This window comes from Setaria viridis, chromosome 2 (genome assembly GCF_005286985.2).
Source record: "Setaria viridis chromosome 2, Setaria_viridis_v4.0, whole genome shotgun sequence".
NCBI classification, from domain to species: domain Eukaryota; kingdom Viridiplantae; phylum Streptophyta; class Magnoliopsida; order Poales; family Poaceae; genus Setaria; species Setaria viridis.
In genome coordinates this window covers 35,734,149-35,795,234 of record NC_048264.2, presented here as the reverse complement: position 1 = coordinate 35,795,234, position 61,086 = coordinate 35,734,149, and the positions used below count along the sequence as shown (strand labels likewise).

Here is a 61,086-nt window from a genome sequence, read left to right as displayed (position 1 = left end):
TTGAGCACACCAAGCAAAATTTTATTATTTCCTCTCCGGGTGGTAAAATAGGGTCCAATCAAATGGTACGCCAAGTTCCTATTAAACTGGGTAGTAAGACAATTCCCACTTATCTGATTATCTTGGGAAATCAAGACATAGACATCATTTTGGGAACAGATTGGATGACTCGATGTGGGGTTCTGATAGATATTTCTTCGAGGGCCATGGAAATAAATTCTCCCACCCAGGGGGCCACCACTCTTTACTTACCGGCTTATATGCGCACAAACTCTTCAGCTTATGCTATACTAGAGTCCAAGTTAAAAGACATTCCAGTGGTATGTGAGTATCTTTATGTCTTTCTAGAGGACTTGCTGGGTTTGCCGCCGGATAAAAGATTGAATTTGCCATTAAGTTACAACCGGGCACGACCCCCATCTCTAAAAGACCTTATCGAATGCAACCAAAAGAATTAGTTGAGCTTAAGGTCCAACTTCAAGAACTTCTAGATAAAGGCTATATTCATTCAAGTACATCACCATGGGGTTGTCCTGCATTATTTGTGAAGAAAAAGGATAAAACTTTAAGTTTACGCGTGGACTATCGACCTGTTAATGCCATCACTATCAAGAACAAATATCCACTTCCGCGTATCGATGTTCTTTTTGATCTGTTAGCTGGAGCTAGAGTATTTTCCAAACTTGATCTTCACTCCAGTTATCATCAAATAAAAATCAGACCTACCGATATTCCCAAGACAACCTTCTCTACTCACTACGGACTTTATGAATATCTGGTCATGTCTTTTGGACTCACCAATGCTCCTGCCTACTTTATGTACCTCATGAACCTCTATCTTCATGTCTGAACTCGACAACTTCGTAGTGGACTTTCTTGATGATATTTTGGTTTATTCCAAAAATGAAGAAGAGCACGCCAAACACCTACACGTTGTTCTCGAACACCATAGAGAGCATCAACTTTATGCAAAATTTAGCAAGTGCGAATTTTGGCTTAGAAGTGTAAAATTTTTGGGTCACAGCATCTCTGAAGATGGAATTGCAGTTGATCCTGGAAAAGTACAAGAAGTACTAGATTGGAAACCTCCTGTCTCCGTTTATGAAATTCGAAGCTTCCTAGGCTTGGCAGGCTATTATCGTCGATTCATTCCTGAATTTTCAAGGATTGCCAAACCTATAACAGAGTTGGTTAAGAAGGAAGTAAAATTTGTGTGGAATGATAAATGTGAAGTTGCCTTCCACACCTTGAGAAAACTTTTAACTTTAGCACCTATCCTGGCTCAACCGGACACATCTAAACCTTTTGATGTCTATTGTGACGCATAGGGCACTGGTCTCGGTTGTGTTCTTATGCAAGAAAATCGAGTCATCACCTATGCTTCAAGGGAACTACAACCTCATGAAGAAAATTATCCCACCCATGATCTTGAATTGGCCGCAGTGGTTCATGCCCTAAAAATCTGGAGGCATTATCTGATGGGCACTCATTGCAATATATACACAGACCACAAGAGTCTCAAATACATTTTTACCCAAGCTGATTTAAATATGCGCTAAAGGAGATGGTTGGAATTAATAAAAGATTATAACCTTGAGGTTCATTGTCACCTAGGAAAAGCGAATGTGGTTGCCGATGCATTAAGCCGCAAGGTTCATTGCAATTGCATTTCGGCTGAATCTTTTAATGACACTCTTTGTCATGAAACAAAAAAGCTTAACTTGGAGATTATCCCTCATGGCACGCTGGCCCATATCACTCTTCGATCCACCTTGCAAGAGCAAATTATCTTGGCGCAGCAAAAAGACAAAGGAATACTCATAATCAAAGAAAGGCTTGCTCAAGGTGATGATAAAGTTAAGTGTTTTCACCAAGATGAGAGTGGGGTGCTACGATTTAAAAATCAATTGGTTGTTCCTAAATGTCTCGATCTTCACAAGCAAATACTTGATGAAGCCCATCTTCTAGATTCTCCATTCATCCGGGTGGCAATAAAATGTACCAAGATCTTAAGAAAATTTTTTGGTGGACAAGAATGAAGAGGGAAATTGCTAAATGTGTGGCTGAATGTGACACATGCCAAAGGGTGAAGGCTAGTCATTTAAAGGTAGCAGGCCCACTTCAACCATTGCCTATATCATCTTGGAAATGGGAGGATATAAGTATGGATTTTATTGTGGGCTTACCTCCCATCTCTCAACAGCATGATTCCATATGGGTTATCATTGACAGGCTCACAAAATCAACACATTTCATTCTGGTGAAAACCCGCCATATGGTCAAGAAATATGCTGAACTATACATTGACCGCATTGTTTGTTTACATGGTGTTCCTAAAGCAATCATCTCTAATCGAGGCACTCAATTTGTGGGTCGATTTTGGGAACATTTGCAAACTGCTTTAGGCACCAAGCTGATCCGTAGTTCAACCTATCATCCTCAAACTGATGGGCAAACTGAGAGAGTAAATCAAATTCTAGAAGATATGCTTCAAGCTTGTGTCATGCATTATGACAAAAACTAGGATAAATGTTTGCCTTTGGCAGAATTTTCCTAAAACAATATTTATCAAGCGAGTTTGAAAATGGCACCCTTTGAAGCCTTGTGTGGTCGAAGGTGTAGAACTCCCCTAAATTGGTCAGAGGCTGGAGAAAGAGCAATTTTTGGACCCAACCTAGTCAAAGAGCTGCAGAAAAAGTGAGAGTTATACATGAAAATCTTAGGACCGCTCAACCCCGACAAAAGAGTTACTTTGATCAGAGAAAGAGACCTATATCTTTTGAAGTTGGTGATCACGTGTATCTTTGAGTATCACCCACTAAAGGTGTTCAAAGATTTGGAATCAAGGGGAAACTTGCTCCTCGCTATATTGGACCTTTTTCAATCATAGAAAAATGTGGCCCAGTTGCTTACCGGAAACAACTACCACCAAATCTTGTAGCTATTCATAATGTCTTCCACGTATCTCAACTCAAGAAATGTCTTTGGGTTCCTACTGAAGTTATATCTCAAGAAGAATTAGAAATTGAACTGAACCTTTTCTATGAAGAACATCCAATTAAAATTCTTGACCAAAAGGAACGAGTCACTAGACGTCAAACTATCAAGTTCTGTAAAGTTCAATGGGGTAATTATACCAAAGATGAAGCCACATGGGAACAAGAATCCTTCCTAAATTCTAAATATCCAAGCTTTCCTCCAAGCCAAGGTATTCCAAAAACTCTTCCACACAACTTTTCTTGCACCGGAATCTCGGGACGAGATTCTTTTAAATGGGGAGGGCTGTAACACCCCAAGTGTTAACCTTAGGATTAGAGAACTTCAGTAGTGCATAATGAGCACCATGTCATTGCATCAGTTTAAACTCCGATAAATTGACATTTATTTTTCAAATGCAGCTCTGTGAAGAAAATTCGGTTTTTGCAATATAACTATGGCTCCTTTTATTTTATTTAAAGAATTTTTTCTTAATTTTTGGGTTATGTGTGCCAGTGATAAAAACTAAGTGAAGTTCAAATTTTCAACTGTTTTCCTTTTCAAATTCTTTGCAAACCTATTGAGCTCTATAGTGGTTTGAAGCTTCTTTTTGTTCTTTGTGATTTTATCTTTCCAATGGGTGTTTTTAGGGGGTTTTTGACCAGCTGAACCTTGCACTTTTGAAGGAGGAAAGTTATTTTCAAAAATTGGCATGGGCCCACTTATCACCCTTCATCTTCTTCCTCCTCCCATCCCTCTATTTACCTTGCCGCGGGAGATAGAGCAGGGCTCACCGCCATGCCGCCGCCTGCCTCCAACCACCCGGCCTCGCAGTCAACGCGCGTGCGCTCAGTCAGCCCTGTGCGCACCGTACCACTGTCGTCCTATCGCTAACCGCTACACCGTGCCCGTGCTGCTTACGCCATGGCCAGCGCTGCCTCGCTCCTGTTCGCACCTGGTCATGCCATTGCTCATGCCTGCGCCCACCACTGGTTGCCAGGGCGAGACCGACGACCGCACCTCAACCTTTTCTCCACCCAGCCAGCCTCACCCTCCCTTTCGCTCTCACTTCCACCCCCACAGCCAATAACCAGAGCAAACCGAGCTGAGCGAGCCATTTTTCCTCACCGGCCAAATCCACCCACTCCCCTCCACCATTTCCAAATCATCACCGCCCACACCTGCCTCACCTTCCCATCTACCTCCTCCACCTCTCCTTGTGCAGCGCCATGGCCTCTGGTTCTAGGGATTGAAGTTTCTACCACCGCTAGTGCCGCCACCCGCCACTACCCACCTCACCATTGATGCCACCTTCCTAGCCTCCTCCGCTCCAACAAACAACCAAAACCGAGCTTTGGTGAGCCCCTGACCGTGATGTGCTTGCTATTGAGTCAAACCATTCGAGTTGCCGCGCTCAATCCCAAGCATGCCGTCGGCCGTGCGCCTTCGTTAGTCAAGGGCTAGGCCAGGGTTAGAGTCTTAAGGAGAAAAGAGGGGGAGAAGGTGCGCTAGGTCATGGGGAAGGTGAAGGGGTAGTCAACGGGGTGGTGAAGGTGCCACCGTGCTGGCGCCGGTGTGCCACCGCTGCCCGCCGTGAGCTGGCCCAAGGAGGAAGACTGTGGGGGTGTTGGGTGTAAAGAAATTAGAAGTTCAGGGGTTTTTTCCGTTAAGCCTTGGGTTTAAGTACGAAGGTGGAAAACTTCCAGGGACTAGATTCGGGGGTTTTAATGTAAAAGGAAGGGCTGAGCTGAGGTTAAAGACTGTTTCGGAGGGCGAATCCACGAAAGTAGTTCTTCTTTTTATTATTTAGTTTTGGTTTGAAAAGGCTGAAAATTTGGAAATCCATACAAAATCGTAGAAAGATGATAAAAATGCTAAATAAATTTTGTTAGCTTCCTGATGCTCAGATATACCTCATAAAAATACTTGCTCTTATGAAATATGTGTTTTTATTACTTATTAAAATACATGTTGTTTAATCTGCTTATTTTGGAATAAAGAGTTCTCGTGCTCATAAAATCCTGATAAATTCATAGTAATATATACTAGTGTTGAAAACTATTCTGGAAAATTTGTAGCACTAAACTGATGATAGAACTCTAGTTATAATCCCTTCTTCATATCTGCAGTTTAACCATGTTTGATTTTTAATAAATTCTGTAGTAATCCAATCAAGCTAAAATTCTTGCAATAATTTTCTTGTGTAGGGAGAAAGCTCCTATAAATCATTCATGTTCATATACCAATAGAGGCTTCCTGAACATTTATCCATGTTGAGAGTTGGTATGTTTAGTAAAGATAATTGCTACTAGAATTAGATGCCAATAAATTTATTCTTTTATGCTCTTTATCAGTAGTACATTCATCTCTAAAAAGTTCATTGGAAAAATCATTATGGTTACTTGCATGTGTCGTTTGTTTGGTCTCTAGTGATTATTGCTATAGTTGTAGCCCTAAGAATATTTCTTGTGTAGAGAGCAATATGTTTTTATGCTCTACTTGAACTCAAAACCTAGTATGATTAAGTTGCTGCACTCTCTAAACTCAACTTCATGCAGGTGTCATCACCTTTCAATCAACTCATACATATGCATTTTCATGTAGATAACCCGCTAGTCGACGATCTTTATGAATTGATCGCCGCGTGCGATAGTGAGCAGCTCGAAGACTCTCAAGTTGAAGCATCCCAAGACCTGAACCAGAGTTCAGAAGAGTCCAAGGCTAGTCTCGAAGGCAAGCACTGAAGCATAACCCCTAATTTCAAAATTATGCAATTATCTTAAATACGTGTTTACTTTATGCATTAAGTTCCGATGAGTTGAATGGAACCTTAGTTGCATGATCCCTAGGACTCCCAAGTTCAAATACTAGTATGTGTAGGTTGATAGAAGTGCCATGCTTAATTAAGAACAGTAGAAGTTGAGTGATTGCCTGTCGCTCGCGAGACATAGGACCTTTCAATACTTATGGCAAGTTACTTGAGAATGAATCACTAAACAAAGAAAAGTTTGAGACCAGGCGGAGATAGAAATGAATTGAAGTTAGTGTTGTTGGTTACGCTCTGCCTGTGTCGATTAAGGTTCGTTCGTTGTGGCCCTATTGATCGAGTTTGAACTGTACTATACACATGCTGGAAGTAACGGGTAGTTGAAACTAGTAAAACCTAGTACCTTATGGCGCGATCGTAGATTGAGCTCGTCCTGTTTCCTATTCGTGTGCTAGTCAGTAACTCACAGCTGGCCCAGGGAGGTACCAGTGGGGATTAGCACTAAAGGGTCGTAGGAGTTCGCAACTGCCATCGCTCTTTAAGGGAACCGTTTGCTATATGCGGCTCGACGGGGCATGCATGTGCCGTGTGTATAGGTCCACCTTGCAAGGTTAATAAATTGAATCGATTCACCGCCGCTCTCGGTTAAGAGAACCTTGATCACTGCGTCACATTGTAGTAAGAAGTGGAATGAAAGAAAATGTGAAATATTGTTGATGTTGTTATCTAATCAATTGTTTTTTCCACGCTGAAAGGTTTTGAAAATGTTGCTCATTGAGAATGGTTAGCTCAACTTTAAATTGGATGCTAAAACTTGAAAGTAAGGATCCACTGTTACTTGCTTTCTGGCAAAACAAACCCCTCAGCCAAAAGGCCTTGCATACTAGGAGTCAGCTATGTATATACCATATTTGGGTAAGTCTTGCTGAGTATTAGTATACTCATCCTTGCTTTGTTGTTTACTTTCAGGTCTTAGTGAAGAAATGATAGATTTGGTTGCTGGTCAACCTTAGGATGGCTGTCCTTTACCTGAAGGGTGGTCAGTTGAGTGGTCTCCGACCTTGCCTTGAGGTTCTCTTGCGTTGGATGACATGTGGCGGGCTACTCATGTCGTCATGCATCATTATACGCACTTTATTATTTAGACTTCCGCTGTGTTTTGTTTAAAAACTATGGCTTGTAATCTTTTATGAATTTTGAACTCGGTTTGTAAATTAATTAAGAACTCTATGTTTGTAAACTGAAATACCATGTTGTATCATCTGCGCTAACCTTCGTGTGAGACTTGTTGCATGTTGTTCCGACCGAGGTATTCAGTGGTTAAAATGGGCTTGACCCGACGAACGGTCGGATTACACCATTTTAAGTGTGTGTGACTGGATTAACTATTAAGATGATGGTCAGCGCACTTGAGCTAGTTTAATTTGGGCGGTTCCGCCACAAACATTTGGGGCTGTTGCAGCGTCCTCGGCTGTCAGGTGGTTCAGGTGCCCTCGGGTAGGTGGCGTTGTGGTCCTTGCCAGGTTCCTCTGCTGGAGTCTCCTGGTGCGGGTGTGTTGGCTAGCGTCTGGTACTAGTTGGTGCGGTTCTGTCCTCCAGCCTAGGTCTTTTGTGGACACTCAAATGACTTGTGCCCGAGCTGACGGCACGTGTAGCAGACAATTGACTTTGCACACTCAAGAGCGGTAGGCTACTGGGGCCTTGGCTTCCAAGTACCAAAACTTTCACTTCCTCCACTGGTGTTCCTGTACTGCTGCGGCTGAGAAGGGTCGCTGCGGGACTTCTGCTACTGGAACTGTGTGGGTCCTATCCTCAGCCTCTGAGATGGCCATGAGCGTCCAAATTGATCCTAACGCTTCCTCTTGTGCCCTCGAACCTCCTCGTACTCCAGTCTCAACTTCTCCACTCGGAGTGCCTTGCCCACTAGAGCGTGCAGAGTAGGACAGTCGTGAGCAGACAAGTGCATCTCCATGCCCCGGTGAAGCCCTTTGTGGAACCAGTACATCTTCTTCTTTTGTGTGTTGGAGTCGTCCGGTGCATACCTCATCAGTTCCTGAAACTTGTTGGCATACTCCTGGACATTCATGTTGCCCATCTTCAAGTTTCGGAACTTGTCTGCCTTCCGATCCATGACTGCCTTAGGAATGTGGTGGTCATGAAATGCTTTAGTGAACTCGTCCCATGTGATGTGCGCTGGGTCTGTATGAGAGTTATAGAAGCTGTCCTACCAGGCACGTGCAGTCCCAATCAACTGGTGGGTAGCTAGCACCACGTACTCTTCGTTAGTGTAGTCTGTCAAGTCCAGCTTCTTCTCGATCTCCCTCAGCCAGTCATCTATGTGTAGAGGGTTTTCTGAGTTGTCAAATGTAGGTGGACGGAGCTTGGTGAATCCTTCAATTTTCTTCTACAAGGACTCAACTGGAGGGTTCCTACGGTGTCCTCCCTGCTAGCTGTGCTAGAGCAAGATGTTGGCCATGGTCTGTAGTAGTTGAGTCTGGACTGCCATCACCTTTGCTAGGTTGGGTGGCGGCAGAGCCTGATGCCTCTAGCGTTTACGTTCTGCTCCTGCTCCTCCTGACCCTCCTGGTGGACTTCTCCTTCAGCGCCAGCTGGCTCTCCCTATACTTCCATCTCTGGGACATGGCCACCACGTCGTCGACGATGACCTCCATGTTCTCCTCTGAGGGGAGCGCGACCTCCATGGCGACCACGACCTCTACCAGGGTTGGGCTTGTCTTCATTGGCTACTTCCTCGAAACAGTACAGCAACCGTCCCGATCTCCTCAAACCCAACATCTGTTCCAAATGAGATCACGATCAGCGGTTACTTCTTAAGAAATTAGATAGGGAGGGTTATTGAATTATTAAAAGAACATATAGCTAAAACACAAAAACAATTTCACACAATCAATAAGAAGCATAAGAACCATAAAATCCATGAAACTCCATATCACTCATGCAAAAGCACCATACAAGAGGGGTGTATCTCGAGGTCTACAACTGAAACCTTCAAGATTACATGACAATCATCATGCTACTACCTCGAGAGTCATGGGGTGGTAGTCTCTAATGTCATTACATCATGGTGAGTCTAACTCAAACCTAGCACTAGATCAGAAGTAGTCCACTCAGTTGGAGTTCTGGAAGTCATCATCGTCCACATCTCCGGGTGGTACTCAGAAGTTGGGCCTTTGAACGGTCCCGACTCATTATATGAGTACACTAGCAGCTCAAGCGGGCCTCCTCCGTATAGCTGGGAGAGCGTAGACAGAGCCCTGGTCATCTCCTCGGTAGCAACCCTAGCTGGTGGGTGGATCACCTGAGTGTACAGTCTGGTCAGCGGTAGGTCGAAGCTCTCCACACGGGACTCCCTCCTGTACTCAACCGGAAACCATGCACAATCATCCTTCTGCGGTCTGAGTGCTCCCACCCAAGCTGAAGTCTCTCTGCCAAGTCCCTGCTGTGGTAGCAACGTTACCCAAGGTGGACCAAGTTGTAGTAGTTCCTGTGTAGACGGTGGTGAAGCTGCTCAATGACTCCATTCTTGGCAACCAGTGCGGCATCCAAGGTATCAGTCAGCTCTTCCTTCTCCTTGAGCAAGGCGTTCTTCTCCTTTATCACCTTGTCCTTGGCCTTCTGTGCTTCCTCCATCCGAACAACTCTCGCCTCCAGCGTGGCAATCCTCAGCGAGTCCCTCTCGTCGTAGGTGTCTGGTGCAGTGTCCACCTCATGCAGCAGAAGACGGTTCATCTGGTCCAGGGCAGTCAAACAACGCTTGAGTCCCAACACCTTTCCCTCGAGCATTGTGTTAGCAGCGATGCAGTTGTCTCATCCTTTGCGAAGTACCTCCACCTCTCTATCGATCTAGGTAATAGTGCCAAGTCCTGAGCATGGATGCAGTGGGAAGCCACGTGAAACTTCTCGTCAGGCTCAGTGTATGCGTCCTCGTAGTACTGACGGACTGAACTCTCAAAGTCCCTCGACTCGTGGCAAGCCCTGGGTAGGCAATGGTAAGGAGTTTGAACCAACCTGTCACGGAGCTATGCATGCACCTCCCGCATGGCCCTCCTAGCGGCAGTCCGGTGAGCCTCTGACACAGACAGCTCGAACGCGTGCATCACGACCTCCTCGAACTCAAGCACCTAGGGGTCGGCAGGTATAGTCAGCTTCACCTCGATGGGCACAACGTCCACACTACCCCTCATGCTACCCTCGGAGCGCACGTTCTGAGTGCAGACTCTAGCTCTCTCCAAGCACTCATTGAGCAGAGTGTAAAGACCTGCATAGCACACTCCGTCTCCAGCGAACGGGCGCCACTCTTTGGTTGTCATCTGTAAAATGTTGTTAAGGGTGGTTAGTAAGTCATATAAGTTAGAGCAAACAAGTTAATAATAATAATAATTGTTCAAGGGGTTGTATAATAGTCAAGGAGTAGATACTCTGTTCAAGGATAGTTTAGGCTTCCTAAACTATTGTCCGTTGCTAAGGATCATCATATGGTCAAGTATGGCTCTAATACCAGCTGAAATGGACCTGAATTCTCATTTCTGAGAATTCAAAACTACGCACCTTGGTGATAGTCCCATGAAGGCTATCACGTTTGAATTCCTGTCTTACATAGTACAAATCCATACCAACATAGAAATATAGAGCAATAACACAGTACAATATCATAAATATCATGAGTATCGAGTACATCTCTTTGGCACATGCTGGTACAAGTCCATCAGGACTGAATCAAGAAAGGTAAAACATCTATGCAGTGGAAACATAAGCTATGGTGAACTCCATCTCTAGAGGCGACTCGAGCGAAGGACCATTCCTAGTATTCCCAACCGTCGTGGTTGAAGTCGTAGTATCCGATCTTGAAAAGCCACCATCTACCCGAAAAGCGGGTAGGCCATGTCAACTCCCTATAGCAGCAAGCCAAGGAAATAGGAAAAATTATACTACATGCATGAGTAAACCTATAAATGGCTATAGAGGTTTATGCAGCTGTAGCAACAACAACCAAGGAAGCAGCAAGCAACACCATCTCCAAGCTCAACACCTCAATCAAGGAAGTCAGCACAAATCACCGGATCCTTCACCCAAGGATACAACACTCAAACACACTAGGCGATGTGAGAGCTCCCTTTCCTTACATCTCAACGGCAAACGCCGGCCTATCTCAAAAAGAGGAGGTACAAGACTAAGAAAAGTCTAGTCAGAAGTTACGACAGTCAACAACACTGTCCATAACCAGTGGACACGGACTATAGCTATAACTTTATACACTCTGCAGAGGTTGTACAACTGTACCCGCACGGATGGAGCCTAAACGGTAGCAATCCATCCAAACCCCACCTCACAGCTAGAGCCCTAGTAGGTGGATAGCTCTCTCTTGTTTCCTCGAGTCTGGAACTATCCTTGACTGCAGGGCACGCCATCACCAGTGAGGATCTCGAAACTGTGAAACCTACACATGTCAGGGTGTAGTCTGGTCAGAGCAGGCCAACACCTCGAACTCCTTACATGATCCTCCAATCCATCTACAGGCTAAGCACTATCCACCACTAGTCTCGGACCAAACCCCACCGATAACGTAAGCGTGGTATGTACGAAAATAGATGCTGTGACTGGTGGTAAATTGACTCAGTTTTTAAGCGGTTCAGAGCAAGCACTCTACTCCAAAAGTATGTGCCGAAGCACCTGCAACGTACAAGTACGCCACCTGCTCCTCAATAATAAAAAAGGTACCCACCATAGGTACAGGGTATAGAGAGAGTCCCTCTGTAACAAATAAGGTACCTACCATAGGTACAGGGTATAGAGAGAGTCTAGAATGCTCTCTCTTGGTAAGGCACTCCTTAGTACCAACCATGGCTCGCTCCCTCCAAAACACATACAGGAGTCACACCCACCCAAAACACATGCAAGAGTGTTCAAGGAATCCCATCACCAAAACCATGTCACATGCCCATCCATAACTCAAAAGCATGTATATGGATATATGAGTGGTGGACTAGCTAGGGATCTATAGCTAATCCACAAAAATAGGTAATAAGGAAAACATGATAAACAATTATCAAGGCATGGCTAAAAATATTGGCTATGCAATCCATCTTCATAAAGCATCATAAATAAAACGCTAGGAACTAAGCATGCATAGGATCTATATGATTGGAAGTGACATGACACCTTGACTGTAGTCGTTTGGATCTACCTCGGCGTAATCTTGATCTTGAGGGTCTTTCGGGTCGTAGCTCAGGTCTGAACAGAACGATATATGACGTAAAGTAAACTAAATGGCATTACATCTAGGCAAAAACTCCAAGAAAGAAAAAAATTAGAAGATCCAAATAACACCAAACTAGCTAAAAAAGCACGGGCTCGATTTTACAAATTTAATGCAACTGGCTTCATATTTTTCGAAGTTAAAATAAATTAGTTATGAATTTTTAAAGATTAAAGGATTTATTTAATTATTTATTAAATTTCAGAACATATTTTATTAAAGGTGACACGTGTCAGCTCCTGTTGTGCCACATGGCAGCGTGGGAGTGCGCCACGTGTTTGCTGAGGTCAGCATCATGTCAGCATTGACTGGTCAATGGTCAGCGTTAACCTAGTCAATGTTGACCGATCAATGGTCAACTGGGTCCCACTGGTCAGCCGGTAGGCCCCACAGGTCAGTGGGCCCATGAGTGGCTCAGGGCTTGGACACGACAGCGCCATGTGGCGCGCTCTACCCTATGTGGCACTGCCACGTGGTGCCTACGTGGCATCCACGCGGCACGCGGCGGCTGCGCGGCGTCCTGGGGTTTAGGCGGTGGTGACCGCGACGATGCAACGTGGCGTGACGTCGCGGCGTGGCATGGCTAGCGTGTGGCGGTTAGGTGCGGTATGTGCACGGCGAGCGGCACGCGCGCGTGGGGGCGTGGCGGAGGGGCTGCGGCATGCGGCGGCCGGGCCAACGCTCGCCCCCGGCCATGCGCTCGTAGGCGCGTGGCACGGTGCGACGTGGCAGGTGGCACGTGCGCACGGTGATGGGGTAGCCCCCGCCCGCGGTACGGCTGCAGTGGCGTGCGGGGCCTGGCATCCTAGGCTCGTGGCAGCTTGTGGCGATACGAGGTGGCAAGAGAAAGGAAAATGGGGCGCCAAAGCTCACGGTGAAGCGAAGGTGCCGCTGGCTCGACGGCGGATGGCGGCGGGCGGCTTCCTCCTCCTCCTTGTTGTGGCGATGGCGGCAGCTTCCCCTCGGGCACGGCTTCCTCCGACGCGGGCCTCCTCCTGCTTCTCTTCCCTTCTCTTCTCTTCTTCCCTCCTCCTTCTCCTTCCCTTCTCCTCCTTCTGCCTTCTCCTCATTCCCCCTTCTGCTCTCTCAGGTGGCTAGCGGTGCTAGGGCGGAGCCCCGTGTGGATGGCGAGAGGGTCGGGGCTCGGCCTTCTTTTATAGTGGCAAGGAGCGGCAAGGGTTTGAAGGGATGCAGCGCCGGTGCTAGGGTTTCGAGGGGTGCGGCGCGGTGAGTGGACGGCCGGGATGCGGTGGAGGGCGCTATGGCGGCTATTCGACACCGCCAGCGCAAAAGCGACGGCCGCGGGTGAGGTCATGGGTGCGCGCTCCCACGCAGGAGTGCGTGCCAGCACGGACGGTGAGGAGCGGCCATCCCATCCAGCGCGCGTGACGCGTACAGCCGGAGGTGGTAGAAGGATGAAAGGGGGGCTGATAGGCGGGCCTCGCGTGGTGGTGTGGGGAAAAGAGGTAAGGCAGGGCGCGGTGTTTAGGTGGGTGGACTGGGCCGGTTAGGTGGGCCGGCGTGTTGGGCTAGGCGGAAGAGGGGGCAACTGACGGGCTGGGCCGGTTGGCAAGCCGGGCCGAAGGCAGTGCGGATGAAGGCGTTAGCGGGCCATGTCGGTGGGCTGCGGCCGGCCTGGTAGTTAGTTTAGGTTAGTTAGTATTTTTATTTAGTTTTAGGTTTATATTTATATTTAGATCCAAATAAAATCCAAATCACACCATCACAATAAAATCACACACCAACTTCAGATCCAAATAAAATCCAAAAAGATCCAAATCACACCATCACAATTTTTCAAGAGATTTGTGATTTGATTATTAGGGAGCTTGGATGAGAAGAGAATTTGTCTTTCATTTTTAAACAAGCACACAATTCAAACAAAAAGTTTTAAATTTTTGGAAAATTCACTCAAATTAATATTTCAAATTTTTAGAATATTACACCCGCCGGCCGCCACCGTCGCCGTCCGCGCCGCAGCCGTCCACCTCCGTCCACCGCCGCCGTTCCAGCCCTCTGCGCCGCAGCGTGTCCGGTACATACGTCGCAGCGCAGAGGGCACTGATGCAAGTGCCCAGGTTTTTTTATTATATTAAATTAGTAGAAATTAGTAGAAATGATTAGGAAGTTGTAGATTAATTTAGGAAATTTGTAGAAATTAGTATAAATGTTTAGGAAATTATTAGATTAAATTAGGAAATTAGTATAAAGGCTTAGGAAAATTATTAGAAAGTGGTATAAATTTGTTGGAGGTATGCCCTAGAGGCAATCATAGAGATGATGATCTTCCATTTGTATCCATGATTTATATTGTGTTCCTTGAATATCCATTAAAGTCTACTTGAATTGATTTGCAATTATGTGAATTGTATGTGAAACTCTTTACTTGTATGGTTATTCTAAAGTTGTCCCTAGTCGGAGTTCATGTGAGGACACACATGAATATTAGACTAGCACATGTATTAGTTGATGACTATGTTTCACAAGTCATGGACATGGAGATGTTGAACTAATAATGTGGGCACATGTGGAGACATGTGCTAGGACTGACCCAACATGAGAAGTAGTTCTTTCTTTACACAACATATACGCTTTGTCCTTAGACCTGAGATTGTTGCATGTACTCAAGATGCGGATCGACTTACTTAGGGGCTATCAAACGCTACGCCGTAACAGGGTAGTTATAAAGGTAGCTTTCGGGTTTGTCAAGAAGCATGCTATGAGACATGGTCAATCAAGATGGGATTTGCCCCTCTCTGATTGAGAGTGATATCTCTGGGCCCCTCGAGTGATCGGATCCGAAAATGCATGGCCATGCTACATACGGTTAAGAGTTAACCTACAAAGGGATTCCGAATCATAGGATCGAGAAAGAGCGGTCAGCTTGAAGCTAGACCAAATATCGTGAGGCAAAGGGAATAGCATGTATATAATGTCGTGATGGTTCGTCTGATATGATCTTCGTGTGCGTATAGGAGTTGGCACGTCTTGCTAGAGGCCGCTACCGACTATTGGGCCGAGTAGGAGTACTCGGGCCATGTCTAGACGTATCCGAACCCATAGGGTCACACACTTAAGGGGCTGGAAGCCCAATTCGGATGTGATCCGAGTTGGATTAGGTTTAGAAGTACTAATGGGCCTCAGACCTAGAGGCCCGCTAGGAACCTCTATAAATAGAGGGGTGGGGGCGCCCTAGGGCACACACCTTTTTGGCGAAACACATCTGCTGCGCCTCCCACGCCCTCGCCTGTTGCAACTCGCGGACCTAGCAGTCCAGCTTGCGACGCTTCCTCCCTGCACATGTGGATACCTTGGAGGTGTTGCGCCTGCAGCACTTGGACGAGCCACCGACGAGCTACGACGAGCCACGACGAGCCGACGACGAGCCGCGGCACGAGGGCGATCTTGCTGCACGTGGACGAGCTGCTGAGGAGCTGCTGGACGTCGATGTGATCGACTACGTACGACTACGCTGATCGACTTCGCTGCATCGACGCGAATCTACATCTTCCACATCATTGCGTCGAGTGGTAATCCCGTGATCCTTATACGGCAGTTTTCCTGGTTTACGCGGTAGAAAATTTTGATTTGCGCTAGTGTAGCCTACCTCGTATCCCAACAAAATTTGTATAATTTAGTAGAAAGTAGTGTAATTTAGTAGAAATTAGTATAATTTAGTAGATTAGTGGTAATGCTTTAGGAAATTAGTATAAATGCAACTGGAAATTATAGAACATTAGTATAAATGCATAGAAAGTTATAGAAAATTAGTATAATGTATGTTTTCATGTGTATTTTTTCATATAAATTATTTCATGTAAGTTTCATGTAATAAATTTTCAAGGTTTTATTGTATATATGATTCCATGTATACATAGTTATAATTTCATTTAATAAATTGTACAAGTGTATATTTTCAATCATGTGTTTATTTACTAGATTGTCATTTTTCTTTTCCTACTAGCCAAAAGTTGTTTTAATGTGTGAGCAGGTAGGATAAGTTTTGTATAAGTTTCATTTATTTCATGGTTGTTCTATGATTTCATGTATATATAATTTTTAATTTAATGTATCTATGATTACATGTGTGTATCTAATATCATTATTAGTTGAGATGGGAGACGAAGAGGATGCAAGGTATATAATGGTGGAGATTATTGCTGGCGGTAGTGGCTCAAACGTTCCAAGAATCTACATTGACGATGAGTGTAGCCGGGCGGACATGTTCCTCAACATGTCCAGTGATGGCAATGATGAGCCTGAGCACGGCGTTTATGACAATGCGGAACAAGACCTTACTGTGATGGAAGGTTCTGGCGAGTTATATATTATTTTCATTGTTTTACCCTATCTATAATTTCATATTCATTATTACTATATACTAATTAACGAATCTTGAATATTTAGCCCTCTGGATCGATGAACCAAAAGAAGTCACGAGGTCGTACAAAGATAATGGAGAGACACAGAAAGATATGTTGTGGGAAGATATCAAGAAACACTTCACACTTCCTAACCGCGTCGATGAAAAAGTTGTAAAAGATTGGACGCTGAAGAAGATGGATACCCAATTCCAGACCTTCAAGAAGAATCTAGATGCCAACTTTATCAAGAAGGGCCGAACTTCAGATTTTAATGACTGGCCAAAGTTAAGAGATCACTGGAACTCATTTCTGAAATACAAGATGAGTGAAGGTAGTGCAAACAAGGTTCATGTCAACTCAGGCAATTCCTAGAAGAAGGAGTACCATCATTGTTTAGGGTGAGGTGGTTACATGAGTGTAATTCCCAAATGGAGAAAGATGGAACAAGACCTATTCGATCGAGGTATCGTACCAGCAACTATTTATTGGCCCGATCGATCGAAGAATTGGTATTACGCTCACGGAGGCAACCTTAGCCCTGAGGATGGGACACTTATTTTCAATGAAACAATACGTCAGAAGACCCTCAGGTTTATCAAAAATATTGAAAATGCTAAAGTGGGAAAGTTGAAGGTTGATAGAGAGAATGATGAGCCGACTTTGGTGCTCGGGAAACCCGAACACCTAGGATGTTGCCGAGGCTTCGAGGTCGTTCCATGGAAGTTTGCTTTCTTTAGGGAAATCGACACATATAGAAGCCAGAAGAGAATAAAGGAACATCAAGAGAAGATCTGGTGGAGCATGTTACAAGCTAAAGTGCATGAACAAGAAGTAAGAATGCAGGAAGAAATTAATCGGTGAGTGGCCCAGGAAGTTACTAAGATGGCCCAATTTGGAGCACTGTCAGATCCCAACGTCATCGTTAGCCCTTCTCAACGCCGAAGCAGATGTGCTTCATAGCGGTCCCCGATGAGAACATGCCAAGATTACCCGTGGTTGCGTAGGACAACCAACGGTACCCTGCGAATGACATCACTCAGCGCACCTCATGTGAGCTGTACAGACCATTTGGCAACCTCACTATTAAGGTGTGTGTGTGTGTGTGTGTGTGTGTGTATATATATATATATATTTATACAATTATCATGTCTCGGGAGTTTAATAACTTCTTTATTTCTCATATATGTACAAGTGGTGTATGGAAGTGCTTTACCAATCCTGCTAGGGCACACAAGCCATGACATGGAGATTCCACCTGGCTACTTCAGCGTTGGCCTAGAGCATATTTGTGATAGTCAATATGAAGGTCTAGAGCTCGACCTCCTAGGAGGTGACGAGGAAAGGACACTAGGAGATGCACTTCACAGTATCATTCTATGGCGCAAATGCTACATGATCATCCCCGACAAGGAGGCATCATTGCTTCCCATAGATCCCCCATAGCCACCATCTCCTCAGAACTCAAGACTGTCATCTCCAACACGTCCACCTCCAGGACCGTCGTCACCACCAGGACTGTCGCATTCTGCTTCATCACCGTCTCTAGCACCATCGAATCCTGGTGGTGCGAGCGACGACGACCAAATCACCCCTCCCTGATCACTATGTACAGCGCCAGGACTAAAGTCTGGTGTGAGCAAGGAAACTGTAGCACCTCTCAAGAAGTCGCGACCATCAAGCAAGAAAACAAATAAGTTTGAACCAATTAAGAAGGTAGCAGGCAATATGACTCCTGAGGAATTGGGGGAGGCATCGCAAGCATATGTAAGGGAGTAGTTTGGATAAAAAAGCTGTAGAAAGAAAAACAAAGAAGATGGAGCCTAAGCCAATAGATCCAGCAAAATTAAAGTTTTTTATTAGCACAAAAAAAAGTAAAGAAGACTTTACTATCGAACTACAATCATTCGTTAGTTAAGTCTTATCAGAAGAAAAAACAAGGAGAGTCGTCTTCCAGTCGTACTGTCCCCTAGCTCGAGCAGCAAGATCAACAAGCAGATAAAGACGCTCAAGCTATAGCAGCTTTGCCTTTAGAACAACAAATCCAAGTCATTAAGTTTACGGAAGACATAGGTCTGTCACTTGCTGAACTTCTAGGGCAAGATGAACCGCCAGCTCCAGAAAAGACTGTACCTAAATGGCCCTTTGAGTTAGGCAAGCCTCTAGTCAGGCCTGAATTGATACGGAATCTCCCAACGAAGATGTATGAATTCCATCAATGGTACATGAAGCAGTCGGCCAAGGAAAGGGTCATGTTCGTTTTTCGTGTTAAACCAATTGATTTTTTCAGTGAAGGTGAGAAACTCCTGTGGTTGGACTTCAAGGATATATATAAAGTGTACCATCAAAATGCCCTTGATGTCTCTCTCATCAGCGCCTGGATTCTATAAGTGTGTGGTTATCAATATGTAAATTTTAGCTCAAATTATTATTTTGTGTGTGTTGTCCTACTAACTTTGTCTTTCATTTTATGTAGGATGCTAATTCAGAGGTGTCGCATTGAATCCTACTTCAACATTGGCTTCATGGATCCATCGCTTGTAAACCAAGATCAAATACGGGATCAACCAAAGTCTACATTGGACACAATATACAAATTCTTGGAGCAACAAAATTATAAGCAATACATACTACTGTCATACAACTTTAAGTAAGTGTGGGTAGCATCTATTTTTCGTTTTTCTTACCTAATTAATGTTAGTTAGTTCTAATATGAACATTTATGTACGCAGTTTCCATAGGATTCTCCTTGTAATTATGATTGATAAAAGCAACGTTATTGTGTTCGATTCATTGAGAAAACCTACGGTGGAGTACCAAGACATTCAAGACATGCTAAACTTGTAATAATTCTGGACCTTTATCTCTATGCAAAAGTTTGTTTCCTAAATTTTCACCTAACACTATATCATTCATTATTTTAATTTGCAGCGCATGGAAACAATTCTGTAAGACTCATCGTGGTGAATTCAAAGAAAAACTTACATTCAGTATAATGTTCCCGTTACATATGAAGTTTGCACATTTTGTATATTCTATAACATGAATATTTCATGACTTATTTTTTTCCCACTAAAGTGCTTGAGATAGGAACAAGGCAATAATTTATGTGGATACTACATCTGTAAGCACATGTACCATTTTGTGCGGGATAAGGTGATATCGGACAATATAACTGTATGTGAAATAAACCTATTAATAATTAATTATTTTCTAGCTCCTTATATTTAATTGTTTATGTAACATTCACATATTTTTAAATTACAGATGTTGCGGATTAGAGAAGAACTCTTGGAGAAGGAGAGGCTTTTGACAATACAAGAAGCTCTCATAGGATTTCTAGTGGACAAGGTGATACGAAGGAGAATTTAATTACGATGAGCATTCAGTAGCTGAATGGAGCAACACCACAACGGGAGGATCCTAAGAATGAAGAGGACAAATTATTGTATATATAGTAATTGTATAAATACTAGTTTGATGTGTATAATATACTAAGAATTGTATATATAGTAGTTACAATTAATATTATGCATATACTATCATGAAATATATACACGACATGCATACAATACGAGTGTATATGTGTAAGCAGTGCACGCTAAAGATGTATACGCATATGTACATATATGTGTGTGAGTGTGAAGCAACAATTAGCATTAACATGGAAAAGAATTCAGGGTAAAAAGAAAAAAAGGTCTTTAGTCACGTGCAAGCGTCTGCATGCGCATGCATGGTGGTCAGGTCTGAATGACCCGGGACTAAAGAGAGGGACCTTTAGTCCCGAATAGTTAATCCCGGTTGGTTTTTCGAGAGCTACGAGGCTTACTAACCGGAACTAAAGCTCGGTTCCCCACTAGTGGGAGACATTTAGTGGGTGGCAGAGGATGCGCGGGCATGACGAGTTTCACGATAAACTGGGTTAGGGTGCACGCACGGGGTTGGGGTTTGGTGGCAGCGGATTTGATGGCTCCGACCGTCGGAGACGTGGAAGAGGATAGGGGCAGGGGTGAGGAGAGGAGAGATGATGGGAGCATATCAGGTTAGGGTGGCGGGAGCTGCCGGAGGAGGATGGCGGTAGGGGCAAAGGGTGAGAAGGCGCGTTGTCGGAGTGTCGATTATTGAGGACTAGCGTCACATGGAAGATGACTCCGTGTGTGGGCTGCTTCGTTCGTGCGCCGCAAAATGACGATTGGGTCACACCCTTCAGGTGATGAAGCGAATCGGAATTTGTCGCTCGAAGGGACGTATAATCGCTCCTCGGTGGCTCGGCGCGCTGGATCACTCCTCACTGATGAACACGATGGCGAAGGCGTACGCATTGCTGCTGTCATGCTGCTCTCCTCTTCTTCCTGGCCGCCGTCGTGCTGGCCGCTCGCGGAGGCTCAGATGGACATGGTTCCCGTGTGAGCTTGAGTAGCAGAAGTTTTCATCAGGTTGACATGGATTCGTACGCGCGGTAACGCTGGTCGGATGCGTACATTTCCTTAAATAATGGCATCATCTCTTTTTACCCTAATGGCAAGTTCAAGTGGCTTTCGGTGCTGACTTGGGCACGACCACTGATCACATCTGATGAAGACTAACCAGTCGCAGTCACCAAATCATAGCATCGACCATTCTCGTATGTAAACATGGCCAACCAAACGCAGCATTATTTCAATGGCATAGATGATTCAACACCAACAAAAACACCCTGGCCTAAAAAGATGAGGTTGGAAAGAATGACAACTAACAACCCAGAACATATTTTTACGGAGTTATAAAGTCTTGAACCCATGGCCTCAGCGACCACAAACATCAGGCCTTACAACACACGGTGTCCACACCCAGAACTAAATCAACGAGTTTTAGCACACTAGTTATTCCTAGGTAATACCGGAAGCAAACAAAAAGAAAACATGAATCTAAACCAGCACGGTATAGTTCCATAGAGTACTTGCACGCGTTCATCAGCGGACAGGGTGCCAGACATAATAATGCCAACAGCTACCGGTTACAGAGACATAAGATGATAACAGCCTGATGCTGAACCTGCAGTTCTTTTTTCAACTTTTGGCTGAATACTTATCACAGAAATGGATGCCTCCTGTCCGAAGGTCGAGACTGCAGGTATGCGAGAAATTCTGGCGGCAGCCCTGAGGTTGATATGCCAGTTGGGAAACTACTATTCTCTTGATTATGTTGTGAACTGGTTCCTGGCTCTGCACTTGGCCTCCAGACTCTCCACCTGGTATCCTGACCCCAGGAGTGCGGGTATGGCTGGTCAGCAAATCCAGAGGCAATGTCCTGACTGGGAATAATGTTATTGTTTTGAACATTAGCAGCTCTAGCACGAGAAATGCCATGAGGCTCCCTATCCTCCGCTCTGTATGATGCTGCTGCAATGTAAGATGCGATTGACAAAGCCCTCGGCCGGACACTTGTGGCTGTTGGAGGATATGGGCTGCTTGGTGTGGCGGGAGGGACTGTCTGCTGAATAACATGACCTCCCAGACCATGACCATGGCCTATAGATGTAACAGCTGGTGGTGGCCCTAATGGCGCAACAGAACTGCTCCCGCTTCCAGGTGTGGGCCTGCATTGCATGTAAACTTAAACACTTGGCAAGAAAACTGGTTTGATAGAGAAGACACTAAATGGTAAATTTCAGCAGTTCACCACAACATATACTAGATTTATACTACCTTTCCTCTAAAGCAGTGTGATTATCTACTATCTAGTTACGACTTAAGACCGATAACCGATAACATGAGCAAAACTTAAGTCGTTCTACATATTGATAAATGCTGATTAATACCTTTCAGGTCTTTAAGTATAGCCATGTGCAAAATTATCACAAATACTAAGAACACAACCCCGAGAGTTAACCTATCTAGAAACACAAATAAATTAAAAAAATTCTTATACAAGTAAATACTTAAATGGATTAGGTAATGAGAGTGCATACTGTGTGGAACGTTGCTGGTTGCTACCATCATATCCTGGTACCTCAACGCTAAACGGGGCTGTGGGATCGACAAAATACGCCATTGGAAGAGTACTGAAAGAGCGCTGCTCTATCTCATAGTTTCTTGGCTCAGATCCATCGAAAATATGAATATTGCTCAAATCAGCAGTTGGACCACCTTCCATGCCAGTTGCATGATGATAAAATGGCATGGCTTCAGAATTTGAACGATCTTCAACCATGTAGTTTTCATACAAAGAGAAAGAATATTATAATTATATAACAAAAGATTTGATCAGCCAAAGGGTTAATACTAATACACTTACAGGAAGCTGATTGTAGCTCAAGGTTCCTACAACAAGAAAGAGATACAATTCAGAATCTGATGAGTGTAAAGATAAATTCAAAGCAGCTGAATATTACATAAATGTGATACTTGAATGAAACATTAAGGTAGGAAATTATGTGTACAAAGGTACAGAAGAAATCCTTACCGAAACACAGAATTCAGCAGTGTGAGACTACTACCAGCAGTAGATTGCTGCAACTAAATCAAAGTGAGGAAAGATAAGTTAATATAAAAATATAGGATCAGATAGAAAATGAAATTAGGCTAGATGCTGTTTTAACAAATCTAAAATTGTGAAATTGTATTTTTGCTAACTGTGTACTAAATGCCTGTCTCTTTCCCATAATATAAGATTGAGATTTGTATGACAACTTGAATAGTGGATATGTGGTCCATAAAAACACAAGGAAATAAACATATTTTCCATTTCACCCCTCCCAATCTTAAATTTTAACTAGGTCTACAAAATGGTGCTGCTGTAGCACGCATGTGTTGACAGAGTGAGTGGATGTTTGCATCTGGCTTGCACTTGCCAAAAAAATGATCCACAAAACTGTTTTACACAACAATTATGATCTTCATTCCCAAACTTTGAATACCACTGGATTAAATTATTGTAGATCGATGCTTTCCCATTTAGGCTATGGCAGGGCTAGTTGCAGGGTAGAAGTCAAACTTTTTGCAGGGAAAATACTCATGATATTCACATGCTAATTTGAGGAGAAAGTAAATTGATACATAAATTTTTCTGTGTCATAGATAAGAATTAATTACCAGGCAGACACTTACAAGGTTAGAGAGAAGTTGATGGGTTTCCGTAGTCACCCTGTTAACTATGATCCGTTCAGCAGTAAATTGCTGCATCTAAATCAAGTGAGGGAACATATGTTAAAACCTTATAATAATCAGATAACAACTGAAATTAGGCTGGCTGATTTTAATAAATCTAAAAGTGTGAAATTGTATTTTTGTTAACTGTGTGCTAAATGCATGTCCATTCCCATAATTTAAGACTGAGATATGTATGACAACTTGAATAGTCGATATGGGGTTCATAAAAACTAAATGAAAAAAATAAACAGATCTTTTGACATAAGCACCCATCTCAATCTTCAATTTTAAGCCTGGTATATATTGAAGCATATGCGTGAGTTCGTTGACAGAGTGAATGTGTGCATCTGACTTTCACTCGCAATTAAAAAATCTACAATAAATTTAACACAACAATTACGAACTTCATTCCAAAACTTTGAATAGAAGTGGCCTGGATTATAGTAGACCTATGCTTTCCCATTTAAGTTATGGCAGGGCTATCCATAGAGCGGAAAGTCAAGCTTTAATTTTCATGGAAAATATTCATTACATTCACATGCTAAATACAAGGAGAAAATAAATTGACAGACAAATTTCACTGTGTCATAGACAAGAATTAATAATTCTCAAGCAGTCACTTACATGTTCAATGATAGCTTGATATGCTTCCCTAGTCACCGCAGTACCAAAATCAGAATAAGAATCAGTAGATGGCTGGTGTGTATTTGCATTCAGCCAGTTGCCATTCTCAATATTCCGGCAATTTGGGCATTGCATTATTCCTTTTGCATTAAATGCCGATCCAATGCAGTCTAGTAAATAGAAAGATAGATTCACATTAGATCAGCAAAACTGCATGCAATCAAAGCTTGCACGTGTGCAAGAAGGATGTCTATCTGCCGTGCACAAGCGAAATTTACGTGTTGATAAATTTGTGTTGTGCAAAGTATTGCACAGGCACTTGCTACTATCTACAATAGATCCATATTATCATATTCATGATTCATATTAAGTCATAAATCATTCTTATATTTTTATCTCTCATTTGAAGACATCTATGAGCTAGTGTATGCAATGTCGTCTAAAAGGAGCTAGCACCCGGTCTTGCAAAAAGATCTAATGAGGATAAATCTGTCAGATTTCCATCCATGAGATCTTCAATAATAACATAGATTGATTATTGTATATATATGGAACCTAACCCTAGGGCGAAGCAAGGAAAAAATCTTGATGGGGCCTACATAGTAGTATGTGAGTGATCATTAGAGGGTTCATTAAGCATAGCCAGTGCCTACCCACTTAGTCTCTACCTAGCTTTGCCCTTGCCTAACCCTAATCCTTCTCTTCACCTGTCATCCGCAGCGTGCCTAACCCTACTGGCTCGACGGCGAGCTCCTCCTCCTCCTCCACCTCCACCACCGCACCAACCAGCACTGGCAACACCACCGCCCCATGAACACTCTTGCACTAATAGGGTAAAGCATGATGCCCCCGTTGTCGGTTCTGCTGAATCACCATCCACCATGACGGGCAGCGATCCCACCACCACTATCCTCTCCACATACCACCACCACCGTGGGCTGACGACCGCCGGGCCTACCACTACTGCCAGCAGCCCCCAAACCCCAAACCTCACGATATGATATTAACCTTAACCCGAATCCTAACCCTAACATAACTCTTTGGAAGTAGCCGGCCTCCTGCTGGTAAGTACGAAAATTCTGACAGATTCACAGCCCCAATATCTGTCATCGATGGGTAGAACAATTAAAAAAAATACTAGCTCCGTAGAACCTTTACCTGAACTATGAACTGAACACTACTAGTCGTCTAGTTTTTCAGGATTGTGATCCAATCGAGATCTACCCATCCTAAAACCATCACGATAACACTAATAAGCAGTGCCCACAGAAATCTGCCCTAAAAGGAATACGATAAAGCAATCGGCATCCGTAGCTACAACCACAATCCCCCACGAAACCAGATTCCACCTGGATCCCCTGCACAGAGGCCGCGCGAGCTCAAACTTCCCACAGCAGCAGCACGGACTACTCACAGATCAGAAATTCAGAATCAAGCCCGCGTGCGATGCGAAGATCCAATCAGGAGAGGTCGAAATGGGGCGCGAGAAGGGCGAGGGAGGGAGAAAGGCGGCGCCTGACTGACCTAGATGGAACTTGTGGCCGCACAGCAGCGACGTGACGGACCTCGCGCCGTCGCTCGCCGCCACCACCGGGTCCAGGCAGATTGAGCATGCCGTCACCTCCGGCACCGTCGGCGGCGTGGCGTCCAGGTCCATTTCCATCGCCTCTCCGCCAAGCCCTAGGCTGCTCGACGAGGACAATTTGTGCACGCCAACCTTCCCTGGAGAGGGGTGGTAGTGTAGTGGAGCCGTCAGGTCAGTGAGATAAGGAGATCGGCACACGGTTTCTTGCTAGGGCTCACCTACCCCAGAGTGATTAGGCCCAATTCCTTTATGCGTATGTAAGTGATGACAGGGGCCCGCAAATGCCGTGGACTCAATCTGAAAATAAAACTGGGCTTGCCGACCTGGCAGGGCAGACCGTGTGCCGATGCCCCAAAGGCACTTCCTCGTCGCCGGCGCCGCCAGCGGCTTGCTCGTCCTCACGTCGCCGGTCAGGTCAGCCATCCTACGATTTCGATCTGCGTCTACAACCTCAAGGACGAGAAGGAGAAGTGAAGATATGGAGCTGGAGCCATAGCCTACTCCGTGCCCAACTGCCCATCACAACCCATGGGTCAAAGGTTTCCCCTCCTTTCACTGTCGTTCAGCTACTCCGCAGACTGCAGCTACACCTTCGAGCTCCGTCCTATGACTGAACCAGATGATTGAGAGTTTATTTTACGATGTCTAGTTAAGCTATATGGTTCCATCGATCAATATCTGTAGTAGTGTACTGTGTTGGTTTATCTGGATTCGCCATACGCGTTGTACATGCATTGTCTATGAAGCAGATTATGTGTCGTTTCAGACTTTCAGTTACCTGTGGCATGTTGGCATGAGATAATAGTTTCGCATTGTTAAAATTTCCGGAATCGCTTAATGTCCTTGTCAGATGCCCGTGCATGGAGCACTTGTGCCGCGCTGGCCAGTGGTGGTCTGTTGGAAAAATGTGTAAGAAATAGGTGCTCGTAGCCTAAGATGGGGATCGTAGCCTAAGATGGGGAGGGGGTGAATCAGGCAATCTAAAACTTTAACCTATACCTTCCACTACTTTTGCATTAAACTTAAACTAAATCATGCTATCAAGATGTGCAACTATGGTTGATCTAGTGTGAAACTCTCATCCCAAAACAAGTTTTGCAACCTAGAGCCAATTCTAGTAAGATAGTACACTAAGAAAGTAAGGGCATACAAGTTGTAAGTATAAAATGTGGAAACGTAAGAGGTGAGGATGAGGGGAAGCAAACCCTTGACACGATGATTTATCCCGTGGTATCGGTAGGCACTAAGGCACCACTAGTCCACGTTGTTGAAGCACTCACACAAGAGTATTGCTTCCCGGTCACCAAGTCTCTTCCGGGACACCCCTTAACTTGATAAAAAGGCTTGGCTACTAAGGCTCACGCCAAGTTCCCCGGTCACCTTGATGCCGTCTCCACTAAGGAGCTTCTCCATGAAGGAAGGGGGTCTCCACATCCCCGCACACGGTCATCGACGCCACTCCGCACCAAGCCGGAGGGTCGATGACTTGCCGGCGAGCCACCAAGACTCCAAGGCACCGGCACACCTTGTACAATGGTGGTTCACTCTAAAACCTGAGCACAAGGTAGGCACACCTTGCACTCTCTCTTCTCTAGGCCTATCCTAGCACTAATCACTCTCCTAAGCTTGTGTTAAGCCTTTGATAGATTACTTAAGCTCTTTTGGTGGCTTGGATGCGTTCTTGATGTGTCTTGCTCTTCAATGGACTCCTGTACACTTCAACTTCATCCAGCTACTCCAAATAGGCAAGTGGAAGGGGTATAAAAATCCCAAGAGCTTAAAGAGCCGTTGCTCCAACGGCTAGTTACAAGATACCATCGGATGTTCCGATGGAGTACTTTTGGATAGCATCGGAACATCCGGTGCTACTAGCCGTTGGCCTCCCCACGCTCAAAATCCACTTTTCCAGTCACCCGAGTTAATCCGTCGAATCATCCGATGGTCTCTCTGATGACCATCGTTACAGAGCTAAAACATCTCTAGAAGATTTCAAAGAAAATATGCTTAGTCCGATGCCTCACCGACCCAAACCATCGGAACATCCGGTGCCTGTTGTTGCGCTTCACTGCTTCACCAATTCGTCTAATGGGTACAAAGCATAGGCCATTGGATCATCTGGTGGTTACCTTTGACTTGGCCTCAACGCAGTGTACCAAATGCTCCGATGGTAGCTCCGATGCTCCCTGAGTGAGCCATCAGATCATCTAATGGTGTCTTCTCTGCCACGCGTCCCTTGCACCGACTGATTTGGTGGCATTTCCTTGGACTCATGGAATGTGTCGGTGACCAATGCCCGCGCACGGCCTGCCAGGGCACCGACTGATTCGGTGACACCCCGAATTGCATCGGTGCAATACGTCGGTGCTTGATTTCTTCGTTTCTTTCCTTGTCTTTGGTTGTGGTTGCTTCCTTAGGACCTAGAATACCTTCAAGACATGTTCTCGATGTTTTGTTAGTCCTAATGACCATGTTGTCACATTAATAACCAAAATCACAAAGTAATGGCCTAAAAGGGCCATGTTCGTTACAAAATGATGATCTAATGTTACTTGTTTTAAAAAACTTGTTTGTTATGGATCACATAAGTCCCTTTTTTATAATAAGGACTGTTTGAGATGTACTCCCTCCATTCCAAATTATAACTCGTTTCGACTTTTCTAGGTTCATAGATATTATTATGCAACGGATGGAATATATAGCTATTGCCAGCAGCTTTCAAAACTCAATGTGTATTGAGTCATTGCATAAAATCATCTTCATCGATGAAGTACTAGCCTCTGTTGCAACATGCGGCGCCTATATATGCGCTAGGCATTTTTTTTCAGTGTGGTTAGCACTTCACAGCTTCCTCCATGGAGGCGAGCTCAGGCCAGTTATCAAGCGAGAAAGACGTCCATATGATCAGCACGGGTTGTATGGTCGAGAAGACTTTCTCAGTGATCAGCACACTTCAGTCAACAAGAACGTGCACGAACAGCCATGGATATATTGGGCGTGGTATATATAGCAGTAATCAAGCATGTTTGGTTTGTAAGCGGTGATGGCTTCGATGTATTGGTTTCATCGCTTGCTTGTATACTTGTACATAAAATTGAATGCCCCGTTTCCCCCCATGCTTTCTATCCCTCGGGTGTAACAACTATTGCAGTAGGATTGAACCGAATGAATCATCATCCACTACAAGTTTTCAAAACACAAGCACATCATCCTAGGAAACTGACTGACTGAACTTGAGATTGATGAAGTCACCGAATAACATAGAACAGTGTTGCTGTTGATTAAACAAGCTCATCTTTTATTTAGCATGTTCATCGACTATAATAATAAAGTGTATTTTCAGGCAATTAGTAAGTCTATACTCCGACCACTGCATTCTACTCGCGTGCGACACCGGTGACTGGTTAGCAGTCAGCGCGCTCCAATGGTTACCATGTCGGCCCAAGCAACATAAGTTTTTTTCAGGTTCGCATGGAGCCAAATGTTGGTCAGACACAGGGTCAGGTGCATAGAAGATATTTCCTTAAAGAATATGTAGTATCAAGACCAACCGGTCACAAGCACCAAATCATAGCATCCACCATTTTCATAAAAAAACATGGACAAAGAAACGCAAAAATTCAGTGTCATATATAGATGATTCAACATCAACAACACCACCATTGCCTAAAAAAAGTGAGGTTGATTGGAAGTAGTCATGCTTTACCACCAACACAAGGATGTCCCCGCAGCGCCATTGAATCATTTATCAAGGAGTTTTAGCTCTATAGTTACAAGGCAATGTCGAGCAACCAAAACAATCATGAATCTGAACCAGCTGCACGGTAATTCTATATAGTACTTGCACATTCAACATCGAATAGGGTGCCAGATATAATAACTCCAAAGACAACAAGCTGCATAGACATAAGATGGTAACAGCCAACCTGAAGTTCATTTTCAACTTTTCACTGAAACAACATCAATAATCTAAACCAATTTTGGGACATACATAATTATGACCAACGGAGAATAGTCAACACAGGAATGGATGAATCCTGTTGGAAGGTAGAAGCCGGCAAACTTTTTCCGAGCCAAATACTGAAACAGGTCTCTAGTTGATCTGCTAGGGAACCTGCACTTGGTCCCCCGGGTATCCCAACCCAAGGCATACTATGGCTGATCAGCTCGTCTAGAGGCATCATCCTGATTGGAAATGTTATTGTTTTGCACATGTGCAGCTCTGGCACGAGAAATGTCATGAGGCTCCCTATCCTCAGCTGTATATGATGCTGCAATGAAAGATGACATTGACAAAGCCCTCAGCATGATCCTTCCAGCTGTTTGAGGGTATGGACTGCTTCGAGTGGCGGGAGGGACTGTCCGCTGAACAACATGACCTCTCAGACCATGACCATGGCCTATAGATGTAACAGCTGGTGATGACCCTAATGGCACAACAGAACTGCTCCTGCTTTGAGGTGTGCGCCGGCATTGGCAGTAAACTTAAACACTTAGCAAGAAAACTGGTTTGGTAGAGAAGACACTTAACGGTAATAAATTTTAGCACAGTTCACCACGATATACTAGATTTATACTATCTTTCCTCTAAACCAGCGTGATTGTCTAGTTAGGACTGATACCCAACAGCATGACCAAATGCATATTGATAAATGCTGATTAATACCTTGCAAGTTTTTTTTAGCATAGCAATGTGCTAAAATATCACAAATCTTATTAAGAACACCTTGAAAATTAACATATCTAAAGATGCTACTAAGTTGGAAAAATTGTAATAGAAGTAAATCCTAAATACGGATTAGGTAATAATGAGAATGCATACTGTGTTGAACGTTGCTGATTGCTACTATCATATCTTGGTACATCAAAGCCAAATGGGGATGTGGAACGATTGGCAAGATCCACCATTTGAAGAACTGTTCCATCAACAACTTGAACATTGCTTAAATCAGGACTTGGATCACCTTCCATGCCAGCTGTACGATGATAAAATTGCATGGTTTCAGAATTTAAATTATCTTCAACCATTTAGTTTTTCGTATGAGAGAAATAATATTACAATAAAAAAAGATTTGATCAGTCAAGGGGTAATGCTAACACACTTACATGAAATTGGTTCTAGTCCACGGTTCCTGCAACAAGAAAGATATATAAATTCAGAATCTGGTTACTTTAAACATAAATTTTTCGATGCTGTATATATTCTTAAATGTGATACTTGAATGAAACATTAAGGTAAGAACTTATTTATGATTACAAAAGTATAGAAGAAATCTGTACTGAAACATAGAATCCAGTGCAGGCCCATGAAAGGGAGATTGCATAACCTAAATAAAGTGAGGGAAGATATGTTAAAAACATAGAATCAGATAATAACTGAAATTAGTCTAGATGCTGATTTTAACAAATCTAAAATTGTGAAATTGTATTTTTACTAACTGTACATGTACTAAATGATGTCCCTATCCTATAATATAAAGCTGAGATATGTACATATATATGACAACTCAAATAGTGGATATGTGGTTCATATATAAGAACATAAGAAAAACTAAACATATTTGCCTTTAATTTCAAACATAAACACCCATCTCAATCTTCAATTTTAATCCAGGTCTACTATATATATGATGCTACTGTAGCGAGCACGAGTTGACAGAGCAATGTGTGCATCTGACTTGCACTAGAAAAAAAAATGATCTACCAAACTTTTTTACACAACAATTATGAACTCCATTCCCTAACTTTGAATATCAGTGGGCTAAATTATAATAAACTGATGTTTTCCTATTTAGGTTCTGGCAGGGCTAGCTGCAGGGCGGAAGTGGGAAAATATTCATTACATTCGTTCTCAGGCTAAGCTTAGGACAAAATAAATTGACATATAAATACCGTGGTGTCATAGACAAGAATTAATAACCAAGAGCTCACTTACAAAGTCAGAGAGAGGTATACCCCGTTGCCAAAATCAGTAGATGGCTGGAATCTACTTGCAGTCAACCAGTCGCAGTTCTCAGTATTCCGACAATTTGGACATTGCATTATTCCTTTTGCGTTAAATGCCGATCCAATGCAGTCTAGTAAACAGAAAGATAGATTCAGTACATTAGATCAGCAAAAGTGCATGCAACCAAAGCTTGCATGCGCACAAGAAGTCTACCTGTCATGCACAAGCAAAATTTACATGTTCATAAATCTGCACTGTGCAAAGTATTGCACAGCCACTACAACATACAATAGATCCATATTTTCATATTCATATTTCATATTAAGTCATAACTCAGTTTTAAGTTTCCATCTCATTGAAGATATCTATGAGAAATTGAATAATGTACGTACCCTATGCTAGGTAACTGTAAAAAAGAACCAGCAAGCTAGGGCATGGTCTTTCAAAAAAAGATTATTAGGGGACCAAATCCGTCATATTTCCATCAATTAATTAGATCTCCAACTCAAAGGTGTAGATCGTTCGATGTTTTATATGATGAACCTAACCACAAGGGTGAAGCAAGAAGTATATGAATCATTAGAGGGGCTAAACTTGATTTTTTTTTTGAGTGATTTATATGGCGAAAAATGTGCCCCCCTGGTAGGTGCATCTAGCATAGGAGGTGACTGGACGGGTTTGGTACCTGATTTCACACGTGCCTATCCCTAATCCTTCTCCTCTTCACTCCTCAGTCGTTACCTCTCCTGACTAAGTCTTCTCACGTACGGTGTGCATGGTGCTTCTACCCCGCCTCTCCTTAGTCACCTACAGCTTGCCCATGAGCTCCTATCCTTCTCTATCTTCACCGCCACCCCAGCATGACCACACCGTACCCGCTCTAATCTGGCCACTTTTCGCTCTGCCCAACCGCCATCCATCAGACCACCACTGTGGCGGCAGCAGCTCCGATGCTGCTGTTCTGCCCGCCGACTGCCGGGCCTCCATCTACAGCCAGCAGCCTCGAAATCCCAAACCCCACTACCCCAAACCCTAACCCCAAATACTAACACTAACATAGCTGTTGCCGGAGATGAAGTAACTTGCCGGAAATTAAATAGCCTCCCGCTTATAAGCATGAAAATTCAACAGATTCACAGCTCAAAATCTGTCGTCCGATGTGTAGCAAAATTGTTCCCCAAAAAAAGCTAGTCTTGTTACAAGCTTTGCCTGAACTATGAACTAAACATTTAGGCGTTTAAAGTTTTCCAAGACTGTGATCCAATCGAGATCTATCCAAGAAACCATGACGATAACACTACTCACAGAAATCTGGCCTAAACAAAAGTCATATGATATAGCAATCAGCAGCACCCGTAGCTAGCTGCAGCTACCCCAAGGAGCTGAGCTCAAATCCACCCGTAGCTGCACACAGGTTGCCCGGCCGCAGGATCTCTCAAAATTCCCAGCAGAAGCACGGAACACTCGATCCCAAAAAAGCGCCCGATTTGGCTCGCACGATCAGATCAAGCCCGTGTACGATGCGAGAATCCAGTCAGGAAGTCGAAATGGGCGCGAGAAGGGATCGAGAGAGAAGGGCGCCTGACTGACCTAGGTGGAACTTGTGGCCGCACAGCAGCAACGCGACGGACCTGGCGCCGTCGTGCGCCACCACCACCGGATCCAGGCAGATCGTGCACGCCGCCGCCTCCGGCACCGTCGGCGGCGCGGCGTTCAGGTCCATGTCCATCGCCCCTCTGCCAAGCCTTAGGCTGCCTGACGAGGACGATTTCGATTTGTGTACTGGTGTGGTGTGCAGCCGGGAGGTCAGTGGGATAAGCAGCAGGTCGGTCGGCACAGGGTTGTTTCTTAGGGCTCACCTACCTAGTGATGATTAGGCCCATTTTTTTTTCCGAATGCAATAAGAGAAGGGGCCCGCAAATGCCGTGGACTCAATGTGAAAACAAACTGGGCTTGCAGACCTCGCAGTGGCAGACCGTGTGCCGATGCTCCGCGAAGGCACTTCCTCGTCGCCGGCGCCGCCGTGAGCGCACCGGAGCTCCCAGCACACCGTGAGCGGTGACGGTGAGCCTCCGGTCCTCAACCCTTTCACGGGTTCGCTGACGGCTGACCCGGCCGGTTCGGGGCGCCCGTACCCTTGCCTTCCGAGATGGTGACGTACAGATGTGAGATGTGGCTCATGCATGTCATCGGCTCCTCACCACAGACGCTCGTCGTCCTTATCTGCGGCTAACTTAAACTGATTCGGAGTTCCGGACGGCGAAAGCTTCTTCATGATGACGGTGGAGAGATACTACATACCCCTCGTCGTCCGCCCGTGAGAACGGGCCGTTGGGTTCGTTTCTTTAGCCATAGCCTCCTGCCCTCCTCCAAACCCAACATGGCAACATCCCTAGCTCAACGGTTTCTCATACCGTTACACTCTACGTCACCACCGCTGCGGCATGCAGGACACGGCCGCAGCGCTCCGGTCGTTGCCCAGTTGCACGTTGTTTTGGAAGCATATCCTCTGCGGTACTGCTCTGTGCAGTTGAGTCACTAACGCATGGGTTCGGATCCACATGTCAGTGACTCAACTACAGCTACATCTACTGCAGAGGAGTCTTATCGGTTGTTTTGTTAGAACTACTACATTCATACATGACACTACCATGACGTTAATTATATTCAGTAGCCTGCAAGGCATTATTTTTTATTAATGGGGCAATATACTGACCATCAACGGCGAAGCATCTATATACTATGACTGTCAATATAAAAAAACATCCATCAAAGTGGAATCATATATAAAACCTAAAAGCATTAGCTATAATGCGTCAATGTTGGCAGGATCTAAAAAAGGTTTACAAAACATGTTTAGAATAAATATATATTGTGGTTTATTGTTGTAAAAATGATGATTTAATGTTACCGATCAATGATGTTTTAAAAATATGTTTGTTATGGATGACATAAGTCCATTTTTTTTACAATGAAGACCGTTTGAGATGTATACAGCTATTGCCAGGAGCTTTCAGAACTCAATTTCTATTATGTTCATTGCATACAATCATCTTCATCGATGAAGTACTAGCCTATGTTGCAACAGGTGGCACCTATGCCTTAGGCATTTTTTCAGTGTGGTTAGGACTTCAGCTTTCTCCATGGAGGGTGAACTCAGGCCAGTGGTTCTGCTGGACACAGGGCATACTGTCAATTATCAAGCAAGAAGACGCCATGTGATCAGCTCGAGCATACTACTACTAGCTGGTCATCAGGTCGAAAAGACTTTTCAGTGATCAAAACAATTCATGTCAACGAGAACGTTCACGAACAACCATGGGTATAATTGGGTGGTATAGCAGTAATCAAGCATGTTTCCTTTTTTTTTTGCCTCCATAAATGTGGCATGAGTGGAATAAGTTCATTCTGAAGTAGGGTTAGGTTTGCAAGCGATGATGCTATGATATATTGATTTCATCGCTTGCTTGTATACGTGTACATAAAATTGAATGCCCCATTTCCCCATGCTTCTATCCCTCTGGTGACTAAAAGCTTGAATTTTGGTAACCTTGTTCACAGGTGGCTAACAAGTGGTGCACGTTCGCTTTGGAAGGTAACAACTCTTGCAGTAGGATTGAACCGAATGCATTATCGACTACAATTTGTTTTTGAAGCACAAGTACTTTCAGGAAACTGAACCGGCCGGCATATATTGAGATTGATGAAGTAAAAAAAAAACCTAGGACAAGGTTTTCGTTGACTGAACTTGAGATGACGAAGTCACCAAAGAACATAGAACAATGTTGTTGTTGACTCATTAAATAAACTCACCTTTTTAGTCCGCTTGTTCAGCGACTATAATAATGAAGTGTATTATTCAGGCAATTAGTAAGGCTATACGTCCGACCGTGGCATTCTACATGCGTGCGACACATGGTGACTGGTCAGTGCAGTGATCACTCAGAGAGTCAGCGCGCTCCAATGATCACACCGTGTGGGCCCAATCAACAAAAGTTTTCGTCAGGTTTGCATGGAGTTTAATGTTGGTGTAAGACACAGGGTCAGGCGCATAGGCATTTCCTTAAAGAATATGTTGTATCATGACCAACAGTCACAAGCACTAAATCATAGCATCCACCATAGTTTCACGAAAACGTGGACAAAGAAACGCAAAAAAATTTGTGTCATATATGATTCAACATCAACAACAACACCGTCCACCATTGCCTCAAAGGGTGAGATTGGAAGGAGCCATGCTTTACCACCAACGCACGGGTGTCCGGAAGCGCCATTGAATCATTTAGCATGGGGTTTAAGCACTATGCATGGTTACAAGGCAAGTGTTGGGAGCAACATGAACAAACGACTCTGAACCAGCACGGTAATTCTATATAGTATATAGTACTTGTACATTCAAAAACGAACAGGGTGCTTGATATAATAACACCAAAGACAACAAGCTGCATAGACATAAGATGGCAACAGCCTAATGCTCAACCTGGAGTTGTTTTTCAACTTTTCACTTAAAGAACATAAATCTAAACCAATTTTGTTAATACATAGTTGTGACCAGCGGATAATAGTCATCACAGGAGTGAATGAATCCTGTCGGAAGGTAGAGGCTGGTAATCATTCTCTGCTAGGGAAGCTGCTATATGATGCTTGATTGTGTACAGAACTGACAGTGCCCAGCCCTGCACTTGGTCTCCACCGGGACCCAAAGGCATACTATGGCTGATCAGCACGTCTACGGGCCGGGCATCCTGATTGGGAATGTTACTGTTTTGCACATTTGCACCTATAGCATGATAAATGTCATGAGGCTCCCCATCCTCAGTTGTGTATGATGCAGCAATGGAAGATGCAATTGACAAAGCCCTCGGCTAAGCCCTTCTGGTTGTTGGAGGGAATGGACTGCTTCGGGTGGCGGGAGGGGCTGTCTCCTGAACAACCTGACCTCTCAGACCATGACCATGGCCTACAGATGTAACAGCTGGTGATGACCCTAATGGCGCAACAGAACTGCTCCTGCTTCGGGTCGTGGACCTGCATTATCCGTAAACTGAAACACTTAGCAAGAAAAACGATAGAGAAGACACTTAACAGTAAATTTCGGCATAGTTCACCACAGTATAGTAGATTTATACCATGTTTCCTCTAAACCAGTGTGATTGTCTAGTTAGGACTGATAGCCAACAACATGAACAAATGCATATTGATAAATGCTGATTAATAATACCTTCAAGTTTTTTATCATAGCAATGTGCAAAATATCACAAATCTTAAGAACACCATGCGAGTTAACAAATCTAGAAATTAAACACGCCACTAAGTTAAAAAATTCTAATAGAAGTAAATATTAAATGATGGATTAGATAATAATGAGAGTGCATACTGTGTCGAACGTCGCTGATTGTTACCATCATATCTTGGTACATCAAAGCCAAATGGGGTTGTGAGACGATTGGCAGGATCCACCATTGGAAGAATACCTATGTTGTGCTGCTCTATCTCAGAGTTTCTTGGCTCTGTTCCATCAAAAACTTGAACATTGCTTAACTCAGCAGTTTGATCACCTTCCAGACCAGCTGTACAATGATAAAATGGCTTGGTTTCAGAATTTAATTAGTTTTCAACCATTTAGTTTTTCATATGAGCGAAATATTATTATTGTAAAAAAATTGATCAGTCAAGGGGTAATACTAATACACTTACAGGAAATTGGTTCTAGCCGCCGGTTCCTGCAACAAGAAAGAGATTCAAATTTAAAAACTGGTGACTTTAAACCTAAATTATTCAAAGCTGTATATATCCTTAAATGTGATACTTGAATGAAACATTAAGGTAAGAAATTACTTATGATTACAAAGGTATAGAAGAAATCCTTACTGAAACAAATAATCCAGTGGTGCAGACCCATCAAAGGGAGATTGCCCCAACTAAATCAAGTGAGGGAACATATGTCAAAAACATAGAATCAGATAACAGCTGGTTTTTTTAATATGCTGAATTTAAAAATCTAAAATTGTGAAAATGTATTTTCTTTAACTGTGTGCTAAATCCATGTCCCTTTCCCATAATATAAGACGGAGATATGTATATATGACAACTCAAATAGTGGATATTGTGTTCATAAGAACATAAGAAGAATTAAATATATTTGCCTTTTCGACATAAACACCCATCTCAACCAATTTTAATCCCGGTGAATGTGTGCATCTGACTTGCAGTAGCAAAAAAAATGATCTACCAAACTTTTTTACACAACAATTATGAACTTCATCCCCAAACTTTGAATAACAGTGGCCTAAATAATAATAGACTGACGCTTTCCTATTTAGGTTCTGGCGGGGCTAGCTACAGGGCAGAAGGTTAAACTTTGCCGTGCAAATATTCATTACATTAACAGGCTAATCTGAGGAGAAAATAAATTGACAGATAAATTCCATTGTGTCGTCATAGACAAGAATTAATTACCAAGCACTCACTTACAAAGTCAGCGAGAGCAATTGTTGCCCAAGGAGAATCAGTAGATGGCTGGAGTACATTTGGATTCAACCAGTTGCCGTCCTCAATATTCCGACAATTTGGGCATTGCATTAACCCTCTTGCATTAAATGCCGATCCAATGCAGTCTAGTAAACATAAAGATAGACAGGTCCACATTAGATTAGCAAAATTGCATGTAACCGAAGCTTGCATGTATATGTGCACAAGAAGTCTACATGTCATGCACAAGTGAAATTTACGGGTTCATATATTTGGGTTGCTAAAAGTATTGCATAGACAGTACAACCTACTGTAGATCCATATTATCATAAAAATATTTTATATTCAGTCATAACTCGTTCTTAAGTTTCCACCTCTCATTCGAAGATATCTATGAGGAATTGAATGATGTACGCTGTGCCAGGTGACAGTGAAAATGAACCAGCAAGCTAGGGCTCGGTCTTTCAAAAAAAAGAGTCAACCAAATCTTTCTGATTTCCAACAATTAAATCTCCAATCGACAGTCCACATCGATCTATGTTATATATAATGAACCTGACCAACAAGGGCCAAGCCAGAAGTATATGAATCATTAGAGGGGCTAAACTTGAATTTTTTTTCGAGTGATTTGTATGGCAAAAAAATGTGCCCACATGGTGGGTGCGTCTAGAATAGGAACTGCATGCCCCACTTTGAACCCGTTCTGGTTTCATCCCTGCCTAACCCTAATCCTTCTCCTCTTCACTCCTCCATCGTTACCTCCTCACTCTGTCTTCTCACCAGTGCGCATGGCGCATATACTCCACCTCTCCTTTATCGCCTATGGCATGCCCACGAGCTCCTCCGCTATCTCCACCACCACCCTGACCAGCTTTGGCAGCATGACCACCCCCCGTGACCACACCCGCACTAATCTGACCACTGTCTGCTGCGAGCAACTGCCGTACGTCCACCACCATTGCAGCGGGCAGCGCCCCCACCGCTGCTGTTCTGCCTGTTGACCGCTGAGACCCTCCCTCTACAGCTAGCAGCCACCAAATCCCAAACCACACAACCCCAAACACTAACCCGAATACTACTACTAACATGCAGTGGCGGACCTAGGCGTCGGATGGAGCCTGGGCAAAGCTCAGGGTGCTCTGAGGTTGTGACTACATAAGGATGATTTTGACGGGCGGCAAAACATAGTCTCTTTCCCACGCATGCGCCAGGGCTCGTCGGGCCCTGGCACTGCTGGGGAATCCACTTTCGGTTCCAAACCCTCCTTTAGTATCAGTTGCACAACCGATACTGCTATATCGGTACTAAATGGGATCCTTTAGTACCAGGTCAAATAACCGGTACTAATGGAATATTAAAAAATTAAAAAAAGAAATCCGCCGACCGAAGCCCCGGTCGCACCCCGCCACCATCCGCTCGAGCGCCAAAGTCCTGGCCGCACAGCACCTAAGCCCCGCACCGAAGAGAGAGAGCCACCCTTCCGACTCGTCACCGCCAGCCGCCCTTCCTCCTCGTCGGCCGAGCCTAGTCCCGGCCCTCGTCCCCGCCACCTCGCCTCCCCCGTGACCCCTTGCTGGCCCCTTGCCCGGCTGGCTGCCCTTGCGACGCGCTCCGCTAGCCCCCTTGCCCAAAGAGAAAGAGGTGAGGCCACGCACCTCATCCTGCCGCGCCGCCACCCCTTAGATCCTGCTACTCCCGCCGCGCCTCCACGCTCTCCCACCACACCGGCCTGCAGATCCCACTGCTCCACGCGCCATTGCCCGCTACTGCTCCATGCACCGCGCCCACCACTCTGCCTCTGCGCTCCTCCACCACCGTGCTGTCACCTCACCTCGCCCTGCCGCCACTCCTCACCTGCGTCGAAGTGAGGGGCGCGCGGAGGGGAAAGGGGAGGGGCAGCCATGAGGGAAGTGGAGGGGCACATATGGAGGAATGGAGGAAGAGAAGCGAGGTCGCCGTGAGGGGAGAAGGGAGAGAGGAGGACCGTTCGGGAGAGAGAGGGAGGCGTGTGGATAAGACGGTGAGGAGCAGACGCGTGCGGTGGACTTCAATCCAATGAAGTCCAAATTAGTACCGGGTGGAGGCTTCACCCGGTACTAAAGGTTGCACATTAGTACCAGTGGCCGATACTAAAGGTTGCACATTAGTACCGGGTGTGCAACCTTTAGTACCGGGTGAAGCCTCCACCCGGTACTAAAGGGGTTCACTGGGGGCCTCCTTGGAGACTAGCTGTCCAAAATGCAACCGGTACTGAGCCTCGAGATAAATGTTCAGTTTTCCAATAGTGTGGGTCCGCCCCTGCTAACATGGTTGTTGCCAGAGATGAAGGAACTTGCTGGAAATAGCCTCCTGCTTAAAGTATGAAAATTCAATAAATTCACATCTCAAAAATCTGTCGTCCATGTGTAGCAAAATTCTTCCACACACACACAAAAAAAAAACTAGCGCTGTGTGCAAGCTTTACCTGAAATATGAACTAAACAGCAGTCGTTTAAAGTTTTTTAGGATTGTGATCATCCAATCGAGATCTATCATCTATCCAACCTAAAACCATGATGCTAACACTAAGCAGCAGTGCCCACAGAAACCTGACCTAAAAGGCATACGATATACTAGCAATCAGCACCCGTAGCTACAGCTACCCCAAGGAGCTCAGATCCACCCGTAGCTGCACCTGCACGCAGGTTGCCCGGCCGCGGGAACTCAAAATTCCCAGCAGAAGCACGGACTAATCGACCATAAAAAAGCTCCCGATTTGGCTCGCAGATCAGATCAAGCCCGCGGACGATCGATGCGAGGATACAATCAGGAAGTCGAAATGGGAGCGAGAAGGGATCGAGAGAGAAGGGCGCCTGGCTGACCTAGGTGGAACTTGTGGCCGCACAGCAGCAACGCGACGGACCTCGCGCCGTCGTGCTCGTGCGCCACCACCGGGTCCAGGCAGATCGTGCACGTCGGCGGCTCCGGCGGCGTGGCGTCCAGGTCCATGTTCGTCGCCTCTCTGCCAAGCCCTAGGCTGCCCGAGGAGGACGATTTGTGCACGCCTGGCTTCAGTGGTAGGTGACTGGTGGAGCCGTCAGGTCAGTGAGTGAGATAAGGAGGGGATCGCCGGATCGGCACGCCGCCCACGGTTTACTTGCATGGGCTCGACTACCCAGTGATTAGGCCCATTTTTTTATTACCAAGGGGCCACAAATGCCACGGACTCGATACGAAAACAGAGCTGGGCCTAATTGCATGCGGACCTGGCAGACCGTCGGTCGTCGCCGGAAGTCCGACGATCGGAACGGCGAGCTCATTTTCTCATGAGCTGGAGCAGGAATGGCCGCCACCCACCTCGTCGCCGTTTGGAGTTCCAGCTCCTCGATCACGCTGCAGACGATGGGTTAATGCACGCCGAGACCTCCACGCACCAACCAAACCATTCATCCCTACTTCAAGTCTTCAACCCTCGACGACGCTCTGAATAATCCTCAGAATCCAATTCCTCAAAGCGAGCCCTGCACACCGAACTGCGGCAGTGGTGGGCTGGTCGTCGCTCCTGGCGGACCTCGTCAACCGCGTCGCCAACAACCTCCTTGCCGACGACGACCTCGACTACTACATGGACTTCCGCGCCTTGTGCCACAGCTGGCGCTCCTCCACCGCCATACTGTGTCTTCTGGCTCGACTACCACTCCCTTGGGTCTCAGCATAGTACTACGTACACATAATGCAGGATGACCATGAACTGAGCCAATGCTGGTCTTCTGAGGATGGTGTGATAAGAAGTCTCAAAATCTGCCACCTCGAACTGGGTGTACTCTGTCCAGTAGTGCTCCTTGGTCCCAAATGTAACTGGTAGGACTACCTGTCCAAGAGGTATAGCCGCGTTGCCTGGGACGATCCTATAGAAGGGAGAGCTCGTCGGGGTGAGCAGCTCCGTGATGTTGAGGCCCATCTTATTCAAAGTCTTGGTGAATAGAATGTTGAGGCCGCTGCCGCCATCGATGAGTACCTCGGTGAGCTTGGAGCCAGCAACAACCGGGTCCAAGATGAGAGGAAATTGTCCTGGTTCTGTGAAATTAGTCCACTGATCTTTCCGAGAGAAGGTAATTGGTACCTCAGACCACTTGAGGGCTTCTGGGACCGCTTCGAGGCGGTACCCGGACTCCTACTAAAAATGGTGTTGACAGTCTTAGACGGGGTCTAGATCTTGCCATTGCCATCCTCGTCTTCGTCTTCCTTAGCTTTTCCTTTGTCATTGGTACCCGATGGCTCTGGCAAGTCCTTAATTACTCTGCGTAGGCTGTACCAATCTATCACAGCATGTTTGTGGTGAGGATGCCACAGGCACTGTTTTTTCAAGAGCTCATTGAAAGCAGGTCTGTCTTGGCTTCTGCTGCCTCCTTTCTTGGACAATTGAGATATCACCGTGACAGTATTGTCTAGCTTGCACTTGCGGTTGTGACCTCCCGAGTAGTTATTTCGGTGATCACCATTGCGGTTCTTATTGTTGTCTTTGCCATTGATCTGATTGTTGTTGTGCTGACCTCGATTGCAATTTGACTCGAACCTTTCAAGCTCTTTGTCTTCTTCGTCTACCCATGCTTGTGCCATAATTTTGAGTGACTTGACATCTTGGGGGCGCCATCTACCAAAGTCTTGGAACATATGACGATCGTAGAGACCGTTCTGGAAACAGTCGATCACGTCTTACTCCAAGATGTCTACAATGGTGGCCTTCTTATCGAAGAAACAAGGCAGGTAGCTTCGCAGGGTCTCATCTCACCGTTGCTTGACTTGTGCCAAGTCAAGCCTATTGCCTGGACGCTGCATTGCTCCCACGTAATTGTTGGTAAATGCCTTCTTGATATCTTGCCATGAGTCAATCGAGTTTTACTTCAATGATTCAAGCCAAGTGAGCGGCGCTGATTCCACACATATGGGGAAATAGATGACTTTTGTGTCATCGTTCCCTCCTGCAGCTTGAATTGATAATGAGTAGCATCGGAGCTACTGAACTAGGTCATGCTTACCATCATATTTGGAGATGCCAAGAGGTTTGAATTTCTCAGGCAAAATAGTCTTCTTGACCTAACTTGTGAAAGTTGGGAAGCTATCGTTGATGTCGCTCCTGTAGTCAACTTCGAGTTTGCGCTCACGATGCAGTCCTTCGATGATGTCACGAGCGTCGCGGTTGCTGTTTATCACCTCTTGAAGATCCACCATAGGATGTGCAGGCTCAGGATCGGCTTTGAGGTGGCGGCAGCCTCCCATAGAAGGTGTCTGATTACCCTCGGGTATATCCCTGTTTTGTCTTGCGCCTATGGATTGTCAAGCTAAAGGGCCTCTGTGGCTACTGCCGTGTTGACTTCGCTGGGATGGAGTACATGATACCGAGGCTATCGGATTCTGCCTATCGAGTTGTTCATAGGCGTGTTCCGCCAGCGCTGCCAACTGCCCGGTATATCTATCCTGTGGCATGGCACGGATAATAAGGTTGATGGAAGCAATGGTGGCGAGAAGCGTACGGTGTTGCCACGTTTGGACTGCTTCGAAGGCTTTGTCCAAATTCATGATCGGGAGCCTCTTTGCCAGCTGGCGACGACGATCCACTCTCGTTGCGTACCTTGCTTGTTGTTGTGTTCTTTGATCTTCGGTCTCCTCCCCGACAACGTTGGCGGTTAGCTCATCCTGCGAGACATCATCTGGGTGACGCTTGTGTCGAGGATTCCTCTTCGGTGGATTGCCATTCTCCATATCTTACCCTGTGATGAGGGCGAAGAGTTCTCTGTCTGGAGAGTAGCTTCCAGAACTTGAGGTGATGACTTTTGCAGAGCCGTTGCCTTCAGGGATAGGGGATAGGGGCATCCCTTCCTGATATGGGAGAATGTCGAGGGGGGCGATGAAGCGTGACTCGTTGTCCTGGGCAAGGGCAGGTGGCCTTGTGCCAGGCCAGTGGACGAATCTGCCTTGGGGGGTCGAAGTGATCACTAGGCCCTGCTGCGGACCTGATAATGGTGTCTTATCATCGGAATCCGAGTAATGATCGTAGTTGTGGTCCTCGATCGCACCCGAGTTGGATTGCAATTCGGAAAAAGCTACTTGATAGATGGAAGCCGCGTTACGGAGTCCGAACGAGAATTGGCTCGGAACTTGAATCGATTCACATGATAGCTGGATCGGCTCGTGAGAACCAATCCGAGTAGATGTAGAGCCCGTACTCGGACTTGCTTCTTGATCCTTGGAATAGGTCCAAAATTTCATTGAATCTCTCAACGAATTCCTCCAAAGCTTGGCGATGAAGGTTGATGTCGTAAAGTTTCTCCTCCAGGGCCTCCACGATGTGGCGGTGGAAGCTTCCAGCACCGTCTGCGACGCAGACCCAAGAGCCGAAGATGAACGTCGCACCCGCTTCAAATGTGACTGCGGGTTTGATGATGACTTGTGCCATCGAACTCATAATGGAAATCTCGGTGAATTCCCCTACCTAGCGCACCAGATGTTGGTGTTTTATACCGGCAACCTACCGAGGGGGTACCCGAGGTAATAGATTGGTTGGTGGGGAATCATCGGACCTAAAATTTGAAGGTAAAAGTGAGGACACAAGACACAGATTTATACAAGTTTGAGCCGCCAGAGTAGCGTAATACCCTACATCCTGTTTGGAGTATTGTATATTGTGTCCTGCGCTTGGATGTTGTTTGGTGTTGAACCTCTTGGTGGTTCAGATGGGTTCTCTGTTGTCTCTACCCCCTCGATCTAGGTACCCTTACCCTCCTTTATATACTTTAGAGGGTAGGATAACTAGTCGGGGAGGAGTCCTAGTAGGATTAGATGGTATGATTCCTAGTAGGATTACAGAGGAATTCTGGTAGGAATCCACCTTCTTCCTTCCTTGCAGATACTGGGGATCTATCCCCAACAATGTCGATTAATATTTTTTCATAAGACTTCTGTAATGCTTAATTGTTGGTGTGATGGTGATATTTGTGCCATCAAGTTGCGTGCAATGTTGCCTTCTCTAGATATCAAAATGAACTATGTTGCGTAAATTTGATCTGTTTCAGTAGACCTAATTGCTGGATGAGCATATTTGTATGCTTGATGAATGGGCACAAAGATATACCACATCAGATCGATGGTATGCACATACAAGCATCTCTGTTACAAAGAACCCCTTAGCCAATGTAGAGTAATAGTCAAGCTATTATATGAGCTGGCTACATTATTAACTTTATATGGCATGACTTGTTTGCAGCCAGCAGCAGCAGGCTAAATTATTAGCCATGCTCTAAGTAGTTGCACTATAGGAGGTCTCGTATCATTGCTAGGGAAAGTGCCTTCAGTATCGGTTCCTAACCCCCTTTAGTACCAGTTGTGCAACCGGTATTGCTACTTCAGTATAAATGGGGGGGACTTTAGTACCGGGTCAAATAACCAGTACTAAAGGGGTATTAAAAAATTAAAAAAAAATAAATCCACCCATCGGAGTCCGACCACACCCCCCACCGCCCGGCTGAGCGTCGGAGCCCCGGCCGCACAGCACCTGAGCCCCGCACCAGAGAGGGAGGGAGATGGCGTACTTACTCTGCTCAGCCACCGCTGCCGGTTGCTGCCGCCGCCGGATCTGAGGGAGAGGTGTCCGCTACTCCAAGATCCACGCGCTCCTTGCTCCGCCACGCCTACCGACGCTCCGCCGCTGCACCCTCCCGCCAGAGCTCTGCCGTTCCTTGCCCCGCCACCACTCCTTGCTCCGCCACGCCCTGTCGACGCTTCGTTGCCTCGCCGCACCCTTCCTTCTTGCCTCCATCGCTCCTCGCCACACGTAAGAGGTGAGGGGTGAGCGGAGGGGTGAGGGAAGGGGTGGCGAGGGGATCGATCTGTGTGGAGGAGAGAGGAAGGGGATTCAGCTGGGGAGAGAGAAGGGATTCAATGGGAAGAAGAAGCGAGAGAGGTGCGGGTGAGAGGCTGGATGAGGGGGACAAGCGGATGTACGTGTGGGGAGGGGGTGAGCGTGGGGTGAGAGAGAGAAGGGGAGCTGACGTGTGAGGGGAGGTACCCCCATTAGTACCGGGTACCGGGTGGAGGCTGCACCCGATACTAATGAGGGAGTACCGGATGAAGCCTCCACCCGGTACTAAAGGGGGTCACAGGGAGCTCCTCAGAAACTGGCCGTTAGGCTCGGTACTAATGTTCACATTAGTACCGGATCAAAATACAACCGGTACTGAATCTTGAGACGAATGCTGAGTTTTCTATCAGTGGATATACGTCAGTAAGCATCACAGTCTCTCGCCAGTGACCTCGCATTGGATTCGCCATGCAAACATACGTGGGAAACTTTGGTGGAAGAGTGCATGGATATCCCTGCTGGCCAGTGTATCAAAGCTGTTTGTGTAACTGTAGCCACGGACTTTAGCACAGAAAACTGACAGCTAACTGCAGATCGAGTTTGATGTATTCAACTTTGAATGTGTACACCATTACCCTGCAAGACTGTGGGCTTCCACAAAGGCACAAAAAGCTGATGGGATCATGCATGGGACACCGTGCTTTTGGGTAACCAAAAGATGTGATGCCGCAGTATTTCTAAGTCCGGAACGTTTATTTGACAATAACAACTTAGATTTCTTGAGGAAAATAGTACTCTGCCTAGAGTTTGCTTTTGCTTGAAAATAGTACTGTGCTACTTTGATTTTATAATTCCTATATATTTCAGTCTAATATTTGAAAGATGAAGTGCCAGCAAATAAATGAAGAAGTCTCCATCTCCAAAAACGGTTCTGGAAAATTCGAAAGCTGTGTGTTTAATTTGTTTATGATTCCGTGGGGATGTTAAGTGCACTATGGTCCCCGGGGTTACTGCACTTCATTAGTTGAAGAACTTTCGGTTATCATATAGTACTAATCTTTTTCGAAACTGTCCCATTTAGTGCTAATCGTCGGTGTGATGCTCCATTTCTTCAATATCAAACTTTATAAGCCCTTTTGAACTAAATAAGTGGATGATTGGAACAACTTACCTATCACTACATAAGTGGTGTGTCAAGCACTTCCTGCTTGGGCTGATCTGCAGTACCATCATGGGGTCTCTGGAAGTTTAAAGCTAGCCAAGTAATCAAATCATCCTTGTTAAAGTACTACATTGCAGTACAGCAAAAAGAAGCGCAGAATTATGTTTTATCAACAATGGCTGAATGAAAATGAGCCGCATATTTCACCGAAGCATAATGTATCTCTTAGGACTGAAGGTAGTTTTCTCATGCAATTAAAAAGATCATGTGGAAATCCACAAATATGAAACATCCACCGCTAGGCGTCATAAAATACTGAAGCATTAATATGTGGAGAAAGAAGCTAGATTGACTGGCACATAAGTTATGTAAATTAAAAATACGTCCTTAGTCCTTAATAAAAATAGCTATAAACATGAACTTATCCTTAGTCAGGGAGGAGACCTATACATCTAAATTAATACGTTTTATTTTTCTGTTAGTACAACTGCTAGTGACCATAATAATTTCAGTGGAAGAAGCATGAGTTTATTTCATATTTTTGTTACAGAGAAACAATCTGTGTTACACCAAATGGTGATGCTTGCAATCATCGAACAACTTCATGTTCTCTCATGTATAGCTGGTTACTATAACAAAAAATATATAGTTCAACCACCTTCTATTTTCACTCAGTTTGTCAATAGAACACTTTTCATCCATACAGAAAACAAGATCACTAAAAGCTCCTATTCATCCGTGTCCGGAACCTCCTTATGAACATGTCACAAGCCTGATCAATCTCATCATCCATATTGAACTCCAAACCTTCCACCTCCCGGTTGCTCCTGATGACATCGATCACAGAGGGCTCGTCGAGCACATCAAGAACACCATCATGGCCTTCATCACCCTCATCATGGTTAATATAGTTGTCGTCGTCGTTGAACAGTGAGTGCGTCCAGTCAGGGTAGTCATGCTCATCTTCCTCAAACATCGCCACCTCTGATAGATCAATGACACCATCAAGTTCATGATCAGCTGGCCCCTGGATCCCTGTCACCACCTCGTGCAAGACGAGTGTCTTGCCTCCGTACTCCAACCTTGCCTGCTTCTCTCGGTCTGACGACACAAGCGCATGGATCCTGTCAGAAATTGCACGGACCATCGCCATCTTGCGGCGGAGCCGGGCCAGGACGAGGAGCTTTGTTCTTAGGGCGTCAGTCTTGCTCTTGAACACAGTCACCGCCTTCTTGAGAAGCTCGGGGGCCTTGCACATCCTCATCTTAGAGAAGGATTGTTTCTAATGATCTGCAGTGCTTCAATCTTGGCATGAGTAGATTGCAAGTTGCAGCGAGAGTACTGGTGAGAGAGTAGCTAGGTTTTCGGAGGCATGGGCCTTAATTGTCTTGATGTCCCATGATGGTATATATAGGGAGGAGTTAGGTGGGCACTAAACACTGGGCTGTGCAGCTACAGCTTTGTTCATGTCATGATCAAGCTTTTGACAGCTCAAAGCACGAAAATAACACTTGGAGAAATCAATTGGTATGTCGAGTAAGCACTCCAATTAAGAACAGAACTTTGAGAGTGGAAGCAAAGTAAAAGCTTTCCATGCACGGAAAGCAGTCCAGTTAGGTAGTTTCTCTGAGTAATGCTCCAATGAGGCAACAAAGGGCACCTGCCCCAGGGTGAAGATTGGCTCCCCCAGATCCCAAATTCCAAATCCTCCGTTAAATTATGCGCTAGTAGCTGATGATGGCTAATTGGCCACCGTTTTTTAGAGCGGCCAAAACCGGCGTCGCTTTTGTTTTCTTGGCTACTTCCGTGTGATTCATGCCCAATCCTGTGGGCTCGATCGTGTAAATCGCGGTGCCGTTGGCTGCTTTATTTTGCTTTGCAGTGTTGCCCTGTAGCCTTGGACTGGTAGGTTTTGCTTCTCTGTGTGCGTGCGCTTTGTGGATCGTCTCGTCAGCGGGGAGAGCGAATCGGATCGCGTGCGAGAGGGGAGCTTTCTTCTATCTGTGGCAGATTAATTGGAATGCAGCTGGTCGTCAGGAACACCGTTGGTTCGTTTTTTAGAAAAAAGAATCTTTTCCGGCCTATTTTCTTAATATTCTCAGCTCGCAGGCTGATCACAGATAATAATGAAAAAATATATAGTCGATAGGAGAAAATCAAAAGTCAAGTTTATTATTGCTTCACCATCCACTACCAGAAACCTCAAATTGCCAAGTGTCTATTATTGCTTCTCCATCCACTACCGGAAATCTCAAATTTGCTTCTCCATCCATTCTTGGCAAAGATATTCAAGACGACAACCTCCAACGCCTGCATAAAAGAGGTAAACAAAATCGATCCGCGTACACCAAATTGCCCACATAAGAGCTACAACCCAAACAAAAATAAAACTTCTATCCTTCTTTCTTATACCCATTAACCAATTTCCAAGTATATGCGTTATTGATTTTGGTTGGGTTAACCCGGTAGCAATATTAACAACTTTTCAGATGGTCTTTGCATGTTGACAATCAAAGAACAGATACCTAATTGTTTCATTATAATCACAGAAACAACATTTTTTACTCCCATGCCAATTTCTCATAGGTAAGTTATCCTTTGTTAAAATAACACCTCGTAGGAGGTACCAAAGGAATATCTTTATTTTTAGAGGGATCTTCAGCTTCCATATAAAGTTATTTGTGAAGGGGTATCCTGATTTATGAAATATTGATACATAGACCGTACAGTAAAATTACCATGTCTATATAAGTCCTAGGTGAGTTGTCCCTCCCAACAGAGAGCTGAAAAGTGGCTAATTTGGCTACAGGTTATGCCAGGCAATCAGGTTATCCCATATAAGTCCCAGGTAAGTTGTCCCTCCCAACAGAGAGCTGAAAAGTGGCTAATTTGGCTACCAGGTTATGCTAGGCAATCAGGTTATCCCAGCTAAAACTCTTCTAAAAGAGATATTTAATGGCATATGGTTCATGACACTTGCCACTATAGTATGAGGGTAGTAGACTAGATTATACAGGTTAGGAAATTTCACTTTCAGTGGTTTAGAGTCAACCCAAGTATCCTCCCAGAATCTAGTTTGCGACCTATCTTTAATTTTATCTTAAAGGTCCCACAACTAAGAAAATTTTCCTTAACCTTCAGCAAACCTTTCCAGAAGTGCAAGCTCCAAGTTTAATCTTAACCTGAGAAAAACATTTAGAACTCAAATATTTATTTCTAAGTAAGGTCTGCCATATGCCATCTTCGTTCAGCAATTTAAATAACCATCTACTGGGCAAACATTTGTTTTTTATCCAAAGGTCAGTTATTCCTAGACCCCCTTATCTTTAGGACGACACAAGATATCCCATTCGGCTAGACGATATTTTGTTTTATCATTGTTGCCTTACCAAAAGAATCTAGAACGATAAAAATCCAATCTTTTTAGGAAACCTTTAAGAATTCCAAAGAAGGACATCATAAACATAGGGAGACTACTTAGGACTGAATTTAATAAAATCAGTCATCCCCATAAAATAAGTGTTTGACTTTCCAACTACTTAGTTTGCGTTTAAGATAAGTGTTTGACTTTCCAACTACTTAGTTTGCGTTCGAATCTTTCCTCGATAACACTTTGCATTTCCAGTTTTTTAGACGGGGAGCATGAGGTACACCGAATCACACGTTCTCCCCGTGCTGTTGCGGCAACTGACGACAACATGGCGTGCCTTCGAGAGTTCCTGATTTCTTCTATTTGACACTGGGAGATCTTGTCTGCAGTCTCCGATCGATCATGGTCTGTCGAAGGGAATAGGCGGAGACGATCGTTATTGTGGAGCTCCCTTCTCTTGGCTGGAAAGCAGGGGTTTCAAAATGGAAGGACGATCTGTATGTGTCGCCATGTCGGGGGATACGTTTCACGCGGAATTGTTCATATCTGAACTCATATTTTTGTGCACTTATAACCAAAAAATGAAGCTTCTCAAATACATTCGCACGTTTAGAGTGAGTATGTGTTTGACGGCTGTAAAGATGCAGAAAATACTTATTCCTGCCTCTGTCGGGTGAATGGTGAGTATGACCGTTCTTGAAATTAAATGGGATTGATGTGTACTAGCTTTCAGAGAAACAAGCAATGACCCTTCTTTGGCTGTTCAACCTTTTCAAGCTCGAGTTGGACCTAACACCAAAATACCGACTGGGCAGATTTTGAAGCCGAGGCTTGTTAGGGCCTCCAACTTCGCCAGCTAGCGGCCCCATTCATGTAACTATCGGGTATGTGGACTAGAGCTTAGAAATGAAGCAAGTAAACAGCAAGGTGGTTGATCCTCACACATGAATTCTCTTTTCCACGAAAGAGAGAGCTTTGTAAAAGTATTTAGATCAACTTATCATGATTTTTTTATAAAAATGAATGCTTATTAAATATTATTACATTTAATATCGAGTTAATTACATCAGTAATACAAGAACTACTCAACTGGGTGCAGAATGATCCAACAGCTTGGAATTTGCTTATTACATCGGTGCAAGAGCTTTACAGTTTGGTACATGTACGGTCCAAACCCAGCCATAGTGCGTATTTGTCCAACGGCTCAGCTTGGCTCGTAGGGAACGTCTCAGCTTGGCGCGCTGCGGTAATTCACATTTAGCAAATCACAGGGAATCCGTTCAGCTCGCATCTTGAACACATCCTTTCCCAAAGGCTGCCTCCTCCCTTCCACCCTCCACTAAGGCCACCTCCTCTCTCCTCCACGGGGCAACGGGAGAGACCTCGTTCTGGGTGGCGTCGAGGGCCCGCGCAAGGCGGCTGCCATGGAATTCCCGTTGGCTTGCGAGCTACAAGCCTTTGTACCAGTCAGCAAACCAAGGGGATCGCATGCACGTTAACTCTGGCCGCTTGTCTCTCACATGTCTTATGGAAGCAGGGGGATGCCATTGTCATATTGCTCTTTGGAACTGAATTGGGGAAAGAAAAGATGTAGGTAATTTTGTGTGACAAAGTGGCAAATCCAGTCTCTCATCTCTTAACAAAGTGGTAATTTTGTGTGACAATTCAGGTCAATTTGTCTTGCACTCTGGAGGTCGTTGGTACTAAAAAATGGCAACAGAAAGTTGTACGACTTCTATGCAGTGTGATTTTTAGTTCATACTACAATTTAGCATTGTGGCAATTGATTGAAGGTATAGTACGTGATCTCACCTGCGTGATTGAAGGTGAGGTTTAAACCCCATGCCATGCAACTTTGCACTAAAAATTTGACTAAATTTTGAAAAAAAAATTTAACACTACTATACGCCCCTTCCCCTAACAAAATAAAGCAAAATTTGAGTTTCTATCTCCACCCCTGTTGGCTGGTCAAAGCTTCTTGGGCTCACATTAGAAATTGTTCAGTTGCACAGAATTGAAGCGCAGGGATCTGAGGACCACTGTCTGGTTGCCTGTTGACTGGCCTCAGCTCCTTGGCACGAACAGGTGGGCGGCTTGTGCTAACCCTGCTGATGATAACCCCCGGCGTGAGCGCGAGCGCGGGCGCGGCACCGTGCCGCCGTGCGTTGTTGCGTGCGCCGAACGAGGCCATCCGCTTGACGACGCTCGAAGCGGAGAGTGCGTGGTGTGATGAGGCAGGTTGACGCGACGGGCCGGCACGCGTGTGGGCACGGTAGCAAAACTTTTGGAGGCGGTACGGTGCTAGGAGGATAGAGAGTGTGATGGGAAGGATACAATACGTTGGACTTTTGGAGCTAAACTTCCAGCAGGAGCAGGTACGGTGCTATGGTCCCCGGTGCAAGTTGAGCACCTAAAGCTAAAGACTGAAACACATCTTTCTCGCCCATCACTCTTGCTTTAATTTTGCTGTGGTGCTGCGGCCATCGAGTTGAGAGAGGATTTCTATTTAATCTTGTAGTAGTGGGTCCAATGTTAAGGTGCTGTGGCCATCAGTGAGGATTGGGGTGACAAAGGAAGTTTTTCACTTTTGCGATGTACAATCTCTACCTCATGTATTTGTAAGGAGTGTAAGGCACCACCCATCACAGATTTTAGCACGTATTGAAATGGAGAAAACAAACTGGCACTCATCCACTATGTAATGTTCAGTTAGATTCAGGCATAAAATACAAAGAATAATGTATCTACCAGTCTATCTGCACAACGCTTTGTCATGTAACAAAATGAGTGATTATTATGTCTTATGTGTTCAGCGAAAAAAGTTAACGCCCTCTCATAGCTTCTACCATATTCTAGTATCCCACGCCCACTTCTCTATTGTCGCTCATCAGGTTGTCAGTGTACTAGTCTCATCATAGTTCATCCCTTACACCATTAACGTAAACTAGAAATGCAAGATCACAAAAGGCTAAGGTTCATCTGACTGCGACATCTCCTAATGAACATATCACAAGCTTCATCAATCTCATCGTCCATGTTGAACTCGAGACCTTGAGCCTCCCGGTTGCTCCTGATGATCTCGATGACCGAGGGCTCATCTAGCGCACCAAGAACATCAAGTTCCTCGTTGTCGTTTTCGTTGTCATGACCGTCCTCCTCATCCTTGTAACAATTGTCATCGTCGAAAAGGGAATTGGTCCAGTCAGGGTAACCATGGTAACCTTCCTCAAACATTGCCACCTCAAACATACCAACATTACCATCCCTTCCACCATGATCTCCAACTGGCTCCTTGCTCGTCGCCATCGCCTTGTGCACCGTGAGAGCCTTGCTGCCGTGCTCCACCCTAGCCTGCTTCTCCTGGCCCTTCAACTTGGCGAGCCCATGTATCTGGCGAGACATCGCACTGATCATCGCCAACCTTCGGCGCAGGGATGCCAAGAAGATGAGCTTTGTTCTTAGAGCGTCGGACTTGCTCTTAACGGACGTCGCCGCCTTCTTCAGGAGGTTGGGGGCGCTCTTGCTGATCCTCATCTTTGATGTGGAGGGCTTATGAGGCTGCTTGTCAAGAAGATTTACTAAGGAGTTGTTGTGCCTCAAGCTTGGCACAAGTGAGTAGTATGTCAGTGAATTCCAGAGATGAGATAGCTTGTAAGTTTTAGAGGCATGGGCTTTGTATTGAAGCCCCGTGGGGGTACTTATAGCCAGGGTGGGGCAAGCCTTTGCACTGACCTGTAGAAGTTTTGCAACTTTTTTTTTTGTGATCATGTCAAGATCATGCTTTTGGAAGCTTTAGAAAAAAAAAATGAAAATCTTTTGGTGCCTCAAAGCACGAAAGAAACATTGAAGAAAAAAGAATTAGCATGTGGAGTAAGCACCACAATTAAGAACCGAACGTTGAGAGTGAAAGCAAAACTACTAAAAGTTATGGCAAGGGAAGGTCGTAGCAAAGTGGGAGAAAACGATATGGTAAAAGAATCCCAACTAGGTAGGAAACGACACCTGTCCTATGGTGAAGATTGGCTCCTCCGGATCCCATCATCTTCGTCGCCGATGGTGGCTGTTCCACCATCTCTTCTCCTTGTGGCCAATTGTCATGCTCATGCCCGGCCCAATGGGACTCAGGGTACGGTGCCCAATCGTGATCTTGCTTGGCTCGCAGTGCCCTCAGCTTTCTGATGCTTTTTACACTTTGCGGTGCCGTGATTTTCCTACTGATTTCGCTTCTTTGCAGCTCGTCAACACATGAAAAGACGATCGCGTGATTTCGTCTTTTTTGTTTTTCCATGGCATTGGCCGGTCACACCTGTTGCTTCGTGCCCATGCATTTGCCCTGCTGTGGGGTGGGAGCTGTCCAGAACAGCACGTGCCCCCCGTGCGCGAGCTGTGGCAACTGAACTGACCACAACACGGTGTGGGCATGTGGCTTTTAAAAATAGTTGTTCCTGATCAATCGTGGCCCAGCGAGTAATACGAAAAAATATGATCTCTCTGATGTGGAGAACTCCATTATTAGCCGAAAAGAAAAAGGCAGCTAGGGGCCTAAAATATATGAGGTAGAATTAGCATGAGTTTCATGGCCACGGAGAAGTCAGAAGATATTTGTAGTAGTTGCTTTTTGCACTGCTGCGAGTACAGGGACGGAGCAAGAAAACATCCATGTCGAGGGCCAGCGTCTAGTTGATTGATCATTAGTACTTGGGGCATTTGTATTCTTGCTCCTGTTGTGTAATATAATTGTGATTTTACTCTTATTTTTTTAACTTTGTGATTTTGCCTCGCCTATTCACAAGTCAATGCGATCTTGCCCCTAGTCAACGGTTAAAATAGGGGCAAATACGCAAGCCCAAGCGCAAAATCACAAGAACTTGTGAATAGTTGAGGGTAATATCACAAAGTTAGAAAAATGAGAGTAAAAATACAATTGCACTTCAAAGTAGGGGTAAGATCACCAAAAATCCTTAGTACTTCTGTGCATCTAGCATCATGGGCGCGGGGATATGTGCAGGGTGGTAAAGAGCCCTCCAATTTAGCCTAGTAAATTTAAGTATCAGGTTAAAATACCATATGATTTTAAGCTAAAAATAGATAGGACTGAATTACATTATGAAGGAGGTACAAGAACCATAATCTATTACCACCTCTAAATACGTGTCTCTCCCTCCTTCCCACCTCCCCGAGCGTGTACGAATGTGCTCATAATGCGACCATTCTTTGTTAACACCTGCAACTCTCACCGTTTTGGTTGGTCAAAGTTTTAAATTCAATGTTTAATGAAGTTGTTCCATCATCAACACGGTGGGAATTGGTCAAGTGGACATCAATCATTACAAGAGATCTCCACTATCCACTGGAATATGTGATCATTCTCGAAAATAAAATTTTGCATAAAAATAACGAAAAATATTTTTTGAAAAATATCTTATAGAAGGGATTAAGAAAAAACATATCTTACCATGAATATTTTACACAACGTTTGTAGAGAAGTACAAAAATTGTTTTCTGAAATAATTCTAAAACCAATTTTAACATTAAAAAATATTTTTCCTAAGTTTGTAAAAAAGTTGCCAAAAAATTCAATGGTAACTTTTGAAAAATAGCTTTTTATCTTCAGAAATTGGTAAGAATATACCTTTTCAAAAGAATGGGTTCCAGATGCACTGGGACCAAGGTAAACTTTGCCAAAAAAAAAAAAAGACGATTGTTGGAGAGGGATGTGAGCATGCTTAGGCACATGATAATTAGCATGCATCATCCATTATAGTATTGGACGAGTAAATGGAAACTACCAGCAGGGAAATATCAGAGATACGCTGCTGCGCACGGTAGGAATATCGAATATGTATATGATCTTGCTTGGTTGCTGGCCTCATCCTGCCACACCGGCAGGTTGGGTGGCGCCTAAGCTATGGCGTCGAAGAAGATCGGCATTACACCCAGGTGAGAAAATGTGTGAAAAACTGTTGTGTTCCGTGTGGCGCACCTAAAGTTTCACAACCACCAAGCAGTGATCAGTTTTTTTTTTTGTTATTAGTGGGCAACCAAACAACTCCTATATCTGTAGTTCTGTATATAGATAGAGGGTGAAACATGCCCAGAAAATTTATATACCTGTATCTAAAGCTCTAAACTAAAGGCATGTGCACGTAAAAAAATGCTTGTAACGTATGAAAAGGTACAGAACGTTTTTTTTCTCGTCTAATATATGCATGCCCGAAATGGGGTCTAGTAAGGGTAGCTTTCATGTAACACAGTTGATATCTTCTTCATTTTGTTGGCTGGCCCAACTCTCAACCCTTGTGTTCTAGCCTCCACCGAGAAATCGCCTTTGCTTGCTATTGTGCTCTTGGCACGGAGAGGATCGTTTGGAGATCGATGGACACACTTGTCGCTGGCTCTCGCTCCCAAAATCCGCTGGTCTCTGGTCCGCTTTTCTATTAACTTTTTATTTTCTACAAGAATGGATTCAAAAATACAAACTAAAATAAAAATTGCTATCTCACTTAGCAAAATGTTGGGGAAAGAATCTTTACATTCAGAAAATAAAACAAAAAAACAGAAGAAAAAGAAAAGGCAAATTGCTATCTCACTCGATTAATGGTGGGATCATTCAAAAAATGAAAAAAAAATTAAAACCGTATCTCACTCAATTAAATGCTGGGAAACTATCTTTACTTTCAGAAAACGAAATGAAAAATAAAAAATAAACATCCCGTATAAACCAAAAGAATATACGTATGAGATCTAATGTTCCGTTCATGCTTTTTCTCAAGCTATACATGCACAGATTTTGCCGGTATCTCATCGGCTGTGGTGGGGATGATTGAGGATCTCGCAATCTCGTGCGCATCCTGATTTGAACTCCGCAGCAGCAGCTGGCACGAAGCAGGGGCAGTGACGAACTTGAAGCCGCCATGGACTCGGGCGTCAAGAACACTGATCTCGCATGAAGATGGGGACAAGAGGAACCGAGGAACGGGACTCATCCAAACATCATGCGCCGTAGTCGAGGAAGCCCGTGGCGGGGACCAGAGATCCCGTTGCCGCCTTCTTTATGGCGTCGGTGGTGAAGCTTGGATCTCGATTCGTCTTTCATGGATCCGCGAGGGGAACGTTGGCAGAGCACCTCAGATCTGACCTTTCCATGGCAGCGGCGATGAAGAAGGGCCGTCTCTTACCTCTCCAATGCCAAGCTCGAGCGCTGGGTGATGGAGGGATCGGGATCGGGAGAGCATCGGCCGCCATGGGAGGTCAGAAGAAACAGATAGATGAGAGAGAAATGAAAAGGAGAGAGGACGGGTGGGGCCCGAAGCGGGGAAAGGAGCGGGGTCTGGACTCTGGACGCTTCGTGGAGATGGAATAAATGCTGGTAATTAAGGAAACAGTAATCCACTTCCCTAATTCAGGGAACCACCTTCCGTTGGAATCGAATCCAACGGCTCCCAAGACCGAAACCAGGTTAGACAGTCTCCGACGTATTTTTAGATCACGTACTTATTATCACATATATGCTACTGGTGGCGTTACTTTCCCCTGTTCGCCGCCTTCACAACCACCTTGTGCCCATGATCACGAATGAAGGATAAGGAAGGCGGAACAGAATGGCAAGCTGGCAGCAATGAATATGGGATTAGAATCTCCCGACGTCATAAACCGCCAATAAGCGTAGGCACAAGTCTCCGGCCAGAAGAAGCGGCTTGTTGCGGTGTTTGCCAATGCTCGTTGCGGCCACTTGTGATAATGTTCATGATGAGTTCGAGGATTTGAAACTGTATTTTAAGAGTTTAGGAACCTGAGAACGACAAGTTCAATAATATAAAAGCGTATTTTGAAGATTTAGTGATCTGAATGACACCTGAGGTCAAATTTTGGAACATAAAAATGTATATTGAAAGTTCAGTAACCTCGATGACACCGGGACAAGTTCAAGAACCATACATGTACTTTACTCTTATATGTTTGCAAAATTACTGCGCAGTGCAGTTTCAAGCAGTGTGTAGAACACTTTGCCGCATTGCATAAAGTGATTCTTATTATGCGTTCATCAAAACAAATTCACGTCCCACCCCTGGCTGCTACATCTTATTATCTCGCCCACCTTCTATTATCTCGCATCAGTTCGTCAGTATGTAGTAGTACTAGTCTCTACTCACGTAAAGTATAAAAACGAGACTAGAAACTAAGGTTCATCCGGCCGCGACATCTCCTAATGAACATTTCACATGCCTCATCAATATCATCTTCCATGTTGAACTCCAAACCTTGACCCTCCCGGTCACCCCTGATGATCTCAATGACAGAGGTCTCATCAAAAGCATCAACATCAAGATCATCGTGGTCGTCATCTTGGAAATCCTCCTCATCGTTGTAACAACTGTCATCGTCGAAGAGGGAGTTGGTCGAGTCAGGGTAGCCATGATAACCTTCCTCAAACATTGCCACCTCAAACAGACCCAGATGAATCTTGCCACCATGATCACCAGCGGGCTCCTTGCTCGTCGCCATCGCCTTGTGCATCATGAGAGCCTTGCTGCCGTGATCCACCCTAGCCTGCTTCTCCCGGCCATTTGACGTGATGAGTGCACGGATCTGGCGAGACATCGCACAGACCATCGCCAACCTTCGGCGCAGCGAGGCCACGAAGATGAGCTTTGTTCTTAGAGCGTCGGCCGTGCTCTTGACAGACGTCGCCGCCTTCTTCAGGAGGTTGGGGGCGCTCTTGCTAATCCTCATCTTTGATGTGGAGAGCTTATGAAGCTGCTTGTCGATCGAGAAGATTTACTAAGAAGTTGTTGTGCCTCAAGCTTGGCACGAGTGAGTAGTATGTCAGTGAGCTCCACTCCAGAGATGGGATGACTTTGTAGGTTTGAGAGGCATGGGCCTTGTCTTGAAGCACCATGGGGGTACTTATAGCCAGGGTACGTAGAGCTTAGCTTTGCACTAAACTGGTCGGTCCGCCCTTGCAGCTTTATTTATTCTGTGGGCATGTCAAGATCAAGCTTTTGGCAGCTTTGTTAAAAAAATTGAAAATCTTTTGGTACCTCAAAGCATGAAAAAAAACATTGAAGAAAAAGAATTGGCATGTGGAGTAAGCAGCACCATTTTTTTTTCGAAAGAAGCACCACACAATTAATAGAACCGAACTTTGAGAGTGGAAGCAAAACTACTAAAAGTTATGGCAAGGAAAGGCCGTAGAAAAGTGGGAGAAAATGATATGGTAAAAGAATCCCAATTTAAGTAGAAAACGCGGCACCTGTCCTAGGGTGAAGATTGGCTCCTCCGCCCCCGTTATCTTCGTTGCCGATGATGGCTGTTCCCAGTTTCCCACCAGCTCTTCTCCTTGCCGATTTCCCACCATCTCTTCTCCTTGTCGATTTCGTAACCAAAACGCATAGAGGCGCCGGGCCAGCGACGCTTTCCTTTGCCGCTTGCGTAGTACCGCGTGATTCATGCGATCACGCAGGCACAATGGAGCTCAGGGTAGCCAATCGTGATCTCGCTTGGCTCGCTGCAGTGCCCTTGCCTTTCCGATGCTTTTCACGATTTGCAGTGCCGTGCTTTTCTCTCTACCGTGTTCTTTGTAACGACCTAAATGAAATCACATTGTTTAGCATTGCATCATGAGCATCATTGCTTGCTACTATAAAATTTTTGTGCTTGTTTGAGTGCATCTGCATTTTTACTTGAATTTATTAAATAAAGTGAAAATGCATGGCTTGTGAAGAAACTTTCTTTTTTCCAATAGAACATATATTCAGTCATACATTAAAAAATACTTCTTCATCAAATATGAATTTAGGTGATTTTTCATGGATTTTAGAAATCCATCTTGAAGCCAAACAATTCAGCCGAAAATTCAAAAATAGCATTCCAGGAAGAATTTTCCTTTCAAATCTACCATAGATTTTCTTCCTAATTCAAGCAAAATGGGTTGCTCTTGATTTCTTGTATCAACATAATTTTTGGTGGAATTTTTGGAGCCTTTGAAGATCAAGTTTGGAGTATGGAGGAAAACAGATGTTTTTGTACACAACATGGATGTTAAGTGATTTTGTTCTCCGGACCGTCCGCGCCTCCCACGCGGACTGTCCGCGAGAAGCCCCTGCATGTGTTAGAATTCTAGGCATATTTCGGTATATTTTAATTTCAAAATTTATAAAATATTATCATGAATATGTTGAGTGATTTAATGACAAAATAATATGTGCCAGTGTTCAAGTTTAAACATCTAATAAACAAGAACAGATATAGGCACAAATGATTTAGGATGTACTCTGCGGCGGGGCTGGTGCTAGAGGCACCGGATGCGTAGTTACTATCTGAATTAGTCATACTAATCGTGGGATGGCCTCAGTCGATGTAATCGTACAAAATAGACGTTGAAAGAGGTTGATATAGTTCAGTGTAACGGCCTCGGATAAAAATCCTTCGCGTCAATCTTAATCCAAGCCCCTGATCACCTATCTTAGTTTCTCCAAGCCTAAGTGTTCAACCTCCAGATCCTTCGACCCCTGCGATCCGACCCCTCGCCGTGGTCTCCCCAGTTCCGACCCCGCTGACCCCCAACCCACCGTCGGATCTT

General features: G+C 44.8%; 4 protein-coding genes across 4 annotated transcripts; all 4 read right to left on the bottom strand.

The window, feature by feature from the left end:
* Positions 1-21,169: 21,169 nt before the first annotated feature.
* LOC117844338 (uncharacterized) lies at positions 21,170-24,283 on the bottom strand. Its single transcript, XM_034725067.2, has 6 exons — positions 24,136-24,283; positions 23,470-23,544; positions 22,826-22,878; positions 22,658-22,683; positions 22,332-22,563; positions 21,170-21,959 (listed from the first exon to the last, which is right to left on the bottom strand). Exons 1-6 carry the CDS (start codon positions 24,268-24,270, stop codon positions 21,452-21,454), a joined length of 1,029 nt encoding a protein of 342 aa, XP_034580958.2. The 5' UTR covers positions 24,271-24,283; the 3' UTR covers positions 21,170-21,451.
* Positions 24,284-36,010: 11,727 nt separating this feature from the next.
* Positions 36,011-41,459, bottom strand: LOC117846022 (uncharacterized). The gene is made up of 6 exons (XM_034727121.2): positions 40,997-41,459; positions 38,139-38,281; positions 37,536-37,585; positions 37,362-37,387; positions 37,042-37,234; positions 36,011-36,692 (listed from the first exon to the last, which is right to left on the bottom strand). The coding sequence occupies exons 1-6, from the start codon at positions 41,121-41,123 to the stop codon at positions 36,530-36,532; spliced, it is 702 nt and encodes a 233-aa protein (XP_034583012.1). The 5' UTR covers positions 41,124-41,459; the 3' UTR covers positions 36,011-36,529.
* Positions 41,460-47,640: 6,181 nt separating this feature from the next.
* LOC140222003 (uncharacterized) lies at positions 47,641-48,516 on the bottom strand. Its single transcript, XM_072291971.1, has one exon. The coding sequence runs from the start codon at positions 48,396-48,398 to the stop codon at positions 47,853-47,855; it is 546 nt and encodes a 181-aa protein (XP_072148072.1). The 5' UTR covers positions 48,399-48,516; the 3' UTR covers positions 47,641-47,852.
* Positions 48,517-53,462: 4,946 nt separating this feature from the next.
* On the bottom strand, positions 53,463-54,038 carry LOC117844337 (uncharacterized). The gene has a single exon (XM_034725066.1). It carries the CDS (start codon positions 54,036-54,038, stop codon positions 53,463-53,465), a length of 576 nt encoding a protein of 191 aa, XP_034580957.1.
* Positions 54,039-61,086: the final 7,048 nt, after the last annotated feature.

Excerpts from the sequence above, each read along its gene's own strand:
- LOC117846022 (XM_034727121.2), bottom strand. The coding sequence starts at position 41,123 with ATGGACCTGGACGCCACGCCGCCGGAGCCGCCGACGTGCACGATCTGC. Across the intron at positions 37,388-37,535 it reads CCACTGGATTATTTGTTTCA|GAACCGGCGGCTAGAACCAA; the intron begins GTAAGGATTTCT and ends TTCTTGTTGCAG. Across the intron at positions 37,235-37,361 it reads GCGGCTAGAACCAATTTCCT|CTGGTCTGGAAGGTGATCAA; the intron begins GTAAGTGTATTA and ends ATCATTGTACAG.
- LOC140222003 (XM_072291971.1), bottom strand. The coding sequence starts at position 48,398 with ATGAGGATGTGCAAGGCCCCCGAGCTTCTCAAGAAGGCGGTGACTGTG.
- LOC117844338 (XM_034725067.2), bottom strand. The coding sequence starts at position 24,270 with ATGCAATGCCCAAATTGCCGGAATATTGAGAATGGCAACTGGCTGAAT. Across the intron at positions 23,545-24,135 it reads ATCAAGCTATCATTGAACAT|ATGCAGCAATTTACTGCTGA; the intron begins GTAAGTGACTGC and ends CACTTGATTTAG. Across the intron at positions 22,879-23,469 it reads ATCAACTTCTCTCTAACCTT|TTGCAGCAATCTACTGCTGG; the intron begins GTAAGTGTCTGC and ends ACTTTGATTTAG.
- LOC117844337 (XM_034725066.1), bottom strand. The coding sequence starts at position 54,038 with ATGAGGATCAGCAAGAGCGCCCCCAACCTCCTGAAGAAGGCGGCGACG.